This window comes from Nicotiana tabacum, chromosome 21 (genome assembly GCF_000715075.1).
Source record: "Nicotiana tabacum cultivar K326 chromosome 21, ASM71507v2, whole genome shotgun sequence".
NCBI lineage: Eukaryota > Viridiplantae > Streptophyta > Magnoliopsida > Solanales > Solanaceae > Nicotiana > Nicotiana tabacum.
Genome location: NC_134100.1, coordinates 1091312 through 1163400, shown reverse-complemented (window position 1 = coordinate 1163400; position 72089 = coordinate 1091312). Strand labels below are relative to the sequence as shown.

The window sequence follows — 72089 nt, the reverse complement described above, 5'->3', positions numbered from 1 at the left end:
ATTACTTGACGATCATGTGCACTTGCGTGAGTGTTTTTGGTCGCAACACAGACAAAAAAGTGTGTTGAGCTGTTTGCAGTAAGCACAACTATTTTGTGCATCATATCCATCGATGTCTCGTAGTCCCAATCTCTAGACAATAATAAAATGTATCGTTTTTATGTCGTACTATATTGTATTGGCACAAGTACTATGACTGAAAATGGCCTTCTAATGTCCAGGGCTCTTAAATTTTCCAAGTGAAATCAGGAAAAAACAAATTTAAAGAAAGCCAAAACCAATTCATTACTCCATCTATATTGATTCCCGAACTGTTAAATCATGGAGTCAACTAATATTGCTACACGTCGCAACAGATAATGTATCTGCTTGGACTGATCTATCATATTGGCCAGATATATACAACAACAACAACAATAACATATCAGTATATTTCCATAATTGGGGTCTGGTGATACTGTTTTTGAGCCGAGAATCTATCGGAAACAACCTCTCCAGCTTCATAAGGTGGAGGTAAGGTTTGCGCACAATACCCTACCCAGACCCCACTCGTGGGATTCCACTACGTTTGTTGTTGTTGTTGTTGTTGTTGTTGTTATTGTTGAAGTGGGCTTTGGGGAGGGTAGTGTGTACGCAGACCTTACCCCTACTTTGTGCAGGTAGAGACGTTGTTTGAAAGATCCTTGGATCAGGTGTTTTGAGAAAAAGGAAATTGATACTTACAACGATTAGTTTTCCAGCATTCTCTGGCCGCTTTGCAATTTTAATTGCAGCTGCTGCCGCAGCACCAGATGATATTCCTGCCTGCATTGCATAATTTCATGTTTAAATGATATTAGAAGCATCACAAAATTGAGTATAAGTATTATACGTTTAATATTTACCAGCAATCCTTCTTTCAATGCAAGAAGTTTTGCAGTTTCTATTGCTTCATCACTTGAAACCTGTTTTTTTTTTTTTTGTAGCTAGTGGGAATTGAACCCATGACCTTATGTAGATTTTGAACCCCCTTGACTACTAAACTACACTTTTGGATTGTGTTAAGGGTGTTCAAAACTTAATATATAGAGATAAAAAACAGATTTTGCCTTATATATACAGTGTAATTTTTCGGCGAAGGGTGTTCGCCCCTAAATTCGCCCCTGATTAGCATACAAAGTATTGATTCCTGATTATCTATAATTCAAATGGTTTGTGCAATTTAAAGAATAATTCACCTTTATGTTAGGATTTTGCTCTCTTAGATATTTTCCTGCACCTGTTATTGTTCCACCAGTTCCAATTCTAGAGACAAACGCATCAATCTTCCCGTTCTAGCCTTTCCATATCTCAGGACCAGTGGTTTCATAGTGTATCTAGCATTACAGTAACATTTCAGCTAACCATGACGTAGCCTAGCCAGGAATTTCACAAAGCACAAAGCACCCCTCATTTACGCAGGGTCCGAGAAGCAACAACAACTTACCTAGTATAATTTCACAAGTTGGGTCTAGGGAGGATAGTGTCTACGCAGTCTTACCCCTACCTTGTGGCAAAAAAAAAATCAAGTGTCCGTATGATTCTTGTGAAGTCAATGAACAAACTTTGTAAGAAATTAGACGTCAGGCTACAATCTAGTGGTAAGAGCGCAATGCATGATGCCTGGATCAGGCGCATGCCACGTGTTCGAACCATGCTGCATACGAAAACATAATATTTAAGTGGAGAAGGGTAAAAGGGTGGGACATTATCCACCGAGTTTCGAACTGTGTGTCCCTAACGCTCCGGATTTCTCAATTATTAAGAAAAAGAAAAAAATTCTAAGAAATTATCCAACACAAAACCAAAATGTATTACCTATCCTTGACACTGGAGCATGGTTCCATCATTTCCAGCTTAGCAGCAACACGCGCAACACAGCCCATCCACAATATTATTCAGGTAAACTAAAGGAGTTTTACCAATCAACTGTGCCAAAAATAGCCTCAAAATATTATCAACATTCTAAAACACAATGGTTTGTACAAGAAAATGATAAACTTACTTCTGTTACATCCTTAGCAATTCCAATCTTTTCCTCGGCCATAATTTTAGATTAATTCTGCAATTGAACTGTAGAAAAACTGAGTGAAAACAATGTTATGAATAATTATAGTTCGTTTTATTGAATTAATTAATCTGTAAACAATGATTCATTAGCGGACGGGGACCCTTGGCGTAACTGCTAAAGTTCTTTCCACGTGACTCCTAACCAGGAGGTCATAGGTTCGAGCCGTGAAGACAACCTCTTACAAGGCTGCATACAATAGACACTTGTGGTCCCGCTCTTCCTTGGACCTCGCGCATAACGGGAGTTGCTACAAGGGAGCAAAGAACTTGGAAATCAATTTCTTCCTTACATGGCTGGAAAGTCAAAACACACGGTATCCCCTCTTTTACAAAATTTTGTTTTACATGTTAAGCACTTTTTCCTCAACTTTAATCATGTATATCCATTCTTTAATCAGGATTTGGCATTAGAGGAATGACAGCTGAAGTAGCTATGGCCATTCGCATGTCTGCGAATGCTGCTCTGGATTTAGATAAGGCTCGAGCCTTGTTGCCTAAAAGAAAAGCTACAAAGGAAAGTTCTGAAGAAGAAGAGGAGGGTACCTCCCTAATTACCAGGTCAAGGGCCAGGAGACGAATAGTCATTGATGATGAAATTGAAAACACTCCTGCTCGTACCTCCGCCACCGAGCCTGTTTTGATTCAATCTGATGAGGATGCCGAACCAAGAGATAATAATGAATCAATTCAGCACCTTTTTGACAGTGGTTTCGAGAGTGGCGAGCTCGGACCTGTTTTTGACGAAGCTCCTCTTTCCTCACTTGTTCCTATTTCCTCCATTCCTCTGCCTACCGTAAGTGTTTCTTTACCAGTTTTAACACCTTCCATTTGTTTGCCAATTTCTACTGCTCCTATATCTGTTCCCTTGGCTACTTCAACCGCACCTGCTTCTGCTCCAGTGTTGGTTTCGACATCTTTTCCCTCCATTCCTTCTATTCCCTCCGCTGCTCCTCTTCCCTCTGTTCATCATACAGAGACAGGTTCTAGCAGCGGAAATATGTTAATGAGAAGTGTTACTTTGGAAGTTCCTGCCAATCATAGCCTCCTGAGGAAGACTGGCAGAGCCGATGTTTGGCTCGAACCTCTCATTGGAGATATCGAGAAGAAGAAGATGGAGAGCCATAGCTGCTTAACTTTGATGAACGACGTAGTTCATTCTACTTTGAAGGTATTTCTACCAACAAGTTTTTTTTTTTTTTAAATTATCTTCAATTTCTCATTTCCATGACTTACCTCTGTAGGCTAATCTTATTAGCACGGAACTAATGAGAAGAATTTCCTTACTGGAAAGAAAAGCTCGTGAGTCTGAAAAGTCTATCCCCGAGGCTGAGGAAATAGCTAGGGGAGCCCAACTTGAAGCAACCAACTGGAAGGAACAGTTCGAAAATGCTCAAGGAACTATAGAAGAGTTGCAAGAAGATAAAAACCTCCTAGAGCAGCAAAACCGTGGTTTAACTTCTGAGCTGGCAACAGTCAAAGCTTCTTCAAGCCAATTGAAAAGAGACAAAGAGCTTTTGGAATACTCTTTATCAGAACAATTATCCAGAGCTAGTGAAGAAGTTAGAGAGCTGAAGGCACTTTTGGCTAAAAAGGAAGAATATGCAGGAGAGTTAGTGCAAAGTTTGACTCAAGCTCAGGCTGACTTACAGACTTCTTCTGTCGAGATTCAAGCTTTGAAGAGTTCTCATGCTTCTCTTGAAGCTTCCCTTGATTCTCATTTAGCTGAAAATCAAATTTTAAAAAACGATCTTGCTATGTGGGAAAAGAAATATGGACTTTTAGAGGAAAACTTTAACATAGAAGTGAGTTGGGCTTTTCTGAAATCTCGTCGTGATGCTTTGACAGAAGCTGCTCAAGAGGGTTTTGACTTGCAGTCTGAACTGGCTAAAGTCATAGATACCATCGAGAAAAGCCAACAGTCTACTGATACTCCTTCTCCTACCCTTGAAGTTCTTGACAATGTTGCTATTCTAGCTTCAGAGGGTGAAACTTCTACAACCCAGTCTATGGAAGTTGAAGCTTCCGTGACAATCCCCTCAAGTTCAGCTGAAACCGTTCCTGTTGCTGCTTCTTCAGAAGTTGCCACCGTGCCTGTGGCTGAAAGTGAAATTAATATTGTAACTTCTGATGTACTAACCCCTTCAACTGGATGATGGTTTTATCCCTTAGTTTTTAAGGGATTTTTTGGTGAAAGTCCCCAGTTATCATAATGGGGCAATTGTATAAACTTTTATTGACTAAGTTTCTACTTAGTTTTTTTAATTAGATCAAGAAATTTGTTAATACTTCAATGTGTTCTACTCTTGCCTTTTCTTTACTTTTTTAGGACTTATAGAATAGTTTAGCATTTTTATCCTTTGAAAATGCTTTATGATTCTCCCATGACTTATTGACATGAGGCTTATAAAATAGGGCCCTTTTATTTTATCGACACTTAATGAAGAAGACGTCTCAACTTCATAATGGTGTTAAAATACGATGAAAGTAATAGGAAAACACACGTTTTGTATGAAACAACTTTTAACAAGTGTTTGACTGTTACATGTATTACAATACATCTACCACTTTTCTCGTAACTGTTTTTCTTGTAACAGATTTGTAAATAACATAAACTAAACAAGGTTTTTTTTTATAACATGTTTCAGTACATAGTCATGACCCTATCTTTACATGTTAAGAAGGGTTTGAGAGGTGACTTTGTTTATGAGTTTGAGAGATGACTCTGTTGTTCTCATGAATGCTGAAGACTTCGTAACTTCTTCTCAACACTTGCTTCAGTTTGGCCAACTTTTATTCGATACTCGTATCTGTTTCTTTGCACCTATCTGTGTATAATATGTAGTCCACCAAGTGTTTGAGCGGTGAAGTATGAAGCCTCGAACACTTGTTTATTTCTTTTTACTTTGGCCCTTTTCCTGAAACAGAAAGATATACGGGACTCGACTATGTGATTATAGATGAAGATTGCCTAACTCGTGTGTATTTCCATCAGATTAATTGTAACCCTGGGCTAGGAATTTATGCATACTCCATTTTGCCTTGCAGGTTGTGACTCATCATTTGGCACGAGTTAGGATATTTAGCCTAGCATCTAAAATCGTTAGTAAAATATTAAAAAATCAAGAGAAGAATTTTTACATGATGATACCTGACCGTAGGTACTTTCTTAAAAGTAATATCTTTTTAAGTGGACAGCATTCCAATGTGAGGGTAAAACTTTACCATCCATTGTTTCCAACTGGTATGCTCCTTTTCCCGCAATGCCACGAACTTTGTATGGTCCTTCCCATGTTGGACTTAGCTTTCCTGAGTTAGCAGCTTTTGTAGATTGGAAAACCTTTTTAAGCACGAAGTCCCCAATTTTGAAAAATCTGAGGCGTGCTTTCCTGTTGTAATATCGTTCTATTACTTGCTTTTGTGCTGCCATCCTTATCAAAGCAGCCTCTCTTCTTCCTTCAAGTAAATCTAGGCTAACCCGCATCTCCTCATTATTAGATTCCTCAGTTGCCTGATCGTACCGTGTGCTTGGCTTACCTATTTCAACTGGTATTAAGGCTTCCATACCATAAACCATCGAAAATGGTGTTTCTCCAGTGCCTGTTTTGGTCGTTGTACGATAAGCCCATAGTACTCCGGGTAACACCTCAGGCCAATTACCTTTTGAATCTTGTAACCTCTTTTTCAAGTTATTGATAATAACTTTGTTAGTTGATTCCGCTTGTCCATTCCCCACTGGATGGTATGGCGTAGATGTTATTCTTTTGATCTGCCAACTTTGAAAAAATTCTGTAACTTGTGCTCCAATGAATTGTGGTCCATTGTCACATACGATCTCCTTTGGTACTCCAAAGCGGCATATTATATTGCGCCATATGAAGTCTTTAACTTCTTTTTCTCGTACCTGTTTAAATGCCCCTGCTTCTACCCATTTAGTGAAATAATCTGTAAGTACGAGTAGAAATTTTACCTGACCTTTCGCTTGTGGAAGTGGACCTACGATATCCATTCCCCATTTCATAAAGGGCCAAGGGGTTAAAACAGTATGTAGTAACTCAGCTGGTCTGTGCATATTATTGTCGTACCTTTGACATTTATCACATTTGGACACGAAAATGGTTGCCTCTTCTTCCATCTTAGGCCAATAATATCCTGTGCGAATTAACGTTCTTACCAGTGACCGTCCTCATGCGTGATTCCCACAATGTCCTTCATGTACTTCTCTCATGACATATTCGGTTTGAGAAGGGCCGAGACACCTTGCTAGTGGTCCGCCGAACATCTTTCGATAAAGATTACCTTGATATAAACAATATCGTGCAGCTCTTTTGCGAAGCGCGAAAGCCTTTCCTTTGTCATTAGGCACGGTTCCGTGCTGTAAAAAGGCAACAATTTCATTTCTCCAATCCCATGTTAGATGATTAAAATTTACCTCGTTTTTGTCAGGTTCGAGAACAGAATGAAATAGATGTATGACTGAAGCATCTGTATTGTTTGCCACGTCTGCTGCGGAAGCAAGGTTTGCTAAAGCATCTGCCTCTGCATTCTCATCTCTTGGGACTTGCACTACTTTCCAAGTTTGTAATTGCTTTACTAAATCCCGTACCTTTGCGAGGTATTCTTGCATTCGTGACTCTCTGGCTGTGTAAGTCCCCAGCATCTGAATAACCACGAGTTGAGAATCACTCTTGATTATAATCTGTGTTATGCCGAGTTCTCGTGCCAATTCTAAACCTGCAATTACAGCTTCATATTCTGCTTCATTGTTAGTTATAGAATGACATTTTATAGTCTGTCTAATGGTCTCCCCCGCAGGTGGTACGAGGACTATTCCTAAGCCTGCCCCTTTTACATTAGATGAACCGTCAGTGTATAAAACCCAAGTCCCCGGGTTTGCACCATTAAAAACTAATAATTCTTTCTCTGCTTCTAAATGCATCCCCTGGCTAAAATCAGCCACGAAATCAGCTAGTACTTGAGACTTTATAGCGGTCCTGGGTTGATAAATAACTTCATATTCACTTAGTTCTATAGCCCATTTCGCTAATCTTCCTGAAAGCTCATGTTTATGCAAAATATTTCGAAGCGGAAAAGCAGTAACTACAACAATGGGATGACATTGAAAATAAGGTCTTAACTTTCTAGATGCCATGACCAAAGCTAATGCTAATTTTTCTAACTGTGGGTATCGTGTCTCAGCTTCCAATAAAGACTTACTTACGTAATAAATAGGAGATTGTTTACCTTGGTCCTCGCGGACTAAAACAGCACTTACCGCGACTTCAGATACGGCCAGATAAATGAGAAGTTTTTCCCCTACCTTCGGTTTTGCCAACAACGGTGGTTTTGACAAATAAGTTTTCAAATTTCTAAGGGCTTGCTGACAATCTTCATTCCATTCAAAATGATCTTGCTTTTTAAGTGCAGAGAAAAACTTAAAACACCTTTCTGAGGATTTGGAAATAAATCTCCCCAAAGCTGCAATTCTTCCCGTTAATCATTGTACTTATTTTTTATTAGTAAGGATATCCGGGATTTCTTCTATTGCTTTGATCTGAGAAGGATTCACCTCAATACCACGGTTAGAAACAAGAAAACCCAAAAACTTACCTGATGCAACTCCAAATGCACATTTTTCTGGGTTGAGTTTCATGTTAAATTTTCGCAAAATTTCAAAAGTAATAGATAGATGAGAAATATGATCATGAGATTGCTGGGTTTTGACGAGCATATCGTCTATATATACCTCCATTGTCTTCCCTAAATGTTCTTGGAACATTTTGGTGACCAACCTTTGATAGGTTGCCCCAGCATTTTTGAGACCAAAGGGCATTACTTTATAACAATAAGTCCCCCTATCTGTGATGAAAGAAGTTTTTTCTTCATCACCAGGATCCATTTTGATTTGATTATATCCTGAGTATGCATCTAAAAAACTTAAAAGTTCATGACCTGCGGTCGCATCAATTAGTTGATCTATATGTGGTAAGGGAAAGGAATCTTTTGGACATGCTTTATTTAAATCAGTATAATCTACACAAACACGCCACTTACCATTTTTCTTAGGTACAACCACCGTATTAGCTAACCAAGTTGGATATTTTACCTCACGGATTGATCCGATTTTTAATAATTTTTGGACTTCATCCTGAATCACCTGGTTCTTGAAAGCACCTTGTTTCCGTTTCTTTTGCTTTACTGGTGTGAAAGAAGGGTCCTCGTTGAGTTTGTGAGTCATCACATTTGGAGGTATCCCTGTCATATCAGCGTGGGACCAAGCAAAGCAATCTAAGTTAGCTTTTAAAAATTCGATTATCATACCTCGCATGTTCGTGTCTAAATTAGCTCCGATATAAACCTTCCGTTCAGGCTGTTGGTCAAATAACGTCACTGCATCAAGCTCTTCAATCGTTGTTTTGATGCTTTCGTTCTTTTCAGGTTCTTGAATTGTGTCAGGCCTTGAGTCCAAATCTGTTTTCTCTTGTTCAGTTGAAGTTTGATCTTTTTTACTTTCAATTGTTTCCTGTAATTGCTATTTTGCTTTATTTACGGCGCTCGTACTTGTTACAGCGTTGACATTTCTGGCCATCTGCTGATCCCCACGAATTTGACAAATTCCCCATGGTGATGGGAATTTGATAACTTGATGCAGGGTTGATGGGACAGCATCCATATCGTGTATCCATGGCCTTCCCATGATCATATTGTAGGCCATTTCCATATCAACTACCTGAAATTTAGTTTCCTTCACAACACCCATAGCAAAAGTTGTTAGTATTACCTCACCTTTTGTTACTACACTTGAGTTGTCGAAACCTGACAAGGTGTGCGCCTTGGGTAACATTTTGTCTTCAGCTTGCATTTCCCGCAGTACCCTTAGTAATATAATATTTACAGAACTTCCTGGATCAATCAAAACTCGCTTTACATTAGTATCATATACAAGTAAAGATATTACCAGGTGCATCATTATGTGGAGTTGTCACTCCTTCGTTATCTGCGTCATCGAACGAAATGCTTTCATTGTCAAGGACCTGCCTCACCCGTTTCCCGTGTGTAATCGTTACCTTAGAAACCTTGTTGGAAGCTGTGTAAGTTATGCCATGAATATCTTCTCCCTCGCTTATGACATTCACTGTCCTCTTGGGTGAAGGAGATTGTGGTGGTTCTTGTCTGTTTTTCATATAATCTTGTTTTCCTTTCTCACTAAATAATTCAGTGAGATATCCTTGCTTTAATAAATAATCTACTTCACTTTGCAGGAATCTGCATTCTGAAGTTTCGTGCCCGTGATCGTTGTGAAATTCGCACCAATGATCCGGATTGCGTCTACTTGGATTTGACCGCATTACTTTCGGCCACCGTACCTTATCTCCCATGCTTCTTAAAACAGCTACGAGCTCGGAGGTAGAGACGTTGAAATTATATCCACCGAATCGTGCCTTTAAACTCCTGTCATCATCACGTGATTCTTGTCTATTCCGATCATTCCTGAACTTTGAAGAAGAGCTAGAATCCCGGTTCCTTGACTTTTGATCGTATTGTTGGTTATCTTGCTTCGACCGTAGGTCCTTTCCTGGGGGTCCCATATATGGATCGTACCTGTTTTTACCTGATCTTTTTTCGGAATCTGACCTTCGGGTACCGCCCCTTTCTTCATGATGGAGCTTAGGTACGGTATCTTCTTCGATTCGCAGCTTCGTGCTATACCTATTGTAAACATCATTCCATGTGGTTGCAGGAAATTCTCGAAGACTTTCTTTGAGTCGTCTCGTGGCTTCAGAACTTTTGTCATTTAAATTACTTGCAAAAGCTATAGCAGCCCAATTGTCAGGCACACGAGGTAGAGTCATTCTTTCACGTTGGAACCTATCAACGAAGTTTCTAAGCAACTCTGAATCCCCTTGTTTGATTTTGAAGATATCTTCCATCCTTTTCTCAACTTTTTGTGCTCCCGAATGTGCTTTAATAAAAGAATCTGCAAGCTCAACAAAAGAATTAATAGAATTTTCAGATAAAAGAGAATACCAGGTTAATGCACCCTTGGTGAGTGTTTCTCCAAATTTCTTGACCAATACTGATTCAATTTCTTGTTTGGTCAAGTCGTTGCCTTACACACCGGTTGTAAATGCAGTCACGTGGGTCTGTAGTACCATCATATTTCGGGATGTCAGGCATTTTGAATTTTTTCGGAATTGGAAGGGGAGCAGCACTAGGCTTCCATGGTTGTTGTGAGTATTTGTCCATGCCTACTCCTTTTATTACAGGTGGAACTCCAGGGATTTGCTCTATTCGCTCATTTTGTTCCTTCAGCTGTTTCTGCAAGGTTAGTACTAAATTTTGCAAATATGAATTATTTAAATTACCTGGTCCCCCTTCTTGTGGTTCACTGGGGGTTGCTCCGTTTCCAGAATTATCAAGACCAGAATGGGGGTTCTCCAATGTATTATTATTAGGAGTCGGCGTAGGTGGCGCAGCAGGCAAACGACTAACAAGTGCCTGAAGAGCTTTGCCGACTTGTGCATCGATTAGCTTTTGCAAAGCTTCAGTTGTAACTCCTTCAAAATGTTCAGATTGCTCTTGTTAATCAGCACGGGATTCAGTAACAGGAGTGCCTTCACGAGATTGACGTGGTGAATTTAAAGGAGAGGGAACCACGGTATCTTGATTTTGATATATTTGATTTTCATGGCTTCCCAATGTGTTGTTACTGTTGTTGTCGGCGTTATTGTTTGACATGGTGACGATAATAGATAAGATATAGTTTAAAAGGAAAGATTATCAGATTCCCGGTAACGGAACCAATTTGTTTAACCAAAAGTATGAGTCCTTGGTCAAAGCTAAAAGAGAAATTCGGGTTACTGATAATCAGGAGACAAAAATAAAATACTTTTGAGAACAATGGCAGGAGGTAAATAGATAAGTATTTCAATGAATTCTCAATAGTATTTCGTGTCCTTACAAATGATGATCCTTCTTCCTTTTATAGATCACTCTAGGTAAAGGAATAAAGCCTCAGCTTTAATGATATAATCATGAGCAATAAATGACATTAAATAGGCCGTTACACAATCATTCCTATTAAATACCAACTTTATAACGTATCAGACAATTTAATAATGAATTTGGGCTCCTTTCTGTCATCTGATCCTTGCTTTCAATGCCTTCTAATCTGTTGGCTGCAAATAATTTAAATTGGTACGAGACTCGTATCTATACGTCGTCTCGTGCTTATTTAAATTCTTCTTCCCGTGACTGTTTTCACCGTGTCTCTTAGTCAATTGCTGTTCTTTGACCATTCAACTAATCCACGTGTCATGCCACATCATTTTTAATATAAATTCAGTTTTTTCCCAATACACCATATATGCTAAATATTATTTTTCTCTCTCCCTTTTTGTATTTTCTCTCACATAATTATCACGTATCTGCAAACCCCAATACAACCTCTCTCTGTTTGCATACAACCAGACTCTCTTCTCCCACAAACCCTAGTTTCTTAACTCTTCGCCCACTCAAATTCTCAATTTTCTGCTCCGTGTCACCAACGTTATCATCAGAAAACCTTAAATAAGTCATAACAAGGCTGAGGAATGAAAGTGGAGAAGAAAAAAAAGAAGGATTTTTAAGAAGTTTGTTTGTAAATCTACGACTTACTGTAGACGTCATAGTTGCAGAAGCAGAAAGGGAAAAGAGGATAGGCCACAGTCCGACGAGTTCCATTTTGAGAAAGCCTTCCAATGCTTTATGCATCCCTTGAAAACCTAAACCCAACAAAGGGTTTTTGTAGATGTGTTACGGGGCTGAACAGCCGGAATTAATGGCTGGCCGCCGGCCGGCGAAGCCATAGACCTGTTTCTCTCTCTAGATCGCCCAAATCGCCTATTTGTATTCAGTTGTATTCGAATGTATTCTTCAGCTGTATTCACTTGTATTCAGGTTTAATCAGTTGTATTTAACTATTTTATTCAACAGTAGTTAGTTGTATTCAAATGTTTTATACAACTATATTCAGTTGTAGTTAATTATATTCAACTATTTTATTCAGCAGAAGTTAGTTGTATTTTGTTGCATTCAAGAGTTTATTCAGTTGTATTCAGTTGTATTTTTGTTGTATTCAAGTGTTTTATTCAGATGAATTAATGTGTATTTTGTTGTATTCAACTGTATTATTCATATGCATTTCTCTTTATTCAGCTATAATCTTTATTATGCATCTTTCAAATACAGATTAATGAGGGATCGTTTTAGTTCGTTGAGTTAAATTAGGAGAATATCATGTGATTTTATTTCCTTCCGTTTTTAGCGCAGATACGTTACTGTATTTAATGTTAATGTCGCTTGAATACAGCTAAATACAAGTCAAACTTAGCTAGAATTCCAGATTTTACGCCTATATTTTTGGTTGTATTAATGAATACAACAACTTAAATACATGAAATACATTGTATAAAAATATAAAAGGTATCTATAACACGTAATATAGCAAATGGTATCTATAAATGGCTAATTAAACTAAAAAGATGGTGCTTTATGAAAAATTCCCTTAATATATCAATCAAATGCTGCATTAGTTTTACATATATTATTTTTTCTTATGAGGCCAATATTTTGTTACTTATGAGAAATCCTTATAGAGAAAACTACATAGTATAACTGCTTCCCAAAATAATAGCCGACAAAATATACTGTATGCTTTGTATATAATGGGTAATATACATGTAATACACATATTTTTGACATATTTGACTAGCGGATATAATTATTTTTGACCAACTGGTCAAATGTGTAATTTGTCCAGTCTTATATAATAGGATTATCTTTGTTTGTACAGAGTTTTATGTTGGGAATCTACTACTGCTAACAACCATTTTGGTTACCTTTACGAAAATGGACCATAGTGTGAAAACAAACTGTAGTCCAAATTGTAAAAATAATATGGGCTAGCCAGTTTTTGAACTGGTCATTAAAAAATAGTCATCGTTTGCAAAGTCATTGAAAAATAGACATTATTTTGCTGCAACACGGAAAGTTCCAGCATAATATACTAGAGATCGGTGCACATGTGTATGAACTTTCAGTATATTATGCTGGAACTCCAACACGCGGAAAATTCCAATATATTATGTTAGACCGGTATATTATACTAGAACTCCAGTATATTATACTGGAGTATTTTTCCGGATTTTGAACAGTGTTTTCGTTCAGATTTATCTTTACATGAAAAATGGCTAAATTTCGATTACCTTTGAAACTATGGTTATTTTTGAATGACCACTTGTATATCTGGGTATTTTTTAATTTCTCCCGTCTAAATTGAGGGGAAGTGCACGGTTAGCCACTAATAACACATGTATTTACTTTTAAGCCATTATTTAAAATGTCTTTAGTCTTTAGCCACTGTTTTAATAAACTTTACTTGCCCGGACTAAAACACTCTTCTACTCATAAAGTTCAGGACAAAGTGTCCTTAACTTTTGAACTTGCAACTCTAAATCCAGGACTTCAAACTTACATGTCCTTAACTTTTAAACTTGCAACTCTAAGTTGAGGACTTCCGGACTACATGTCCTTAACTTTTGAACTTGAAACTCGAAGTTCAGGACCACTTGTCCTTAATTTTTATGCTTGTAACTCTAAGTCAAGGACTACTTGTCCTTAACTTTTGAACTTATAAGTTTAAGTTCAGGACCTATTGTCCTTAATTTTTGAGCTTGTTAGTCTAAGTTCAGGACCAAGTGTCCTTAACTTTTGAACTTGTAACTGTAAGTTCAGGACCAAATGTCCTTAACTTTTGAGCTTGTTAGTCTAAATTCAGGACCTATTGTCCTTAACTTTTGAGCTTTAGTCTAAGCTCAGGACCTATTGTCCTTAACTTTTGGGCTTCTTACCTTAAGTTCAGGACTTATTGTGCTTAACTTTTGAGCTTGTTAGTCTAAGTTCAGGACTTCAAGACCTATTGTCCTCTAACTTTTGAACTTGTAACTGTAAGTTGAGGACCTATTATCCTTAACTTTTGAGCTTGTTAGTCTAAGTTCAGGACTTCAAGACTTATTGTCCTCGACTTTTGAACTTGTAACTGTAAGTCGAGGACTTATTGTCCTTAACTTTTGAGGTTGTTAGTCTAAGTTCAGGACTTCAAGACCTATTGTCCTCGACTTTTGAACTTGTAACTGTAAGTCGAGACTTATTGTCCTTAACTTTTGAGCTTGTTAGTCTAAGTTCAGGACTTCAAGACCTATTGTCCTCGACTTTTTAACTTGTAACTGTAAGTCGAGGACCTATTGTCCTTAACTTTTGACACTTAATTTATGTGCTTGTTCTTTCTCAAATCTCCAAAAACTACCGCTAGAGGCAATCAAACTTGACTTAAGATTTCCCATTGATGAGTTAGTTGAATATCGCCGGCAGCAGAGGAAAACGTCCCTTAATCAGCATGATTGCATAATTTTTATTAAGTTCCAAAGTAGAATTGCACAAATTAAAGAATGCTTCCCCTGAAATAATTTCCTTCTAAGAAAGAAGCAGAGAATCCTGTCAGTAACTGAAATACATGATTACTTTCAACAAGACCAAATTAGTTCCAGTATTTGTAGAAGACTGGATAGAGACTTTTATGTCAAACCCGGACTTGATAGAGGGTTTGGGAAGCAAAAGAGATAGAAGAAAGGGTAACATAGTCTTTTTATATTAATTTTAATAGATTAGTAGTTACTATTGTTAAGTATTAAAAATGCTGGATAAAAAGTAAATACAACTTTAAAAATTGGCTACCCCACACAACTTTTACCCAAATTGGTGGAAGAGATTTTTACATTACTATGCCACGTAGGAAACCTTATTACCCTCAATGTTTAAGGTTTGACTTAATTACACTTAGTATACCAAATTACCAATTCTATACCATAATTAATTAAGGGTATAATTAATTGTACATTTTTTACTCCTTAATTAAAGAAATTTGCACGTTTCTCCCTCCTAACCCCTCAGTCGCACCCACATTTTACCCATACTGACGTTCTTTTTACCATTTTCCATCTTTTGAAACCAAATTCTCCCTCTAAATTCATAGAAAATTGAAGAAACCCTTCAACAAAGTTGGTTTTAAAGTTTATCAATGAAGAACAATAAAGTTAATCAAAATTGAAGTCAACTCTTCAAAGTTCATACACACATTTACCTTCAGTTTCAAATTTTCTCAATGAAGAAGAACAAACCTTCAAAGAGACAAGAGAGTAGCAATTCCACCATTGACAGCCATTAAAAAGCTTTGAAGCTTTGAATTCAAATTTGAGTTTTCAAAAATCATTATTTGTTTTGATTGGGTGTTGTTGAAAATAATTGGGAATATGTTTTGGAGTTTATATCTCAATTTTGAGGGGTTTTCGTGAAGATTAGACTTGATTTTGACTGAAATTCAGATTGAGACATATTACAAAAATTATAGATAAAATGTAGATTGTTTTTTGCAGAAGATTTTGTAGAAGTTTTAGTCGTTTTGGATTTGTGAAAACAGAAAACAATGCATCTACAATCAGAATACAAATAATCTACAATTTATCTACAAAATATATACAAACTAGATACATTGAATTTTAATATCCCAATTCCCATCCAATTGTAGCATAATTGTGATTTTTGACATAATTACGTTTTTCAGAAGATTTGTAGAAGTTTTAGCCATTTTTTATTTGTGAAAACAGAAAATAAAGCATCTACAATCAGAATACAAATAATCTACAATTTCTGCAATATGTCTTCTTCTTCGAGTTTCAATCTGAATTTCAGTCAAAACCAAGTCTAATCTTCACCAAAACCCTTCAAAATTGAGATATAAACTCCAAACCATATCCCCGATTAATTTCAACAACACACAATCCAAACAAATAATGATTTTTGAAAACCCAAATTTGAATTCAAAGCTTTCAAGCTTTTTAATGGCTATCAATGATGAAAAATATCTGAAAGAATATTTACTTCTATAATTGTAGCGCGCCTAAATAGGAATATCTGGAAGATATGATTTGATCTGATTTACGCCAAATCTTTTTAGAATATTCTGTTCCTCAATTTTAGCTCAACAAATTAGGAAGATTCAGCTACTATTAATTAGTATTTAATGATTGGTATAATACCAGTAGAAAAAATATGGACAGGGCGGGTAAATTAGAAATTATGCACATTTTTTGTAATAAGGTTTCATATGTATAGGAAAGAAAAAATTTGCAGGCAAAGTGCAGCCCAAATTTCCATTTTAGCCAGCAATAATACAGTTACACGAGTAGCCCATTCCCAGACTGCAAACCAAAATCCACCAATTAACTTCCAATAGAACCTTATCTTCTCATCAAAGACATTTTATCCACACCCACAAAACCTTCCCTTCTCATTTCCCTCATTAACATGGCGACACTTCATTTTACAACCTCTCCATCTTTCACCCTCATCTCACCAAGAAACCAAGCCAATGTTGCTACTGCTATTCATCTAAACAGTCCCTGGAAAACCAAAAATCGTCGAATATCAACCGTTATCCGGGCTTATAAAGTATTAGTAGAACATGAAGGTAAAACCACAGAGTTGGAAGTTGAACCTGATGAGACAATCTTGTCTAAGGCCCTCGACGTCGGCATGTCTGTACCATATGATTGCAAACTAGGAGTTTGCATGACTTGTCCAGCTAAGTTACTCAGTGGGAAAGTGGATCAAAGTGAAGGTATGCTTAGTGATGATGTTGTGGAGAGAGGTTATGCATTACTATGTGCAGCTTATCCAAGATCAGATTGTCATATTAGAGTTATACCTGAGGAAGAACTTTTGTCTCTGCAACTAGCAACTGCTGATGACTGAACCTGAAGATGACTCCTGTTTTTGTTATTCCATTTTTGACTGATGTAGAAACTGATATAAGATGTTGTACTTCTTGAGGAATTCAATGCAAAAGTATGTGCTGTTTTTTGCTATAAATTGTTTACTGAGAATATGTCTTTCGTCTCTACGTAAGGCATTCGAACATATAAATGAACCAAAAATTGCTCTTGATCCCATACAGAATTATTTTACAAGCGCTCAACCATGTAGTTAAAGGTGTTTTCAGACTATCTTTTTGGAAATCAAAGGTTGTGGTGGGGTGGTAAGTACCCCTCCGTCCTTAACCAGAGGTCTCGGGTTCGAGCCCTAGGAAGAAGGGTTCGAGCCGTAGGAAGAAGTCACCTCTGGTAGTGAGCACTTTACTCCCAAAGTGGGACTTCCGGAATCCGGATGTCGGGCCCAAAAGAGGGTACCAGACACCAAGTGTGAAACCTTCAACCATGTAGTTACAGGTGTGCTATCAAAGGTTGTGGTGGGGTGGTAAGTACCCTTTTATCCTTAACCAGCGTCCAAAGGTCTCGGGTTCGAGCCCTTGGATTTGGTAGTGAGCACTTCACCGCCCAAAGTGGGACTTCCCGAATCTGGATGTCGGGTCCCAGAGAGGGTACTGGACCAGGTGCTAAACCAAAAGAAAGTCTCAATTTTTTGTTCTTTCTATCATATAATTACAAAGAATGCTAACATGTAAAGCAGATTTCTCCATTAACAGCAATGTATTCTCATAAAGAGAATACAAATTGCAGGAAATAAAAGATTTATTCCCAAGTTTGTAACTACTATTGAAACCGATTTAAAGACTGAATTTAGGGAAATGTTCTGCAACCTCGCAAAAGAGGTAGTAATACATCTCTGACCTTGTTCTACTTACTACATTGCGCTGTTTCGAGCTTATAAGACGTTGATAAAACTTCCTTGTCACTTTTAATTTCATCCTACGTAATGTAGGATGACCACCTAAGCTGTCGGGCGGTGGAAGCCAGGTTTCTTGGTTTTCCTCTGCTTAATCTTCACCTTCACATTGATGCCATTGTTAATAATGGACTGAAGTACAATCTCAAGTTTCCCTTCCAATTTCTCCCCTTTCCTTGGCGTATAAACTACGTTATGAATATCATCAGCCAGTGCTCTTTGAGCCAGAACTTCCCCAATAGCAGCACAAGTAGCTCTATTCTTAGTTGATCCCAAGTCAAATTTCATGTCCTTTGAAATAGAGTGCGCCACAACAACAACCTTGCTAGTAGCTCTGTGGATAATGCTAGCACTTACTGAACCTTTCGACACATAAATATCCAAACAAAACGGCTCATGATAAGGGGCAGTAAGCTGATTAAAAGTTGGAACCCTTAACCTCTTTATTGGAGATGCTCCGAAATCATTTAGCTGAAAATTCTGAAACGGAGAGGCAGAGTTATAGCTCAGTTTCTCTTTCTTGTTTTGCTGCTTCTCATCTATACCCTTTAGACCTTTCTCGACCCTAGAAGCTGAAACGTTATTCGATTTTTCCTTCTCTTTTGGACCGTCATTTCCATTATTCTTGTTCGTATTCCTTCTATGGAATTCAAACTTATATTCTTCGTATTCCTTGGAATCTTTATCAAGCTTGTAAAACAAGTTCCCGCGTATCCTCATATCCTCAATCTCATCAAAGTCATGACCGTCCTCGTTCAAAGACGCATAACTAGTCGCCTCATCATCAATTTCAGTTTCAATGGAAAATGACTTTTTCTTGGATGCAACATTTGTGTTGTCTCGCCATGCCTCAGCTAAACCAGAGGACACCCTCCAAGTCTCATTATCCACTAATTCAATCTTGCAATCTTTTAAAGAATCCTTATTAATATCCCTATACAATGGTGAAAGGTGAAAAACCCTGTTATCAACATTTGCAGCAGCTGAATGGGTTTTACTATCATCGACGAAATTAAGTTCATTTGCTTGACAAGCTCTTGTTGGTCTTGAGGAATATGAACATACTCTTAGAAGAAATTGGGAATTGAGTATACAAGACAAGTTGATGAGTTGTCTTCTGAATAACATGATTGACATGGAAAAAATCAATCAGCTACAGCTCCAAATTAGCATAAAAAGTGCTGAAAAGTCAATATCTTTGCTTCAACTTCTTTGAGACAATGTATCGAACAGTTGGTGGGGAATCACTACTGTGGTCTAGTCTTATAAGCTCAGCGAACGGTCAGTAGCACAGATCACTGCCGATAGATTTCTCGCGGACTAAACATAAATTCGCGGATCAAATATTAAATCATTTTGGCCTAAACTCTAACTTGTTTGGGATTGAAGAATTGTTGTTGTTGTTTTAAAATGTTGGGTTGATTCTCTCCTAAATCATAACTAAGAGGAAAAGGAAACATTCATAAAGTGAGGATTTTCGATTCTTACTCTCATATTTGAGCATTCTTTATAAGAAATTATTGTGTCACATTTTATGTGACTTTGTATGAATAAATATAGAGTTTTAAGGGGGAAATTTTTGAAACTTGTGATTTAAAATATATTATAAATATTTTTATAAGTTTTTAAGCTATTCTTTTTTAAAATTAAAAACTATGTTATTCTTTTTTAAATAAACTAAAGAGAAAAAGATGTCACATAAAACTTGGCAGAAGTACTTTCTTTTAGTTTTGTAATCCCTGCAACAATAACAACAACAACAATACAGAATAATCTCACTTAGTGGGGTCTGGGGAGGATAATGTGTACGCAGACCTTACTTCTAGGTAGAGAGGCTGTTTCCAAATAGACCATCGGCATCCTTCCCTCCAAGAACTTCCCACATTGCTCTTGGGGAGACTCGAACTCACAACTTCTTAGTTTTGTACTCCCTACGTCTCATACTTACAGTTGTGGTTACTAAAAATAGTTGTCTCAAATTATCTGTCATTTTAGAAGTTCAAGACAAAATTGAATGTTTTTTTTCCTTTTTTACCCTTAGTAGTAATTGTTCTTGAAGATGGAGATAACACATAAATAGAATAAATATTCAATAAAGAGAGATTATATCTTAAGACATAAATAAGAGTAGAATAGTCCAATCTCTTTCTTAATTAATTCTCCCTCCGGTTCAAATAAGTGACCAATTTGCCTTGGGCACACCCATTAAGAAAATACTAAATTCTAGACAAAAATAGTTTGTGTGACTAAACTATCCTTAATTAAATGTTACAGCTAGGGGTGTACATAGATCGGGTTGGTTCAGATTTTACAATTACCAAACCAAACCAATTGTGTCGGTTTATTAAATCTAAAGACCAAACCAAACCAATAAAACTCGAGTTTTTCACTCTCGGTTTTTCTCGGGTTTTCCGGTTATTCGGGTTTTTTCGGATTTTTTTCGGTAAAATCTTCGTTGAACAAAACATATAAATTGTGCTCAAAATATTTCTTTAGTCCTAGTACAACTATATAAAGTATTTTCTAAGAAAATAATACAAAATATGAGATATGTCATGGCATTATCCTAAAATATTCAATAATAAAGACAATAAACTTATGTAATATAAATATCGCTAATTAACAAGCCATGATAAAAATAAACATAATCTAAAAGTACAAGTCATACTAAAATAAGTACACTAATAAGGGAATATTAATTACATGACTAAAAGCTAAAGAAAAAATAAAATATGTTATGCATTTTTATCTAAATTATTGCAAAACAAAAAATAGATATTCAATACATTCTCGTTCGTAGTATTGAGTTGAATGTCTTTTGTTAGCATTAGTATTGATTTGATTTTGGTTTGGGCTTTTGTTAGCACTAACTAATTTACTAATGTTAATGGCTATAAAACTTATTGTAACATTCAAAAGTTCTAAGTCCAACCTTGAAATAATACCTCAAAAGATAAAATTATGAAATCTTTTAAGAAATATTTATAAATTACATCACAATAAGTATATTTATATATTAAATATCTAAAAATTCTATATATGTAATGTCGGGTTAGTTTAGTTTCGGTTTGACTTTCTTTCGTTAAAACCAAACCAAACCAATTATGGTCGGATTTTTTAAAATCAAACCAAACCATAGTCGAATTTTTTTCTCAATTTGACTCGGATTATCAGGTTAGTGCGGTTTGTCGATTTCCTTTGTACACCCCTAGTTGCAACATAGTTAATGTAAGGAGTAAAAGACTTTTTAGGGATACGTACATAAGGGTAATTTTGGAAAAATAAATTGAACTTTTTCTTGATTATATAAATGGACACTTATTTTGGACCAAAATAAAAAAGTAAATTGATCACTTATTATGGACCGGAGAGAGTATTTCTTAAGAGGCGTGTAAAAGAAAAACACGACAGATAACGCGAGACAGAGGGAGTAACTTTATTCTTGGAGGACGTTGGTAGAGTTAATGATTGATTGAGAGTGCTACTCTTCCTCGTACTACCAAAAAATAGTACCATCCAAAACACAAGGTTCAAAACTATAATCATGTGTATATTGAGTTAAAATAATACGGTCTAGCCAGTTTTCGGACTAGTTATTCAAAAATAGCCACCGTTTACGAAGGCAATGAAAAATAGCTATTATTTTGCTGCAACAGAGACTAGTCCCGCATAATATACGGGAGTTCGGTGCATCTGTGTATAAACTCCAACATATTATGCTGGACCGGTTTATACTTTGTTGACTCCTGTATAATATACTGGACATTTATACTTGCTGGAACTCCAGTATATTATGCTGGAGTTCTAGTGTACTTATGCTGGAACTCCAACATATTATGCTGGAGTTCCAGCATAAGTATGTTTGAACTCAAGTATAATATACGGGCGTATTTTCGGGTTTTGAACAGTGTTTTCGCTCAGATTTATCTTTACATGAACAGTAACTAAATTTCGATTACTTTTGAAACTGGGCTATTTTTGAATGACCAGTTATAAATCTGGCTATTTTTAAATTTCTCCCGTATATCGACAATCTCAAATTGAAAGCTCAACATCCATTTGTATAGAAGTCTATACATCTCGGAGTTTGACGTAACCGTAGCTTGAGCATGATAAGAGCCTTCGGTTGGTTAGTGGAAAAAAACGGAGAAATTCAAAAATAGCCAGATTTACAAGTGGTCGTTCAAAAATATCCCAATTTCAAAAGTAATCGAAATTTAGCCCATTTTTCATGTAAAGATAAATCTGAGCTAAAACACTATTCTAAACCAGGAAAATACGTCAGTATATTATGTTGGAGTTCCAGCATAAGTATACTTGAACTCCAGCATATTATACTAAAGTTCCATGATAAGTATGCTGGAACTCCAGCATAATATGATGGAGTTCTAACATAAGTACACTAGAACTCCAGTATATTATAATATACTGGAGTTCCAGCAAAGTATACCGATCCAGTAAAATATGTTGGAAGTTCATACACAAGTGCTCGAATCTCCAGTATATTATGCTGGTACTTTCCGTGTGTTGGAGTTCCAGCATAATATGTTGAAAGTTCATACACAGGTGCACCGAACTCCAGTATATACTTCCAGTATATTATGCTGGACTGGTCTCTGTTGCAGCAAAATAGTGGCTATTTTTTATTGACTTGGTAAACGTTACTATTTTTGAATGACCAGTCCGAAAACTGGCTAGACTGTACTATTTTTACAGAAAAAACGCTTGTTAATTGTGGCAGGGCAGATGCGGAGGCTTGATTACACCATGTGAACCCAATAAATTTTGCGTGCCCTGTATATATATAAAGAAACCGATTAAATATTTATAAATATAGTCGGCAAGAACTTATAAGCTTCAAATCCGCCTCCGGGGTGCTAAAAATCCACCAATTACGGGAAAGGAGCACTAACAATGTCAAGAAAAATGCAAAGTCAAATGAAGGTGGCAGAAACGGATCCGACTGGCAAAGCCACGGTTTACAAATGTATTTGAGAAAAACTACACATCGACTTAGGTCACATGGAAACTGCAGAGATTTTTTTACTGAAGAGAATAGTATGAATGAGAATCATTTTGCAATGAAAAGAATGTCATGTACTAATAGGCTCAAGAGAGTAATCTTTAAATGAAAGATTGAGTTTTCAATATTCACACCCTTGAGCTAGTTACAGCAGTTTGGGTAATGAATACTTGACACTACTTTTTCCTTTTTCACTTGGTAGATGGGTGCTTAATGTCACCAGAAAAAAGCTTCCAAGAGAATTGAACCAGATGTCGCGAAATTATCCGTTCAAATGATGGATTTCAAAGATCTCAATGACCATCGAAAACTTGAATATTAGATATACATATATCTACATATGTTCATTTAGAAAATGCAAGAATACTATTTACCAATGAAGTCAGCAGAATTCTCAAAATGCGCCAAAGCCATCAAGTATAATGCACATCTTCCTGAATGTGTATTCTGTAAGGAATCATCTGTTTAGACGGCAAGGCAAGAAACATTGGCATTGCTAAATGCCTTCCAACAAAACAAGTGCATTCATTTCCCATCAAACCATAGCATACACTGCTGTGTAGATAGATTTGTAGCATCCATGTACTTTCCCCAGCTCCTATAAAGGCATTTAGCGACCACATTCTTAAAATGGTAGAGGGATCTTGTTCAGTGCACCTAATCAGAAACTACCATAGCCTTCCAACTTCATTTCAACTTCCACCTAGATCCCATGGAAACGGCATGATTTAGACCACTTTGTCCAATAGCCTTGCTGAGCAATTCTTTTCTCGTCCTCCTCCAAACTGCCTTTTGCACAATTGAGCCAAAGCTCGGAAGGAAACATCAAGAATCAGTTCAACAGAAAACCAACCCAAATAGCTCCAAACATCAACGATGCCTGAGTAGTTGACTGTAGATTCAGCTGGGGAAACAATGTCCTATTTCAAGTTGGCTGCTGATCGAGGTAATATCATGGCCAGTATGAGAAGAACACTAACAGGATCATAGTTCTCAAACTTTTCTTCAGCACCACGTTGTGCGGAAACATCAGCAGGACAAGGAACAGTGTAGCATCTATCACATTCACTCAAATGATTTTCGACCAAGATCAGAAGACTGAACAATCCTCTCGACAAGAGAAACTTTACTTCTTAACCGTTATCAAGGGTTAAAGTCAGAGTCACACACTCGAGATCCAGAAGAGCCAAGTTGATCATTTGCATTATTCTATAAAACAGTATTTTGTAAAGGAGTTTCATTTGATGAATCAATTCCAGCTTTATAAAAAGAAACTTCAGCACTAATTCTATCACCACCTCCATCATAAACTGCAGAGGTATCCGAATTGCCCTCATTCATGGAAAATTTGCATCACTGATGCATTTAGAATCAGAAGCTTGTTTTGGAGCCACATGCAGCTCATTTACCACATCAGATCTGCTTGGTTGATTCAACGTAAATCCTTGCAAATTGCATAGGGAGTCGAGGTAGATGCTAAACCATGTCTATTGCTGCTGACTTCTTCTCTAGCACTTTGGACAGCAGGGTCTAGAAAACAGCCATCTACGCAAACCACACAAATATCTTTCTGATCGTTATTAGTGGCAGAACTATCAGAAGCTTCTTCAATCTGTTTTCTACCGATGTGCTCCTGGAAGAAACTTCAGCTAATGAAACAAGACCAGATTGTTACCAAGGTAGTTAGGCATTTTCTTTCTAAACTTTTTGATTGATAGGCTCTATACCAGAGTTGACAGCAATATTTGCAGGACCTAGTGCAGCATCTTCAGTATCAGGGCTGCCGTTACTTGCGCCAGATGGAGAAGAGAGCATTAAATTTGTGGCTGATTCAGTAAAATTCTTCTCTGCCTCCGTACTGGAGATTTGGATATCAGACTCGCAACAATCACCTTGTGCTCTAACCACAGTGCTAGCACTTAAATGAACAGCAGAAGCTGGAGAGCCAGAATCCATGGGACCAAACCCATCATCAGTTTTTTCCACTATGCTCACACATACGCCATCATGCAGATGTCGATCATGCCTGATAGATGATTCCTGATCAGCTTTTTCAACCAAAGCAGGTGGCGGAGGATGACTATGTTGTAAATCACAAGCTGCAGAAAACGCCGTACAAGTCAAAGTTACAAATATTGATAGAAAAGATAAAATTCTTTAATGAAGAAGCGAAATGTTAAAGAAAAACAAAGACGAAGCAGGGACATATAATTATCCTATTACCCTCTTGCATGTCTTCCATCAACATCTTCTTTTGTAACATGTCTGTCCCGGGAAATACCAACATATTGATGGATTTCATTTCTTGCTTGTTTGATTCCTCAAGTTCCTCAAATCCAAAAACCTTGGTCCAGTTATGCGGATGCTCAGATATCGCAGGAATGATTAACTTCTCAACTTTTAAAGTGGAGAGAACCTGGATAAAGGATGTAAAAACTATTGGTCTAATAATAAACGACATATAAAAGACATAGATGATAAAGATGATGAACATGCTGTTGGAATATTCTAAATGACTTCTGCACAGATGCACAGGACAATTAGAACAGGCATGGCATTCACATAAGCTTCGCAGCATTCGTAAAAATTTAAGCCTTAAGAGGTCGGACAATAATAAATCTCATAGTGGTAAATGAAAACACGATGACAATGACCAAAGCTATATCATGTTTCTTGTGTCACAACAATATTACTGTTACTCAAATTAACAACACAACTGTTTCAGTAAACTAAACGATGTGCTTTGGATAAATACTTAAATGATTGTCTCATACATTTCAAATATTAAAAAGATAATACAAGTGAGACAGCTTTCTTCCTACAGCATTTTACTCCTCTAATTTCACATTCCTGGACATATTTCTTGCATGCACAATGTCCCGCAATAAACACAGGCTTTAATATATTTTGTGCCAATTTAGTAAAGACACATCAATCGTCATTTGCAATTTCTGAAGAGTGAAACCCTCAGCCCTAAAAAGTAATTTGGACACTTCACCCTCCTATAAGTTCTTTTGTATGAACAACCAAAAAAGCTACAATAGCAGCTGCATGCATATAAAGGAACATGGGATACTTCGGCAGTGGGTCTGATAATATGCATCAACTTAGAAGAAAAAATTAGAAGCACAAAGAAAGTATAATTCTCATACTGTCTCAATAGCTGACAACAGTCGACGGCACATCCCTTGCCGCCTATATATATTCCGGGTCCCAATGAAAGGCATTTCCGCAAGTTGAGTTCCACGGATCCTAACAGACAACCATTGAAAACAGTATTTACTGATTGGTAAGGCATGAATAACCACAGCACAAGCACATATGACGCATAAGGAAAAGGAAAATTAAGAAATGTTTTTATGGCTTAGTAAATTCCTCTACATTTCTACATGAAATGCTAAGTCGAGAATAAAAAGTTAATAACCGATATAAATTCTTTAAATTGTGCCCCTTAGATGGCTAGGAGTTTTACTTGTAAGAAAACATACAATCATCTTCTAGATAAAATGGGCAGCCCAGTACACTAAGCTCCCACTATGAGCGGGTCCGGGGAAGGGCTGGACCACAAGGATCTATTGTACGCAGTCTTACCCTGCATTTCTGCAAGAGGCTGTTTCCACTAGCAGAAATATATAACAGCAAAAAGGAATAACAAAATTGAAAAACCCTACAGCCAGTAAATTTGGAGAACTGGATACGCCTAAATAAGTTGATATAGATTCAGTCCAACTCTGGAACAGGATGTTCTGCCGAATATAAGTTCACAGTTTATTAAGTGCACATACTCAAAAGAACAATGTTTTGTTAGAGATCATAAATCCTTTATGCAAGGCACACCATTGCATTTTCAAGAAACCTAAGATGATTCAGTTACAAAACAACACACAATAATGTCTAGTGCTCGACTTCTTCATAATTGAAAAACAAACTTGCACTGTAACATATGAACAAATTTGAGTAATCCAGCCTACCTTATAGATGCAACCGATATTATCTCGTCACCCCTTTCCAGAAGAGCAGTGTAGAAGCCACGGAAATTCAGCCGACTTAAATTTGAGCTTCAGAGGAAAGAGAAAATTTTCAAATAACTACTCAGTAATGAAAACCAAATGCAAAACGAAGGAAAGAAGAAATGGATAGTAGGAGGGAAAAGATAGATGATTTATTGTAAAGACAGATTATTAGAGGAGGATTAATGTGTTTCGAGGGTGTATACAGGGGCAAGATGACATATGGATAGAATGCATTGTGTTGTCCATGAAGTTGAGGAGAAATAAAAGGAACAAGGAAAAAAGAAATAAAAGAATAGAAAAAATAATTCTAAAATGACATAACTCTCTTATTTATTCCTCTGAGCATCAACCTAGATGAAAAGATGATAAATTATTAAAAGTGCACTGCCTCCCTTCACAATCAAAATGCTCTGTACAGCTTCATCCTAACAGTCAGCCAGACAAACTTAGGAGCGCAATCAAAAAAAGGAGTAATCTGTCTCGTAAAGATGAAACTCATTATCTGGAGACATCGACGTAAAACTACAAAAGCTGATTTATATAACAAAAAGTTATGCTTTAACTTTTGAAAGACATACACAATGAATATACAGAGTTACATGTGTTGCTTTCATGGACCCAATGGAGAAACTGCAAGAATAACTGAAAATAAAACGTGAAGATCATATGCCCAAACCAAATTGGCCAAATCAAATCAGCAGCCAGCTCTTCCCAGGTGAAACAAATAATGAGTACCCATAGATTTTAGATCAGCCAAATTCAAAACCCTTGAAAATTCTAAAAGCTGCATACCCAGTGTTGTAGAGTACGTTATGAATAATATTTATCCCACTTCTCCTGTCAACAAAGGGCAAGAAACATTCATCAATAACAGCCACCGCAACAGCTAGCTTAGAATTGCACTCCACCCGTTGAGGAAAGGGGCAACGAGAAATATCTGAGTCCAAATCTGTTCGTTGAATCAGGGACCATGAGAATCCTGCTTCAAGTTCATGTTTGACACCAAGAATATTCTGTAAATGGTCATACAGCTGCATAATCAGAGAAGACAAATAAATCAAGTCATAAACACAAATCCCATGGGAGGCAGACAAAAAAACATATATATGGAATACAGTCTTTCACCATAACTAAAGAAAATGTCTCTCAGATCCAGTGAAAAACTTTAATTTAACTTAAGCTGTAAATCCCTCTATCAAAATTTGATTATACTACTTCGATTCAACAGCCAATTGACGCATTTTTGGAAAAAAATCAAAGAGATATATTTGTTTTTCTGAGAATAAATTCAGATGTTCAGAAATTACATGAAAAAACTCTTGTTGAAACTTTTAGATTGATGAATATACTTATAACCATAAGAATTGATGAATATACTTATAACCATAAGACAGACATCATTTTCTTTCTCGAGTTACGAAATAAGACAACCATTTTAAGACAGGGGGAGTATCAGATGTTAGATAGCATTAGAAATCTGCGGAACACAAAACAGTCAACGAATATCATACTTCTCAGATCACTATGAGAAAATGATATTACATTGTCCACCAAATCGAAAGGTTCAAAGATCAAGCACTTGCAGGATGTCTTAGAAACCAGCAAGAAATCAAAATACAAGATGTCAGGAGGGTGGAGATAGTGGGCGTTTGGACATAAGAATTGTAAAATCTCGGAAAAAAGTGGGAAAAAAATTCGAGTGAAAATAGTATTTGAAAATTAGAGTTGTGTTTGGACATGAATATAATTTTGGTTGTTTTTGAATTTTTGTGAGTGATCTGAAGTGAGAATTTAAAAAAAAAATAGATTTTTGGAGTTTTTCAAATTTCGAAAAATTATGAAATTCATCTTCAAGTGAAAATCGAAATTCATGGCCAAACACTTAACTTCGAAAAAAAAAATGAAACCTTTTTCGGAAAAAAGGAATCTTTTTTTATGGCCAAACGAGCCCTTAAACTCCTACTGCTTATATTCAATTGATAATTGCAAAGAGCTCCATTTTAAACATTTTTAATCTTGCAGCAACAAGTCAAATTATGTCAATCACCTAAAACTCTATAGACTCCACAAGAAAGAATCTTCTAACATTTTACGACCTTCACTTCCTTCTTTTTCTCTTGAATTTCTTCCTAAGCTCTCAATTTCTAGAATTCATTAACGTGCACTAATCATTGGCGAACTGAAAGATGCCAAAGATCATCACGCTACACACTCCAGCAGGCATTCAAGGAGGAGCAGAGAAGATTTGGCCTTTCAAAGCAAATCCTCTAACAAGTACAAGAAAATATCTTTCTACCATCTCCATTCAACGGTTTTGGACCTATGAATGATCATGAAACAGTGCGTAGGAGCTTATGCCGAGTCCTCCTTGGAATAAAAAGTAGAACATAATTTAAAACTGGAGTTACTAATTGTGATTCTGAAATAGTTTCCACTATTTGATACCTATACTTCATGATATAATATGTTATACACCACACAAGGAAAAGAATTCACAACCAGGATAAGAGAAATACCTCCCGGCATTTCTGCCCACAAAATGATGCAGATTGATCATTGGATATAGCAGATAAAGCATCCGTCTCCAAACTGCATGATTTGTGATCTGCAAAGGGAAATCTAAGAATCCAGCTCCAATGTAGAAGAGTTAATGTGACAAAAACTTCCAGAAAAGTACACTTTACATTTTTTCTCACAGAGGCTGCAAGAAAGAATTTCATTGACAGTTCTCTCACTAGCCTCCTCAGGAAATTCACAAGCAGCCCCACAAAATTTGCAAGTGCAATTTGGACAATGCCAATGTCCTGGAGGAAGCATCTGCACCAAGAGGAAGCATGTAAATGCCCAGCTGCTTAAAAATCAGAAACTTCCTTTATAGGATCAATTTGGCAAGCATGATAATAAAGATTTAGCAAAAATAGCTCATCCATCATCAGATTCACGTACATGATATAAGTAAATTACCAAAAGCATGTATGTTCAAATAAAAAACTCCACGTTTTGGGTTCGTCAATAAGTCTGGATGGAGATGGAACTTCCCTAAGAAACTAACATCCTAATAATTTCTTTCACAAGTAATTAACATCCTAAAAGTACTGTTCATTCTCATGGTAATTGCAATGCATTTTTGTCTTTCCATACTGTGGTTGACACAAATGAATAATTTTAAACAGTTTTTTAGATGGAGGGAATGGGATAGGATTAATCTGTGAAACAGTTCATTGATCAGTTTAACTGAAAAGCTTTGGTCAGAGGATGATCAGCTGACAGAGCTTACACTGAAGATCATGATTCATTGGTCAGAAGAATTGCCTAGAGTTAGTTTTATCCTTGATTGCCCTTTGTATCTTGGCTCCTTTCTTTTACTTTTTTTTTTTTTGGATAAGGTAAAGATAACCTGGCTCATTTCCAGTTTCTATTGCGTTCCTTAAGGAGTCCATGCGGGGTGGAAGAGGCAGGATCAAATTTAATGGTTAACTATACATGGACAATGAAGACAATACATTGCTAAGATGGATAGTGCAACCAGAAAAGTGCAAATCTGCTCCAAAGAAATATAGAAGGGCATGATGCAAGGCTTCAATAAATCCGTTATTTGCTTCTCTACATTTCTTTGGAGCAGATTGGCACTTTTAAGGTTGCACTATCCATCATGCAACAAAGGAAAACTATGACAGTATGGAGTAACAGTGATAGATATAAAATAGCAGTAAGATAAAGAGAGAATATTCTGATTGATACATACTTTTATGCCCAGACAGTTCTGATGGAAAGTTGATGGACAACCATCACAACAGATAAGGTCCCCACCATCACCACAGATACCACAAGCATCATCTTCGGGATCATCACCATCAATGCCTATACTGTAGAAATCCCGGTGATCAGATTCTTTTTGCCGATTCCACGTGTCAATTAAGCACTCTAGTAAGGTACCTCCGAACTCTAGAACTATGTTTTGAAATGGTTGATGCCGTTTACTTCCAGCATGGAGCTCAAATTTTGAAACTGGAAGGATTTTACTACAGCAACCACAGTGGACACCATCTTGTGTGACCCAACCTTCTAGTTTTACTCTAGTCCTTCTACGGTTCACATATTGAACCTTCTGTCCCAACTTCAATGTCCCGGAGTCAATCAACCAGGACAATAAGGTTCTTTTTCCAGTACATGGAACATAGCCATCACTATCTGAACTTCCCCTCTTGTCAGAATGACGGACCAGCAATGTACATCGCCCAATTAATTTACTTTTTCTTCCATGTATTGAATTAGAAGCAACTCCACCAGATGATTTTGCAACTGTATCCTGTTTAAGTCTCCTTACATTCAAATTGTCACTTGAATTATCCCCATTCTCCCGGTCTATTGCATGTAATTTGCCTTGCAGCAACTTATCTTTCTTCTTTATATAGCTACCGAGCCTCTCCTCATGCTGAAGAGTGTCTGTGCCCAACGAAGACTCCCTCACAGAAGTCTTTTTACGATCTTCTCTCTTGCCATCATCTTTTCTCTTCTTTTTCATTTCTTTCTCAATCTTTTTCCGTGTTTGCCTGGTAAGTTTATTAATTAAATCATCTGATATTGGAGCATATGAACAAGAGCTGCCATCAGGTTTACTTTTACCTGAATCTACCTCAGATCGTTTTTGAAATGCCTCATAGGCCTTAATTATTGACCAATAGGATGTTCCACTAGGATTAGTGTACACTGCATCCAGATAGTCTCTATTCTTTCTTGGTCTATAATCAATGGTCCATCCAGCTTCAAGGAGCATTCCCCTTATTCGCTCTCGCAACTGCTGCTTCTCAGTGCTCCCACCTCGTTTCACTTTTCCGTCTTTGCTTTTAGCAGGAATAACATCTTCAGATGCTAAGGACCTGCTTTCTTCCTTTAGCACCCCCATTGCTGAGCTAGCAGGCACTGAACTAGGCGGTGCCAACTTAAGTGACGTATCAGTCTCATCTTTTTCAGAGGCTACTGAACGGATGATTTTACCCAACAAAGGTTTTTCCAGTTTCAGCTCATTTTTCTCTGTTTTAACAGACAAAGGTTGCTTTTCCGGGTGTTTAGAACCTGAGTAAAAGGACGGATGGACTAGTAAATTCCTCTTGACAACATCTGCCGACTGAGAACCTTTTCTATTTTCTATTTCCGCAGGATCAAAATCCTTGTGCATTAAGTCAATCTTCTTCTTCTTATTCAACATAACCTTTAATACCCCATTTTTCCCTTGCAATCTGATTGCTTCATGAGTGGCTTCTCTGGTCAATGAAATGGGCATACGCACTTCACCCTCTAACAAATCATACCTTCTCGTAAAGCCATTGTCATCGCCCTTCATCCTACTACCTGAAAAACTACTTGAACTATCCATACATGAAAGCTTCCTCTTCTCAGCCATCACACTCCCAGACCCACTCCCGAACTCTCTACAACTCCCTCTTCTTTCAATCATGTTCGATCTGACATCACTGTACCCATTCAATTGCCTTTTCACATCACATTCTTCGTACTCATTTAAATCAAGCAAATCCGCATTCCTAACAAATTCTCCATCTCTAACACAACTTTTTCCATAAACAACAGAACCATTACGGAATTTTTGACCATTTTTTCTCCGAATTGACTCTGATATCTCATCACCACACCCATCCAATTGCCTTTTCACATCACGTTCTTCGTACTCGTTTAAATCTATCAAAGCCGCATTCCTACCAAATTCTCCATCTCTAACACAACTTTTTCCATAAACAACAGAACCATTACGAAAATTTTGACCAGTTTTTCTCCGAATTGACTCTGATATCTCATAACTATACCCATTCAATTGCCTTTTCACATCACATTCTTCGTACTCATTAAGATCAAGCAAATTCACATTCCTACCAAATTCTCCTTCTCTAACACCACTTTTTCCATAACCATTACTAAAAAATTGACCATTTTTCCTCCGAATTGACTCCGATAACTCATCATTCGACACGTGATCATTCATAACAAACCTTGGCCTCTTCTTCACCATTTTGTCATCTTTCTTTTTAATAATTAAACAACCAGAAGAGCTTTTTTTCTTCAATACACCCCCTCCTGATCTCACACTATCCTCCATGTTAAACTAAATCTCACAATTACAACACAAAGTCACATTTAAATATCACCAAAATTCTTCATAACTCCAAATTATACCTTCAGTTATTCAACATTAGTAGATCTGAAGCATAACAAAAAAAATCCCAACCTTAGATACAAAGCAGCAGAAAATTTTCAATTTGGCGATTAATATATTCAGAATTGAGTGAATTGAACGAGATAAAACAAAAATCAGCGATCATTACCTGGACGGAAAGTTTCGGCGATCTGTCAATTTCACCGGAAAAGTGATGAAATTGATCGTTAAAGTTTTTTTTCCGGCGAAAAAATCGAACCAGCAAATAGAAAAAGAGAAAGAAAAAAAAATTGGTTTGGTTTTCACTTTCTGGGTTTGGTTGTATATATGAACAAAATACTTTTTTTTAAAGTGTATGATAGTAAAGAACAAAAAAGGGAAACTATAGAAAAGGAAAAAAAGATGATTTATAGTTGTTGTAATTACGTCAATAGAATGGTTGTTAGGACTATTTTATTTTAATTTAATTTTTCTTTTGATGGGAAGACCTTTAATATATATTTGACAAGAGGGGTTCCTGTGATGCTAAGCACCACACTTCCAACCGTGAGGTTGTGAGTTCGAGTCTCCCCAAAGAGCAAGGTGAGAATTTCTTGGAGGCAAAGATGTCGGGGTCTATTTATAAATAGTCTCTCTACCCTAGGGTAGGGGTAAAGTCTGCGTACACACTACCATCCTCAGACCCCACTAAGTGGGATTATATTGGGTTGTTGTTGTTGTTGTTGTAGCTTTAATATATATTTATCCAGATAATGAAAACATAATGAGTATTAGCTAGAGTACTTAATCTGCGTTTTATTACTCCTCTGTTTCAATTTACATGAGTTAATTTGATTCGGAATAGAAGTTGAAGAGCTATAGGTGTAAAAATTATGTGGGGACATAATATTTGTATTGTTATAAAAGCTTATCATTAACAGTAAAATGAAGAGTTTGAAGTTAAATTATTTTCAAATTTAAAAATTTATTATTTATTTTTGAAATAGACTAAAAAGGAAAATACTACATCTAATTTAAAATAGAGTAACTATTGTTTTTCTTTTATAAAGTTAAAATTTAAAAGGATGAACCCATCTGAGCCGGGTGGAGCTAGGTGGGGTTCAGCCGACCCTCTTTTGCTTTAAAATTATATTATATATATATAAGATGTTATGAAATAAAGACTATAAAGTAAAGACAAGTATAGAGAGAAACTGATATATTATTCGAATTCAAACTGTTGTACATAATGAACTGAAATCTCTTTTATTTATAGAAGAAAGGAAGCTGCTCTGTAAGCTGCTACTATAAGCTGCAGTGTAAGCTGCTACTACAAGTTGCAGTGTAAGCTACTATAAGCTGTTGTGTAAGCTGCTACTACAAGCTGTTGTGTAAGCTGCTACAAGCTGCTGTGTAAGCTGCTGTTGTACCAGATATGGATAATCTTCTACTGAGAGCAATATTTATCCATAACGGAGTACTGAATGGATTAGCTTATTATATCCGGTATGGATAATCTTCTACCGGGGGTAATGTTTATCCATAACCGGGTACTGAAAAGATAAGCTCATTATACCCGGTATGGATAATCTTCTACCCGGGGTAATGTTTATCCATAACTGGGTACCGAAGTGATAAGCTTCTTCAGGAAGCTTATTTCCAATATATTACTAAATAGATAAACATATTTACGGTGGAGTCCCATATGGATAAGTTTCTTCAGGAAGCTTATTTACAACGGAGTACTAAATGAACATCCATAATATAATATATTTATAACACTCCCCCTTGGATGTTTATTAAAAAGATAATGTGCCTCATTAAAACCTTACTGGGAAAAACCACGTGGGAAAAAAATCTCAGTGAAGGAAAAAGAGTACACATATTTAGTAAGACGCATTGTTAGGTGCCTCATCAAAAACCTAAGGAAAACCCCATGGGAAAAAACCTTAGTAAGGGAAAAAGAGTGCATCGCATATTTTACTCCCCCTGATGAAAACGTTGTTTCAAATATTTGAGTCTCCGCATTCCAATCTTGTATACAATCTTCTCAAAAGTTGAAGTTGGCAAAGATTTAGTGAATAAATCTGCTGGATTATTACTTGAACGGATTTGTTGCACATCAATGTCACCACTTTTCTGAAGATCGTGTGTGTAGAATAATTTTGGTGAAATGTGCTTCATTCTATCTCCTTTTATCAATCTTCCCTTCAATTGGGCTATGCATGCAGCATTGTCTTCGTATAAAATTGTGGGTCTTTTCTCACATTCCAACCCACATATTTCTCGAATGAATCACTGATCTCAATCATATTCACTCCCTGCTTGCCGGTTTGAGATCGAGCTTTATGGGTATCGGATAAATAACCTGCATCTGCATTATCAATACGATCTGCACCACTTTTGTTAGCATTAGCAAGATAAATAAGTGCAACATCTACACCGAGATAGAGTATTTCAGGACCAAGGAGCTCCTCATCCTCTTCTAGAGGTTGGAACAGATCCTTATTCACTTCAAGTGATTGAATATCCAATGGTGTACTTAATGGGTACACTTTGTCCATGTAAAAGCATTTTTAAGACCCTCTTGGAGCTCTTCTGGAGTTCCAATTTATGTCACCAACATAAACAGCAAGTGTAACAAAGTCTGATGACATTTTCTTTATAAAAATACATGGACAAATAACATAATTTATGTAACCTTCTTTCAGCAAATATTCACTAAGGCGATTATACCACATGCGCCCAGATTGCTTTAAACCTTACAAAGATCTTTATAATTTGATCGAGTACATTTCTCAAGACTTTGAATTATATGCTTCAGGCATTTTCAATCCTTCAAGGATCTTCATATAGATTTAGCCAAATAAGTCATATAGGTTAAGACTTGTATCTAAATGGTACGACATCTTCAAGTGTCTGGACTGCTAGTCCGATCCTCACAATCGTTTACAATATTGTGCACTATATTGTATTAAATGTATCGTCGACGATCATTTTGTGTCAGTTCCGAAGCGACATAACTTGTGGAGATCTCATCACTTTCTTTATTTTCAGGTACCTGAACTTTTCCGGGAGTTTCATGAAATGTTATGTCGTGGGCTCTTCTGGAGCATATTTCCTCCTCATTATGATCATTTTGATCATTAGCTCCTACTATTTTTCAAGGATTGTTACCTTTGGAACTGATTGGTCTACCACGCTTCATGCGTACAGTAAACTCTATCCTTCAGGGACTTTAATTTTAATAGGAGCATTTGCTGCTGAAATATGATATTTAATTTTAGATCAGCAAATGCTTCTGACATTCGACTTAAATTATCTTCTAAGTGAGGATCATGATAATTCGATTCATATAGCATATTTTTCAACTGCTTATTCCATCCCCCAAATGTTAGAAAAACTAACATATATCCCCAATCATCTTTGGGAAACATATCTTTGTGTATTATGGTAGAGAAATTAATCATATACCACGCAACAAAAGATAGTAAAAATATTTGGTTTCTGATCCTAAACCAATTGTGAATGGAGGACTTACCATATATTGTTGATCTGATGCATACAAGTGCTGCTATATGCAATTTAGAAAAACTTAGACCAACACATGAAGCTTTGTTCTCATAAGCAATGGTTTAGACATTAATAGGAGGTATTCAATGCTAAACCAGCTTGGATATAAACCAGCATTATCAAGATGAACTGTCTTGATTTCATAATCTGAAAATTATGCTCTTAATCGAGAAAAACAATTCCAAATGCCAAACTGCAGGTTGACAATAATTACACATGTAACCATCTCATATATGCACCTATAAGTGGTTCACATGATAGGTGAACGGGCTCATATTCACCTTTTATATATTTCAGAATTAGGGGTTCTAGGCCCAACTTTAGCTGGTATAATCAATTCATTATGAGAACAAGCAACACATGAGAATTCCTGAAGAATCTTCTAGTTCTTTAGTATATGCTTATCTGAATTCTCAAATAGCTCATTTAAAAATGGCAAATGAAATTTCAAGTTTATCATGTCATGTGCTATCTCTTAGTAAACTTCTGGTTTACTATGGCATAAACTTTTGCTTTAGTAAACTTCTGGTTTACTATGGCATAAATTTTTGCTTTAGTAAACTTCTGGTTTACTGTGATACATGATATAGTACAAATTAAAGAATAAGGCAGGTAACTTCTCACATACATATTATTTTACCCCTATGATTGTGGAAACATGAAGATTATCAATCTTCCAATCATTTGTAGTCTCAATATGATAGCCATTTGTATTAGTAAACTTCAGGTTTACTACAACATATGTTTTGACCATAATTATATAATATGAATGACATATTTGTATATAAGCTCTTCGAGAGCCTTAATTTATTATCCATAATCTAATATTTATCTGGCACTACTGGTGTCATGTATTCTTTAGGCAAACATTTAGCTCTTCAGGAGTTATTGATACATTTTGTACTACCAAATATTGCTCAGACACTGCTGGTGTCATGAGAGAAAATCACAATCAAATAAACAATGTAAAACAATTGTTTAAGCACACGAAAACTCTTCTTCATAATATTTTTCCACTTCAGGAGGCAATTTCAACTATGTTACTTCTTTAGGAGCAAATTTAAAATACGAAATATTGAGTATATATTCTCTCGATTATATTAACTCTTCTGGAGGTGAATTGTAATGTATTCACATCAAGAGCGCATTCATATTTACCCGACTTATTAGTATTGTCACATTCACTTCAGGGAATGGATAAATGTTATCAAAAGTTCTCATCCTTCAGGAAATCGAACATAATTATCTGAATGCGCATTAATCACATCAAATTGTGATGCCTCAACCTCTTTTAAAATATTTACTACTTCAGGAGCAAATCGAGGCGTGCATTTAATATAGAGAATATTTATGTAGCTTATCTTCAATTGTAACTATAGAAAACCTAAATTATCACTTCTGGTGAACATAGACATATACCACTTCTGGTGGTTAACAAAATATAATTACAATGAGATATATGAAATATAACTACTTCTGGTGGTTGTATATTTCTTGCAAACTCTGCTAGAGTTTAAGTTGATCTAATAATATTATCCATATTCTTTAAAATGACATAAATAAGATATATTATAGTAAACATCAAATCATAATTTTTCTTTATGTACAACAATTACATAACCATACTATCTATTACAAATAACAAAAATTAAAATATTTACATTTCTATAGATTCATCACCGATTACATGACTTGTTTCTCCTTCTGGGAGTGCAAAGTAATCAGCTACATCCAAATGCATGAAGTCTAAATTATCTTCAGAAATAAAATTTGCTTCAGCATTTTTCTCTGTCTTCTTCAGGGAGGCTTGATAAAGCTCAACCAGGTGCTTTGGCGTACGATAAGTACGTGACCAGTGCCCTTTTCCTCCACATCTATAGCATGCATTTTCTGTATTTGGCGCTTGCACCGCTTCATGCTTTTGTTCTTTCCTTTTCCACTGCTGGTGGTGAGGAGGCTTCTTTGGTGCATTATTATTACCATGATTGGGGTTTCTTCCCCGACCACGGCCATGACCACGACTGGGGCCACGATCTCTTCCACGTTTAGCTTGGTGGAAGTTCGTCTCATTCACTTCAGGGAATGGACAAGAACCAATAGGTCGGCTTTCATGATTTTTCATTAATAGCCCATTATATTGCTCTGTTATAAGAAGATGTGAGATAAGTTCAGAATACTTTTTAAATCCCATCTCTCGATATTGCTGCTGCAGAAGCATATTCGAGGCATGAAAAGTGGTGAAAGTTTTCTCCAACATATCATGATCAGTAATATTATCACCACATAATTTTAATTGGGAAATAATTCTGAACATAGCAGAATTATACTCATTGATAGATTTAAAATCTTGTAGCCTTAGATGAGTCCAATCATAACGTGCCTGTGGAAGAACGACCATCTTCAGGTGGTCATATCTATCTTTCAAATTATTCCACAGTATGACTGGATCTTTAATAGTGAGATATTCCATTTTTAGGCCCTCATCAAGGTGATGGCGTAGGAATATCATTGCTTTGGCACGGTCTTTGGTTTGATGCCTGATTTTTATCCTTGATGGTGTCTGCCAGACCCATCGCATCAAGATGAATTTCAGCATCAAGCACCCAAGATATGTAGCTTTTGCCCGATATATCCAGGGCTACAAATTCAAGTTTAGAAAGATTTGACATTATTTAGGAAAAGAAAGTTCTTACCTCAGATACTTTCAAAATATTTGCTCGAGATGGTAGAGCTTCGTGCTGATAACGTGTTATGAAATAAAGACTATAAAGTAAAGACAAGTATAGAGAGAAACTGATATATTATTCGAATTCAAACTGATGTACATAATGAACTGAAATCTCTTCTATTTATAGAAGAAAGGAAGCTGCTCTGTAAGCTGCTACTATAAGCTGCAGTGTAAGCTGCTACTACAAGCTGCAGTGTAAGCTACTATAAGCTGTTGTGTAAGCTGCTACTACAAGCTGCTGTGTAAGCTGCTGCTGTACCAGATATGGATAATCTTCTACTGAGAGCAATATTTATCCATAACGGAGTACTGAATGGATAAACTTATTATATCCGGTATGGATAATCTTCTACCGGGGGTAATGTTTATCCATAACCGGGTACTGAAAAGATAAGCTCATTATACCCGGTATGGATAATCTTCTACCGGGGGTAATGTTTATCCATAACTGGGTACCGAAGTAATAAGCTTCTTCAGGAAGCTTATTTCCAATATAGTACTAAATAGATAAACATATTTACGGTGGAGTCCCATATGGATAAGTTTCTTCAGGAAGCTTATTTACAACGGAGTACTAAATGAACATCCATAATATAATATATTTATAACATAAGAGTCTTTTTTTAGGTACACATATTACATGTTAAATCTCTTTTAAAAAAAATTTGTGTATGTTTACTTTTTTTATTTATTTAATTTTCTAAGTGAAAATTCTGCTTCAACCGCTTCGCATCTGAGTTTGGAATTTTTCAAAATGCAATTCAAATAGTGAATAGGCATTTGTAGACCTTTATCAAATTAAAAGTGTATTAGATAGACAATGAGAGAGAGAATAGTTGTATATTGAGTAGTACAATTAGCTATAAGTATTTGTAATAACCATACGACGGAACGAATGTGATCCTTTGGTGAAACGGAAACACCCTTAAATGAGCGTTGCGTAAATCAAAATTAGTCTGATTAAAGATAATAGATCGTTGAACAGAAAAATTATAGCTATTTGGGCATTATGTTAGATTGTTAGCGCGAATTGAATCACCAATAGTATAATTTGACTTAATTTTGAGAAAATTTGTGATCAATTTTATTTCGTTAATGGATTTAATAATCATTTTTGGTATATTTACAAACACAATTTTGATCAGTATTTGTTATTTTTAGATGTGAAAAATACTAGAGAAAGTTAGATTTTGGATTGTTTAATTCTACAAAGGGCACTTCAGGTAAAAAGTCAAAGCAGATCGCGTATACGAGAAGCGTCCTACTAGTTAAAAATTATATTAAAAAAAATATTTGTAAATAGTTTGCAAACTATAGTTAAGTGGACGTTTGAACATAAGAATTGTAAAATTAAAAAAAATGAATTTTTTTGAAGTAAAAATGATATTTGAAAATTAGAGTTGTGTTTAGACATGAATATAATTTTGGGTTATTTTTTAAATTTTGCGAGTGATCTGAGTGAAAATATTGAAAAACAGCTTTTTAGAGTTTTTAAAATTTTTGAAAAATTCTAAAATTCATCTTTAAATAAAAATTAAAAATTTTATGACGAAACACTGATTTCGAAAAAAAAAAAAAAATTGACCATTTTGCCCTTTAAACTCAAACTAATTCCTACAAGAGTTCATATACAAGTAAATAATTTCAATTAAAACATAATACAAAATAGTACATTACCCCTATGAAAACAAATAAAGTAGATAAATCGTATTTGGATCAACTCAAATTTGGTGATACATAAAGTCCATTAAAACTTTAATATACATTTGCGGGGATCGAAACATTTCACCAACTTCAAGATTTGTATTAACCATTTTGACATGTCTCTTCTCACATGTATGTCTAAAATAGCTAAATAGAACGTCAGCACAATAATCTAAGCACTTTTGTGAAGCAAGGTTTCTTTCTTTAAAATTTTTAAAGTTTTATTTTATAACTCAAATATTTATTTTTATATTAATATTCGTGTGATATTTTAAATTATTTACTAATCGATATAGGATATACGCGCAATGCGCGTGTCTAGATACTAGTATGTCAACACATAAGTGTAGGGCTGTGCAATTGGATCGGATATCCAAAAATCCAAACCGATCCACTCTATTAGGATTTTCGAATATTCTGATCGAATATGGATTGGGCATTTCAAATTCGGATATTCAGATCGGATTCGAATTGGTATATTTTAATCCATTCCGACCCTCAATCCGAATTATATGGATATGTATAAATATTGGACTTACATTTTATGTTTAAGTCTTCTCATTTCATCCAACTTTCTTTAGACTATTCTTTTCTTAGTTTATATCAAAATCTCTCTCTGACCTCTCTTCAGATTGCTCTATCAACGTCTTTTAAGTTTTATTGTTTACCCTAAGTAAACTCATACCAATACGGGCCGAGATTCACACCGTGATATCCGGTTAAGCACGGACATCACGGCCCTTTGTTAGTCGTGTGCGGTTGTTTGGTAATGCTCTCCGAAGGCTTAAGGCTCAAACCAGACCCGGAGGACGTGGTCCTAATGACCCCGAGGGCAGGTGTTTTGCTCGAGCCCCGATATGAGGGGCTCCTTGCTCTGACTCCGATTCCTTACGATCGCGTCACGTTCCTGCTCCGTTTGACTCATCGGGAAACCAGGGTGCTCAGTGAGTACGGTTTTACCCGTATACACTTACCTTTGTGTCTCTCATTCTCAATCTCTCCATCCTATGGATAATGATGCCTCTCCCTTATTAGACATTTGTTTGGAATTTCAGTTTACCTCCGATCCAACCGACGCACAACCTTACTAAATGAGTAGAAATTATGTTATTATTGCTGTTTTATGAGGGGATTAGAGAGTAGGGAACAAATGCAATTTGCCTTATGGTATATATTGGGTATTCATCATGTGCCAAAGTGGAAGGGTTTTCTTTACGCCAACATTAAGGCTGGCTCTAAGCTTTGGCCAGCAATTATCTTTAAGCATAATATATATCATTTAATAAGTTCCGATATCTTTTTTTTTTAATGTTTGTATCAATCAAACATGTTCACATAAATGAAATGGGGTATTTGTTTAAACTTGAAAAGTTAAATTCAAAGTATTTATTCTAATGAGTCCATTTTCAAAAAAATTAGACATTCCTCTACTGGTAACAAAAAAGTAAATTAAATCTTCTTCTATAACATTTGCTTGTTTTAGGATGGTCAATGATGATATTAATAAGCTTGATTTAGAAGGGTACTGTACATCAATTAAAAAGTTGTTTTCACAAGGCAAGTGGCTCTTAATTTATCAATTTTTTGGTCTTTTAGAAAAATTAAAATGGAGCCTTGTAGCAACAACAAAGTTATCTCTGTGTGACATATAGATCACGAGTTCGAGCCGAGCGGTGCGGCTCTTACCCGGACCCTGCTTGCGCTCTTCCTCGGATTCTGCGTGAATGCGGAATGCTTGTGCACCGAGCTGCCATTTTGGTCTTTCAGAAAAGTAAAAAGCATGTTCTCTTGATTTGAGCTAACAAAAGAAAACTACGAAGTTACTAAAGGGCAAACCAAAGCAATCTTAGCTTTCAATGTAAGAAACAGCAAGAAGCATTGCTCCACTACTTGTATTAAATGTGATAGGGTATTTATTGTCTTTTTTATAAGATTTTTTGAACTGGTTACAGCAAGTATATGCTACATGAAGCTACCATGATTATACAATATTTTATAGCCATTAAAACATTGAAATAAAAGAAAAGGGATTGTTATACAAATAGCCGGTCAGATTCACTGTTTATTTTTCTCGCCGGTATACATAGATCATATATTAATTGTACATAATTATACATATATTATACGTGAATTATACATATATTATACATCCATCGGCTATTTTTAGTTTAAAAGATTATACGGACGACTGTTTAGGTTAATTCTTCAAAAGGAAACAAGAGGGGAAGAAGGAGAAAAATTCTGCCAACAATAAATATGCAAACAGTATTTGAATGTCAAAGAACCATATCTCAATCAAGTTCTCTATGGAGTTCATAAAAGTAGTGTCCACATCCTTTACTCTTCCAATTCTTGTTATTGTCTTTTTGTTCTTTTCCACTAGAAGCCAATGCCATCCTTTAGACCCTCTAAATCCTACTGAGATCAACAAGATTAGAGTCATTATTCAAAAATCTCATCTTAGTTCCCTCTCCAATTTAACATTTCACTTTGTTGATCTTGAAGAGCCTGAAAAACAGGATGTCCTTCATTGGCTGTCCTTAAATAAGCGCGAAAGTGTTCCTTTTCCTTATCGTCGAGCCAAGGTAGTGGTTCGTGCAAATGGTGAGACGTTTGAAGTCGTTGTAGACTTGGCTACGCGATCTATCATATCAGAAAATGTATATACTGGTCATGGTTTCCCTCCACTTACTCTCGACGAAATTGTACAATGCAGCAGGCTGACATTGAGGAATCCTAAATTTCAAGATTCAATATTGAAAAGGGGTTTGAATATATCAGAAGTTAGTTGCATACCACAGCCAGTAGGATGGTTCGGGCAGCCAAGGACACGAAGAGTACTTAACGTTCCATGTTTTTATCGCAATGGGACTACTAATTTTTGGGGAAGGCCAATTGAAGGGATCACTACAATAGTAGATGTTGAATCCATAAAGATAATCAAATATATGGACAGATTCAGAGTCCCTTTGCCTGAAGCCGAGAGTGCTGATTTTCAATCATCGAGCCAGAGATCAGTCGCTTGCAATGACACTGGTACAAGCCGGATTATCATCAAAGGCAATGAAGTTAAATGGGATAATTGGATTTTTCATGTTGGATTGAACACGAGGGCGGGGACTATCGTGTCTACAGCTTCTATATTCGATCATACAAGAAATGAATATCGACATGTGCTCTATAGAGGTCATGTATCTGAGACATTTGTGCCTTATATGGATCCTACATTTGAATGGTACTATAGGACTTTTATGGATATTGGTGAATTTGGCTTTGGAAGGTCTGCTAGTAGTCTTGTCCCGTTGCTAGATTGTCCGAACAATGCAGTGTATATGGACGGATATATGGCTGATTCAGAAGGACATGTAGTTCAAGTTCCCAACGCGATTTGCATATTTGAAAGATATGTTGGCGATGCTGCTTGGAGGCATACAGAAAATGGAGTACCTGGAAATATAGTAAGCGTCTAAATATAAACATTTGCATACTTACTACTATAGTTATCTAGTGACATAATCAACATTCAATAATTTGTTTTTGCAGAACACTAAGGGACAGCAAGAAGTTAATTTGGTTGTTAGAATGGTTGCAACAGTGGGAAATTATGATTATACACTTGATTGGGAGTTCAAACAAAGTGGAACTCTCAGAGTTGGAGTAAGAAAATTAAGATGTTATGCTTGTTAATATCCTTCTGATTTGCAATCTTTATTCTTTAGACTTCTGTAAGGGAAACTTTAGCGTAACTGGTAAAGTTGCTGTCATGTGTCCAAGAGGTCACGGGTTCAAGCCGTGGAAACAACCTCTTGCAGAAACGCAGGATAAGGCTGCTTACAATAGACCTTTGTGGTCCGGCCCTTCTCCAAACCCTGCACATAGTAGAAGCTTAGTGCACCAGACTGTCCTTTTTTCTTTAGACTTCTGATTTGTCCGTGCAGGTAAGCTTGAGCGGAGTTATGGAGACGAAGGCTGTGAAATATACGAACGATAATCAAATAACAGAGGATGTTTACGGGACCCTTGTGGCGAAAAACACTATTGCAGTTAACCATGATCACTTCCTTATTTACTATCTTGATCTTGATATTGATGGTACTGATAATTTATTCCTAAAAGCCAAACTGAAAACTAGAAGAGTGAAGGACTCAAAAATTTCACCTAGGAAAAGTTATTGGAAAGTTGTTAAAGAAACTATGAAAACAGAAAATGAGGCTAAGATACACCTAGGACTAGAACCAGCTGAATTGTTGATTGTAAATCCAAATAAGAAAACAAAGATTGGAAATGATGTATCTTATCGACTAATACCTAGTCGACCAGCTATGTCGTTGCTATCATATGATGATTATCCTCAACTTCGAGCAGCCTATACAAAGTATCAATTGTGGGTGACGCCATACAACAAATCAGAAAGATGGGCTGGAGGATTCTACGCTGATAGGAGTCGAGGAGATGATGGCCTTGCAATCTGGAGTCGCAGGTAACTATAGTATGTAACAGTCTATCCCACTAGTGATATTGTCTGCATTAAACCTAAGTCTACACAACTTTAAAACGCATCACTAAGGTCTAAGACTTCTTTATATAAGCTGATTTTCTGTTATATATATGCAGGAATAGGCCTATTGAAAACAAGGATATTGTGCTTTGGTACACTGTTGGACTCCATCATGTACCATGCCAAGAAGATTTTCCTGTAATGCCTTCATTTTATGATGGATTCGAGCTCCGGCCAACAAATTTCTTTGAAAGAAATCCATTGCTGAAACAATGATGTACCTTGATAAATTGATATATAATTTGAACAACTGCAAATTTCAAGTTCTTCTATTAAACAGTTACCTTTTAACTCTACTACATAAAGAGTACTAGTAAATTTGTTGTAATTTATATGGAGAACAAAAGATGATCTTCTTTAGCCTGTTTATTTTCCTCTCTCATTTCGATATTTGGTTGACATGTTCTGATCGATATGCACAAGTACGTAGGTGACAACTCGCCTGAAAGACGACCTACCCCTTACATTTTCGATGTGGAACAACATGTACCTCACACGCAGTGGCGTAGCCACATGGTCACAAGAGTGATCCTAGGACCGTCACTGCAGTGGCGAAACCACATGGTCACAAGGCGTCGAAAACCCTTAGTCGAAAAATTACACTATATATATAGGTAAAATATTACGTTTTAGAAGTATATAACACATATTGAACACCCTTTGTCGGGAATTTTTTTTTACTTCTTTCAAATTTGAATACCCTTGAAGAAATTCCTAGCTTCGCCACTGCTCACACGACTAATACTGAGATGACTGATACAAGTTGTGTGAGTGTTGCCTATGTTTTGACAAGTTGAATTTGTGGGACCCAAAAACTTCTATAACATAAGATTTGGGTCCACAAATTTCACTCGTCAAACATAGACAATCCCCTCACATAATATGTCAGTTGCGTAAGGTGCAAAGTAAAGTTTCTCTCAAAATATGTGTGTGCGTGTTGGGTAATAAAACAATCAATTTGCACAAAGTATAAAGCAAAAGACAACTTTTATAGATTAAATTCTTCTTTTGCAAACAAAACTGGAGACAAAATCTGATATAAGGATAGACAGATAGGAAGAAAGAAAAAAACAACAAACTAACAATCTTTTGATAACAAAATAGCCAATCTAGAATAGTTTCTTCCAAACAGGATGCTTCATCCAAACACTTTCCACCATAGAATCAATTGGAATTCCCTTTGTTTCAGGCAAAAGGAAGATAACAAACAATCCCATAACGACGATCCATCCGGAGAAGAAGAAGAAAATATAGGCTTGCATTGTGCACAGCATTGTCAAGAATGCCTGTGCAATGAGGGAAGTGAAGAGCATGTTAGTACTGACCGCGAATGCAAAACCAGCCGTTCTTGTTTCCAATGGGAATGTCTCACTTGGAATTAGCCACCCGAGCGGTCCCCATGACCACGCGAACGACATTACATACGTGCACACCAGAAACACTACTACTGCTGCTAGTTTCTTGTCCAATGTTCCTGTCTCCCTCAAATTTGTTGCTAAAATAGCTCCAATTGCAACCTGAAACATTAAAACCAAACTGCTATCAGAAAAACAGACAAAGGCTTCTCAATTTAATATTACAGTCTATGGTAGAATCGTTACAACCTCTCTATCCGCACAAGGTAGCGGTAAACTCTGTGTATACATTACTTTTCGCGGACCACACGGTGTGGGATAATACTGGGTATGTTGTTATTGTTGTTGTTGGTAGAATTGTTCTCACTCTGTCCCAAATTATGTGACGGTGTTCGTATTTTGAGAGTCAAACTTCTTAATTTGATAAATGATATAGAATCTTTACAACAACAACCCAGTATAATCACACTAATGGGGTCTAGGGAGGGTAGTGTGTGTGCAGACCTTACCCCGACCCTAGGGTAGAGAGGCTGTTTCCGATAGACCTTCGGCATCCTTCCCTCCAAGAACTCCCCACCTTGCTCTTGGGTTGACTCGAACTCACAACCTCTTGGTCAGTGGCGGACCCAGGATTTTGGACAAGCGGGTTCAATCTTAGAAGTATATAACTTTAGTCGTAAAATAACAGTTGTCAAGTGGGTTCAAATAAATATTTATACAAAATTTACACAGCTTTAATCCTAATTTATACATATACACAACATTATTTTTTTGTGAAGTGGGTCCAGTTGAACCCGCTAGCCACCACTTGGGTCCGCTACTGCTCTTGGTTGGAAGTGGACATAGAATCTTTAAATTTTTTTAAATATTTGAAAAGTACATAAAAAATATTATAACTCACAATAATTAATAATTTAAAATATTTATATGGCATATAAAGTTGCTGCCATATGACTATTTAGTCACGGGTTCAAGCCGTGGAGAAAACCTATTGCAGAAATGTAGGGTAAGACTACGTACAATAGACCCATGTGGTCAGCCCTTTCCCGGACCCCTTAATGTACCAGACTACCCTTTCTTTATATGGCATATAAAAAATCGTGCTAAAAGAAAGTCCTTTGACTCTCGAAATCCGAACAATACCACATAAATTGGGATGCAGGGAGTATTAGCCCAAGAGTTCGTCAATTGAATTCTTGAAAACTTGAAATTTTAGTGTAGTGGCAAAGGGATTCAAAAAAAAAGTTTTCGAATTCTGCCTCCGCCTCTAATAACAATTTAATCAAAAATGCAAGTAGTATTTTTGATGAATAGTGTACCTGAGAAATTAACATTTGACAACAAGCCTGGAGGAGCAATTTTCTTCTTCCAACCTTATCAACAAGATAGATGGAAACAAATGTACTTCCAACATTAACAAGTCCAGTAATAACAGAGGATAGAAGCGAACCATCGGTCTTAAAACCCATAGTTTGGAAAAGAACAGGCGCGTAAAACATAATGGCATTGATTCCAGTAAATTGTTGGAAGATTTGCAACAAAATCGCGATCAAAAGTGGTGGAATACTAGCAGCCTTAGCTAAGTTTCTGAATGGATGTTTCACTTGCTTAGCTTGTTCACAGGCCGCGACAATTTCTTGGTATTCAGATTCCACGTCACTGACACCCCTAATCTTTTTGAGCGCGGCCTTGCCCTGTACCTCTTTGCCGCGCTCAATTAGACTCGTGGGGGTGTCAGTGATGACAAAGGAACCAATAAGTAGAACCATAGCTGGAACAGCTGCAAATCCAAGTGACATTCTCCAACCATTTGGATGAATCATTGAAGTTCCATAGTTACAAGATTTGCTATGAATATTCCTATTGTTACAAATAGTTGGAAAAGAATATTCACTGCTCCTCTGTGTTGGATTGGTGCTACTTCAGTCAGAAATAGTGGAACTGTCTGAAAATATTCCAAAAAAAAAACAAAAAAAAAAAACATTTAGACCTTAGAATAATTCACGTGTGTCAAGTAGGCATTTTAAATTGTATTCCAGGATTTGGTTATGATATAAATAACATTTGGAAAAAAGACTAATTTTGTTTGAAAATATTTTTAACTGTTTTTTGTTAGATTGTAAAAAATATATTCCAAAAAAATTATTTTTCTAAAAAATCAATGATAATATTAGTAAATCAGATACTCCCTCCGGTCCACAATAAATGATTTTTGGCCTTTTTTTATGGTCCAAAATAAATTATTTTCTCAGATTTCAAGAATGAATTAATTATTTTTTCCTACATTGCCCTTGGAGTAAATAGTGTTGGAATATGTGTTAGGAGTGTTGCCCTTGGAGTAAATAGTGTTGGAGTATGTGTTAGGAGTGTTTATGTGAAGAGATAGTAAAGGTTAATATGGTCAAATTCATTGTTGATTTATATTAAAATGTAAATTTCTTAATCTGTGTGAAAACAGCCAAAAAATCTAGATCAGAGTAATATTTTGATGAAATATTTGAATAATATTAAAGGTTAGTATTTAAATGTTGGTTAAAAAGTGCTATGAAATTACGAGATGAGATAATTATGAAGGAAATTGACTTCCGTCAAAAAAATATTTTCTGACAACCAAACACTAAAAGAAATCTTATTTTCTGGAAAAAAAAAATTACCCTCCCAAATTGTTTGAAATTTGGAATTGAATGAAAGATATTATAAAGTTGCAACCATTTCAAAATATTATAGGGATCTTGAGTTTTAAATTAAAAAAGATTTATACCATAATGTCACGTAAACGCAACTGAAGATAATTTTTTTATATAAACAATAATTGATAACCTTATAAAAATTGGAAGCAATCTTCTATTAAAAGATCAATATGTACTAATATCGTAACAAAATCTTTACGCCATCAGTGTATATAACGGTAAATATAATCATTTTGATTATACGTACCTCATTTCCAAAGCCAACACCAATACCAAATAAAATTCTACCAAAAATGAGCATCCATCTGTTATCAGCGGCGGCGCTCAGGGCGGCTCCGCCGATGAAAAACATAGCAGCCATGAAAATGGTTGGTCTTCTTCCTAATTTAGTGGCGGCTTTCGACGCGAAAAAACTCGCGACGAGAGCCGATAAATATAAGGATGAAGTGAAGAGTTGGAGAAGTTGATCATCATATTTACAGTAGTTGTTCTCTTTTGCATGTAACTTTCTTTCATAAACATGTGGGAAAAATTTTAGCAAGAAATCATCCATGCCTGAAACTCCTCCTGATTTAATAAAAAAATCCAAAAATAATAAAATAAATTAATTTGTATACATCCTAATCCAATATTTTCTATGCGAAACATAAATTTATACGTGAAAATCTACTAAAAATTCAAAGAAATATTAGATATATATGAATAATGTTAAAATAAAAACGAGTCCAGTGCTAAGAACCAGCGGTAGTGGCTTAACCACATGCAGTGAAGGATGATCAATTCAACATCCTTCATCAGAAATTTATACTAATACTAAACACGGCCAAAAAATTTTAAAAGAAAGAAAAGAGCTTCGCTCGGTTGGCCTTCCTACGCTGAAGGATGCCTCTTCTCTCTTCTCTAAAGTCAACAACAAACAAGTGAGAGAGGCAAGATTTGAACCTAAGTAAAAAAAACTTCAACAGATTTACGGTTTGCCGCTTTTGACCACTCGGCCACTCTCCCCTTCCCGGGCCGAGGCCCCCATTAATGAATTCTAATTCTAAGAAGGGTGGGGGCGTGGCATATAGAGGCCAAGAATTACCTTTTTTATACGTTAAAATTTTGAACATTCTTAACGAAATTTTTTTATAAGTTTGAACATTTCAAGTTAAATCATGAATTCGCCTATGAACAAGAAAAACATACCTGAAATACCAATATCATAACCAAACATGAGACCACCAAAGGCAGCAAAAATCCAACAAGAGAGCACATAAATTGTTATTTTAGAATTATTTGTTTGAGCATTCGCCATTTTTGCTCTCTTTTTTTTTTAAATATCAAAAGATTGTTCTGTTTTTTTCTGTTTCTGCTCTTTCCTATATATAAAATTTAATAAACCAGCCAAAGAATATTACATGAGAAAGAGACAAAGAAATCTAGAGTAGATTAATACTCTAATATTCTTTGTCTCTTTACTCTCCAGTTTTTTGCCGGAATTTACTTAATCTTATTAAGTCAATGCCTTTTATATATAGTTTGAGATTACAGTTAATTCTCTTGCTTACCTTTCGGATAAATTTGTGACTATATTTTAATTAATAGGTTTCTAATGTTTGGTCTCCCAAATATTTTGGATATCCATCCACCATTAATATTTTCTTAATTTGTTCTCGCTCGGTATTCGGTAACGGTACTTGTATTTGTGCATACAGTAGACTTAAAAAAATCGGATAAAATACAAAAATGGTTGGTCGGTTAATTAAACTAATTATATTTCTAGTTGAATATTGTATAAAATAAGTATTTTTTTGTATATAATATATAACAAAATTATACATTTTGTTCGGCATCATTTTTTGGAGTGGCTAAAAATATAAAATTTTCAAAAAAAATCTTTGGTCCTTGACGATTGAAGTTTATTCGAGGAATAGAAAAAAAAAAATGAAATTACATGACATTAAGTGATATGTATTTTTACTTAAATTTTTAACTGCTAAGATTAAAATACTTGATTTCGTGTAAACATTGAGTGCGAGTAAATCTTTTACAAGCCGAAATGGTCGTAGTATTTGTCTTGATTCATGCGGTCAAGGAAGTTGAAGGGCCATGCATTAATTAGTTCACAAAATTCATGCATTTACAATTTTAAAGAGTGACAAATTTTAAAACAAATTAACTAAGGATGATTTTTGAAAAAAAAAAAAGAAAAAGAAAAAAGAGGACAGTTAACGATATTGTTAATTTTGTTTTAAAAAAAAAAAACAAGAAATAAAAAGGAACATGGAAGAGAAGTTTAATTAGTTAAGAAAATGCTTCAATTTTGTATTTTTGATGTTTATTAAATAATGTTTAATGTAGTTAAAACATTGAAATCCAAATTCTCCATTTTTATTTATTTATGTTGTTCTTTTCTTTGAAATAGTTTCTGCGTATTTACAAAGTTAACATTCTAAGAATTCTATCCATTCAAGATTTAATTTTTTCAATTATTCCATCATTTTTCTTTTATGTTTTTAAAAATTTAAATGATCCCCTATTTCCTTCTTCTACTTTTGAGTCAAATTTGGGAAAAGAGCATAGAATAAGGCATATAATCTGCTTGTGCTTTAAATAAATGTTGACCATCAGTCAACCATTTGAAAAAGGATTATTTTGGAAAATAATTAATAAGCAGACGGTAAATCAGACTACTAACCAAATACTACAGTTTCAATTTGACTAATTGATAAGAAACTTTAAATTATTACCATAAAACTATATTATTAGCATAAATGAAAGATTTCTTGATTTCACTTGTTGACCGAATATAAGCAAAATTAAAATTTCATTAGATTTGTTTAATTATGATGCATTCTTATTCGTTTTAAAACAAGTTATATTTTTAGATTATATGTAGCACAACTTATATAATTATGGTATTTGACTATCATCCAAAAGCTATTCGATGACTATAAAAATAGTTTAATTTAGTTACATAAAAAATTTATTATTGGGTAGATAAGAGGACAAAATAATGTTATTAACCGTATTATCTAACATGCTCAAATAAATCAGATTATATTTTGATATGATTAATAATTTTTAATAATATTCGCGCTTTGCGCAAGTACTATATGATGATACTAAATTCAGTAAAAGCATAATTCAACCGAAAATCAACGTATAAAACATTAAATAGAACGCAGCCTGAGTTTGGAATCTAAAAATGAAAAGTTGATTGTATAAACTAGATTAATCATGAATATTTTGCTTGCATTATGACTATATAATAAAAGAATACCATAATTCCATTATACCACGTGATGGTCATGTATATTTTTTACTCTTAAGTACTAAATCAGATTTTAGATATATTTTTTTCTATTTTTAGAGGGGAAAGCGGCAAGGGAAGGGAATAATACATAGTGAGATTCGATCTCTCGACAACTTTTTCTGAATTTATTTTGCTTGCATTATGTCATAATTTACTATTGAATTGTTCGTATTGTGACAATATCATTTTGTTGATACTTGGTATGATACAAGATATCGTCCAATTATGAAAATTACATAACTGTTATAAATATATATTATATTATGGATGTTCATTTAGTATTTCGTTGTTAGTTTATCCATATGGGACTCCGCCGTAAATATGGTTATCTATTTAGTACTGTCACACCCCTTTTCTACCCCTCAAAATAATAATAATATGTGTATGGGCCAAAGAGTTTTTCCAATTAAAGTGACAAAATTTGAATAGGGATTATTTTATTGTTCAGAGTCGCCACTTAGAATTGATTTTTTCGGTGTTCCAAGTCACCATTTATTTGGATCCCTAGTCAAAGGAAGGTTTGACTATATTTTAATCGGTCCGCGAAAATAAAGTTCGGGTAAGGAATTCTGTTGACCGGGGAGAAACTATAAGGCATTCCCCGAGTCCCGTGGTTCTAGCACGGTCGCTTTATTGACTTAAACTTGGCTTGAATTAATTTTGGACAAATTGTGATTTATATTATTTTCATGTTTTACCTATCATCTTTTATCTCTTGATTATTAGAAAAAATTAAAGAATATTTTTGAATAATAAGATGTCATAACCACACTACGCAAGCGAATGCGTGACGAAATTTATTATTTAGTCATAACGGCACTACGCAAGCGAATCCGCAGTCATGACAGACGATTGTTAGCACGTTATTTACTTTTGAAAAATTGCTGCAATTGTGTTGGAGGAAACATTAACCCTCTTTTTTCAGAAAATTTATTAAATGTCACTACCACGCTACGCAAGCGAATCCGTGATTATGACAAAAGATATAAATTAATTAAAACTATTGAAGATGACATGAAATTGATGAATTAACTTATTAAAAGTTAAGTGTCACGCTACACAAGTGAGTCCGTGAAGTTAAAGTGCACCTACTATTTGCCTAACGTTTAAATTAATTAAAGGGAAACTAGTTAATTAAAATAGTAGAAAAATCTGATATTATTATTATTTTTTCGAGTTTTATAGTTGGGAAAAATTCTGCAAATAAATGTTGGACCAACTTTATCTATTTTAAAAGAAATGAGTCAACTTCTTGTTTAAAAAAAAATGAGCCAGCTTGTATGGAGCTTTTGGGCTGCTGGAATTTATTATTAAAATGGGCCAAGAAATGAATTTCAATTGGCCCAATGCTATATAGAAGAAAAGGGGTAATTTTGTTGTTTAAAGGTAAATGTGCCAACTTTTATCTTTGATTCAATAAGGCCCAAAGTTGATACAATCTTAGCTCTTTACTTAGTTTGAGTTCATGACCATTAACTACATAGTCACAATTGTATAAACGCCCACTTTACAAAAATAGTCATTTTTGTAAATCCGGCAAAATGGCCAGATTAACAAAGATATTATCACAGCATTCCTAGAAGCATATGTTGACAGTGAAATTTCAGCAACTAAAACGAACTCATGTTATGTGTTATACACCTAAAGTCATTCATGACATACTTAGCATTGTTACTCGGATATAATAGCTTGAAAACATGCTTAAAAATCTATAAACGACTTACATATCACATTCAAAAACTTACAACTCAATATTCAAGTATTATGAAGGACTATATTCACATTATCACATGCTTGATACATAACAATAACATACAAGCTCTTTTGTTGTCAAACTATTCATCATATCAAACACATTTAAATGGTGCAGCATGTTCAAGTTGTTCCCATTGCTGAAAATACGTACATTACGAGTCTTAAAGGATTACCTAGTAGCAAAAAAATAAACAGTAGTTCAGCAACTAAAGCAGCAGCTAAACAGCAGCAAAACAGCAGCAAATCCGTGTTAAAACAACCCGAAAACTTAGAGAGGGAACCCAGAAACGAACTCTAAAGAGGACTTATACTTTTTTAAAAGTTTGCACTCTAAGATTCACTCCCAAAGCTCACCATTTCAGCTTACTTTTCATGTGTTCAACTATTGATTTTTTTTTTGTGACAAAGCAATTATAAAAAATGCCCCCTAAAGTGTGATGGAGTCCCCCCAAAGTGAGGAAAAGGCAGCCCTTAAATAGGCAAATTTGGACAGATTTTGATTCACCAAATGTCTGTCCGACAAAAACTGACATTGTGTGCTAAACACTGTTCAAAATCTATCCAAAGGTCAAAGGAAATCTACTACGTCAGAAACAAAAAGAGAAAAAAAATATCATTTCAGCCACCCTAACTAGTAAAAGTAGGCTACTATCACCCTATTTTATGATAAAATAATATAAACTTCAGATTTTAACAACATCAATATCACCATGTTGATCAAACTAAACCAAGTATTAAAACATGTAATTAAACTTCACACAGTGTTATGAACCAATCGTAAGCAAACAAAAATTAACTATTAAAGCCAAACGAAACGCACGCTATCGCTGGAGCGATTTAATAAAACCAACTAGACAAACATAATCAAAAATGGGTTAAATGAAGAAACAAGATAGAAACTAACTTTAACTAAAAAAAATCAAAAAATTAATAACGAGGCAGGATTACGATTTTACCATATACTCTCAAGCATTTCCTCACTACCTCACTTTAATCAACACAAAGCTATTTTACTACTTCAACAAGTGCAAAAACAGAAAATTTAACATTCCAAAACTTCAAAAACTAATGCTAAAATAATTAATAATAAAAAATAAAATCTAAAAAATAAAAATAAAAACAAAAAATCAGCCATGAAAAAGAATAGAATTTTACCATTTTACAATTCAAGTGGCCGAAAAAATGGTGGTATGCCAAAAGAGGGTGTTCGGGGAGGTCGCCGGAATTTGGCCGGATTTTCAGGGTGAAATTGGCATCAATAGCTAGTTCTTGAGGAGCTCTATCCATTGATGTAGGTATTGTGGGGTGGTAGTGGTTGGAGCTTCAATAATTTGGGCAAAAAGTGATGGGAAAGTTTCCTAGATCTAAGATTCAAGGAGTTTGAAGGATTTTTGAAGGATTTGGTTTGGAGATATGGAAAGAGGAAGTTGTGGAGATTGCATGGTGTGAATTTGGAGGTGTTTGGAGGTGGTCCGGCGGCGGCGGCGGCTATTTTCGTCCGGTGGCGGTGGGGCGCGGCAGCGGCTTGGGGGGAGAGAGAAGAGAGAGTGATGAGAGGAAAGAAGAGAGAGGAAATAATAGGGAAATGGGGCAAATTTTTGGGGATTTTAGGCTTTAAATACCTAGGATGAAGATCAAACTAGGACCATTGGATTAAATCAAGATGGGTGGATGAGATTGAATCTTGTCACTTAACCAAAACAACGTAGTTTCAAGACAAAACTACGTCGTTTTAAGCTCTTCTTGGCAGGGCTCTTTGGGCTCAAATTTTGGGCCAATTTTGGCACAATTTTAATTAAATTACACTAGCCCAAACCCTACCCCATTTATCAAACCATTACTCAACTCTTAAAACCTATACATACACAAATAAGAACAAACACACACACACACACACATACATATTATATATATATAAGGCAAAAATTAGGCATTTACAAGCCTTTTTAAAGATTTTCTTTACTTTGAGAACATGAAGAGTTTTCGTGCAAAGACAAATAAATGTCATGGATAATTTTTTGCTCACATTCACTCTAGTGGAAGCATTTTGAAAAAGGTGGTGACCGAACCTTGCTTCTGAGGTTGCCTATATATCCTTGGTTATAAAGGAATCAGGTCAGTGTAGTTCTGGGAAAATTTGGTAGGTGGGACTACCAGACACTGGAGCTAAGACTACTGTTGCTGCTGTTGTTGTTGTTACTCTTACCGTTACTGCTTCTTACATCAAAAGAAAAAGAGAAGAGCACTACATTTGTCTGCAAACTAAGAGTACAAACATTCCTATCCACGTGTCTTCTAGAGTCAAATCTTGATTCTTGACCTGCTCGCTTGTGTTGACCTTAGATTAGATCTTAATTCTTTTGAAGAAAAGATTATGACTCAATCTCGATGGCTTGCTTTCTGGATCAGAATTTGAGAAGATGAATCTTGAGAAGTTGGGCTGCTGACACATTATCAAAGCTAAACTCCGACTATCTTGTGATCAAAGGATTTCTTTCTTCTAATGAGAAACTGAAACTACAAGCTTTAGTCGTTACTTGTGCTATACAGCAGAGCCTGCAAAGCCATCAAAGACAAACAAAAACGAACAAAATCTTTCTGCCCCAGTCTGGTACTAGGAAAATTCTGTGAGTTATTAGAGAAATCTGTAAATTATCTAATTTATTGAAAAAGCAGATAGAAATAGTAGTATAAACTAGCTGAAAGAGATAAAATTTGGTAACGAAGGATAGTTTAACCAGGGATCGGTACCTTGTGCAACTGAAAGGAAATGTAATCATAGGCCGGTACCCTCTCTTACTAGAATGAAATAGAATCGGGTGTTAGCACCATGTATTATCGATAAAGTGTTGAATCCCTCTAGGCGAAATGGTTCGATCTAAGTTAAACTATATTTAAACAACCTGAGCGAAGATTACTTCTACCCGAAACTACGAAATAGATCCCCCTAGGCGAAACGGTTCTACCTGGGTTAAGCTACGTAAAACACCCTGAGCGAAGAGTACTTCTACCCGGAAACTATGAGCTAGATCCCCCTAGGCGAAACGATTCTACCTGGGTTAAGCTACGTAAAACACCCTGAACGAAGAGCACTTCTACCCGAAACTATGAGCTAGATCCCCCTAGGCGAAACGGTTCTACCTGGGTTAAGCTACGTAAAACACCCTGAGCGAAGAGTACTTCTACCCGGAAACTATGAGCTGAATCCCCCTAGGCGAAACGGTTCTACCTGGGTTAAGCTACGTAAAACACCCTGAGCGAAGAGTACTTCTACCCGGAAACTATGAGCTAGATCCCCCTAGCCGAAACGGTTCTACCTGGGTTAAGCTACGTAAAACACCCTGAGCGAAGAGTACTTCTACCCAGAAACTATGAGTTGGATCCCCCTAGGCGAAATGGTTTTACCTGGGTTAAGCTACGTAAAATACCCTGAGCGAAGAGTACTTCTACCGGAAACTATGAGCTGAATCCCCATAGGAGAAATGGTTCTACCTGGGTTAAGCTACGTAAAACACCCTGAGTGAAGAGTACTTCTACCCGGAAACTATGAGCTGGATCCCTCTAGGCGAAACGGTTCTACCTGAGTTAAGCTTCAGAAAACACCCTAAGTGAAGAGTACTCCTACCCGGAAACTATGAGCTGAATCCCCCTAGGCGAAACGGTTCTACCTGGGTTAAGCTACGTAAAACACCCTAAGCGAAAAGTACTTCTACCCGGAAACTATGAGCTGAATCCTCCTAGGCGAAACGGTTCTACATGAGTTAAGCTTCAGAAATAGGAGGTGTGAAAAATAGTGATGCATGCTGAAAATAAAAGAAAAATGGAGATTTTAAGGATCTTACGTTTGGTGAAATTCGTTCACTTAGGACCGACATTCTGCACTACTTTGTTCCTGCTTTAAACAAAGAAAAACTTGTGAGTTTTTAAAGTGGTGGTTGGTTTGTGGCCTTGATGCCCTGAGTAGCTTGATTCACGACCACTACTGTCGAAGAACCGATTCTGTCAGCGTGGTACCGAGATGTTATGCCGCTCTGTATCATTTTCTAGAGACCTTGGCTTCACAATATTTCCCTCAATTGTTTCATACCCAGATGTCCATGGTACAACTACCCTTGTCTCTAAGGCAATGCATTTTTCTCTAAAATCAAACTTAGTTGTCTTACCCCAGTATCAGTTTGTGTCCGTAGTGCTCATCAACTTTTCTCATAAAGCAGGTCTTGCTTAGGCAACCTTTTCAGCTCTTTTTTTTAGACACTTTGTTTTTCTTATCGGATGAGATCAGAGATGGATTCGTGCCTTCGTCAATGCCATATATGGCCCAAATTGTGCTCGACATTACGGGGAAGCTGTAGCCAGTTTTGCAGCCCTTTCTTTGCTTCGATTTTGATGCAGGATTAGACCGAAGGGGACTCAAAGAAAAATTATGGGTAAAACAGAATAATAATTGGAAGCGAAAAAGAACTGTGCTTAGACAAAAGGTGTCCCTTTCGGGAAAAGGAATAGGGAGACTTATCTGGAGGTATATGCCGACTTTAATGAATCATGACATGCATTTTGGACTGGATGCCTGATCTGTCTGAGCTGTCTAATTCTCAAAATCCACCGCAAATGTTCATCTTGAATTTGTCTTGGTTGTGCTCATGCCGGAGAATCAAAAACCCTTATTCGGCTAGTAGCGCCCATTGCAAGTTTTCGCTAACTAACCTCTCTCATTTCTCTACTAACTGTCACCTTATGTTGCCCATCTGGGTTTTCACCAATAAGACTCTCTCATTTCTCTGCTCACTATCGCCTTATAGTGCCCGTACAGGTTTTCACTGATAAGACTCTCTCATTTTTTTTTGACTAAGATACTGTATGAGGGAGGTTATCCAATGCCTTTGGCATGGGGACTTCAATCATTCTTAAAAAACATCGATCAGAAGTTCTTGAAAGATAAAAAGGCGAAATGAACCTTGAACTGAATTACAACTTTTGGAATCATTTTTACAGAAAAAACTGTGAAATAAAACAAACTTCTGCCCCAGTTTTGGAGTATTGGGAATATGGTTTTTTTGTTCTGATGGGACCAAACCCAGGGTAAGGCTGCCTACGCATCCTTTCGGAATCAGGTCGGACGTAGTTTAATGACTCAGAGATTTGTTGTTGTTTTTTTTACAAGTACACAAGTTCCAAGAAGTGAGAAAAAGGAAGACAAATACGTCTCAAAAGGATTAACAAAAAGGGTGACACCTATTTGGAATAGCGAGCAAATGATAGCTTTCGCCACTTCAATTTGAGAAAATCAATGTGTGAAAATTCTACAATGGGTATATATCAGACATAATATCTTTTGACTGCATCTGCGTTAATAGTCATGTCTGGTACCCGTCCTTATTCATCTACCAAGTGCAAGGCCCCTTTTGGTAACACTTTCTTGATGATGTAGGGTCCTTGCCAGTTCGGGGCGAACTTTCCTTTAGCTTCTACCTGGTGCGGAAGGATGCATTTCAAAATCAGCTGGCCTACCTCAAACTGCCTTAGGCGCACTTTTTTATTGTAAGTGCATGCCATTCTTTGTTGGTATAACTGGCCAAAACACACTGCTGCTAGCCGTTTTTCATCGATCAACATCAGTTGTTCTAATCGGGTCTTGACCCACTCAGTGTCTTCAATCTCTGATTCCACAATAATTCAGAGAGAGGGAATTTCAATTTCAGCAGGTATTACAGCTTCAGTTCCGTATACAAGCAGATACGGAGTTGCGCCAACAGATGTGCGAACAGTCGTACGGTATCCCAAAAGAGCAAAAGGCAACTTTTCATGCCATTGCCTAGAACCTTGGATCATCTTCCTAAGAATTTTCTTGATGTTCTTGTTTGCCGCTTCAACTGCTCCATTGGCTTTTGGCCGGTAAGGGGTAGAATGGCGATGCATGATTTTAAATTGTTAGCATACCTCCTTCATCAAATGACTATTTAGATTGGCTGCGTTGTCAGTGATAATGGTCTTTGGGATACCAAAGCGACAAATGATGTTGGAGTGAACAAAGTCTACCACTGCTTTCTTGGTGACTGCTTTGAAAGTGACGGCTTCCACCCACTTGGTGAAGTAATAAATTGCAACCAAAATGAATCTATGCCTATTTGAAGCCTTTGGCTCGATCGGCCCAATAACATCCATTCCCCAAGCAACGAAAGGCCAAGGAGAGGTTATGGGATGTAACTCCGAAGGAGGCAAGTGAATCAGGTCACCGTGAATCTGGCACTGGTGACATTTGCGAACAAATCTAAAGCAATCTCGCTCCATGGTAAGCCAGTAATACCCTGCCCGTAGAATCTTCTTCGCCAAAACATATCCATTCATGTGTGGTCCGCATACCCCTGAATGCACTTCACTCATGATCCGCTCTACTTCTGTAGCATCTATGCATCTCAACAAGTTTAAATCTGGGGTCCTCTTGTACAGAATTTCCCCATTCAGGAAGAAACCACTGGCGAGTCGCCTTATAGTTCTTTTTTGATCTCCTTTGGCATGCTCTAGATATTCTCTTGTTTTCAGGAATCGTTTTATGTCATGATACCATGGTTCACCATCTGGTTCTGTCTCGATTGTATTACAGTAACCGTGTTGATTCCGAACTTGGATTTCTAGTGGATCAATATGAGTATTGCATGGATAAGGGAGCATCGAGGCTAGAGTAGCCAATGCATCGGCTAGCTCGTTGTGAAACCGAGGAATGTACCTGAACTCGATAGATTTGAATCTTTTGCTCAAGTCTCGCACACATTGTCTGAATGGAATAAGTTTGATGTCTCGAGTCTCCCATTCACCTTGGTCTTGACTGATAAGCAAGTCAGAATCTCCCATAACTAATAGTTCACGCACATCCAGATCGATGGCCATTTTCAAACCCATGATACAAGCTTCATATTCTGCCGTATTATTAGTACAAAAGAACCGAAGTCGGGCCGTCGCAGGGTAATGGTGTCCAATAGGTGAGATGAGGATTGCCCTGATCCCAACTCCTTTGATATTGACAGCCCCATCAAAATACATTTTCCATACATGGTGATCGTCTGGAACCACTTCCTCTATCGAGTTGACCTCTTCGTCCGGGAAGTATGTGCTAAGTGGCATGTACTTATTATCAACTGGATTCTCTGCCAAATGATCTGCCAAAGCCTGTGCTTTCATCACGGTGCGAGTGACATAGACGATGTCAAACTCTGTGAGCAGGATTTGCCATTTTGCGAGCCTGCCAGTGGGCATTGGCTTTTGGAAGATGTACTTCAAGGGATCCATTCTGGATATGAGGTAAGTAGTGTAGGCCAAAAGATAATGTCTCAACTTTTGAGCGACCCAAGTCAAGGCACAACATGTCCTTTCTAAAAGGGTGTATTTAACCTCATAATCGGTGAACTGCTTGCTCAAATAATATATTGCATGTTCCTTTCTGCCTATTGCATCATGTTACCCTAGAATGCATCCAAAGGAATTATCCATCACTGATAGATATAAAAACAAAGGCCTACTAGGTTCAGGTGGGACCGGTACAGGGGGTTTTGACAGATAATCTTTGATCCTGTCAAAAGCCTTTTGGCAATCGTCTGTCCATCTGATAGCGGCATCCTTTTTCAGCAACTTAAAGATGGGCTCGCACGTGGTTGTGAGATGAGAAATGAACCTACTGATGTAGTTCAACCTTCGAGCAAACTCATGACCTCTTTTTTGTTCTTCGGGAGTGGCAGATCTCGAATGGACTTTATCTTAGATGGATCCAATTCGATGCCTCTCCGGATGACTATAAAACCGAGGAGTTTCCCAGATGGGACCCCAAATGCACACTTGGCTGGATTAAGCTTAAGGTCATACCTACGAAGCCGTTTGAAGAACTTTTTCAAATTACACACGTGATCGGCTTATGTCTTTGATTTTATGATGACATCGTCGACATATACTTCAATCTCTTTGTGCATCATATCGTGAAAAATAGTGGTCATGGCCCTCATGTAAGTTGCCCCTGCATTCTTTAAACCGAATGGTATGACCCTGTAACAATAAGTACCCCGTGGCGTGGTGCAAACGGTCTTTTCTGCATCATCCTCATCCATTATAATTTGGTGGTATCCAGCATAGCAATCCACAAATGATTGGATCTCATGCTTTGCACAATTATCTACAAGAATGTAGATGTTTGGCAAAGGAAAATTATCCTTTGGACTTGCTTTGTTCAGGTCCCTATAGTCGATACAAACTTTGGTTTTTCCATCCTTCTTTAGCACGGGCACACCATTTGCCACCCAGGTGGTGTATCGGACAGCTCTGACTACATTGGCGCTTAGTTGCTTCATTATTTCTTCTTTGATTTTGTCGCTCATGTCTGTTTTAAATTTTCATTTCTTTTGTTGGACTGGTAGAAAACTAGGGTATGTAGGAAGCTTATGAACCACCAGATCAGCACTTAAACCTAGCATATCATCGTAAGACCAAGCAAACACATCTCTGTATTCAAATAAAAGTTGAATCAAGATATCTTTAGTTTTTTGTTCAGTGTGAATGCTTATCTTCGTTTCTCTAACTTTTTCAGGACTTTCGATATTAATCGTCTCAGTTTCATTGAGGTTTGGCTTAGGCTTATTTTCAAATTATTCCAACTCTCTTTTTATTTCCTCAAAAATCTCATCTTCCTCATATTCACCCTCTTGATGCGTTATTTCGATATTAGACAGCTTTTCAAGATCTGGGCATGAATTTCGCATGCATGTCATGTTATTAAAGCCGACATTAACAAAACTGAAATGAAAATAAAATGACAGGAATTAGGAAAAGGAAAAGATAGGAAACTTAATAGGAAACTGAACTGCATTTTATTGAATTCGAAAGGATAGAAGGGTTAACATCAAAACAAAACAATCATCCTGAGATATTTGGATTACAACCCTGAAAGTAACCCAAAATACAAAAAAAATGCAAAAGCAGACTACCAAGACTCCATCCTTGTGGGGAGAGGAGTTGTTTCCTAGTTGGTGAGCATGGTGTCTGGGTCAATTAGTTGCACATCGGCACGACTAGTGCCTTCACCAGCCTGGATCATATTCACTTCAGAAAACATCTCGCTGAGGCCATGGCAAATTTCATCAATGTTTGCATGCGCCGAGGAATTTTGACCCTCTCGGAGTCGTGGCTTGACAAAAGTGTAGAAAATATGAGGGATAGGCTGTTGCAAGACCCATCCACTCTTTTTGCGGTGTTTGGATTTGTTTTTGTCTGCTTGTGTTGGCCTGAAGCCTAAGCCAAAAGTACTCCAGTTGCCTAACGGAGAAATAGGCTCTGAAATTCCTTGCAATGATGCCCCCAAACCTTTTCCTGGCTCATAACCTTGTCTCATCATAACCGTAGCCACCATTACAGATGTGGCGGAAAGACGAGGATGCAGAATGGGCTTTCCTTCCTCGACATAGTCCACAGCAACCACTTCAAAAGCCTGATAGACAATGGACTCAGACCCTTCTTTGGCCTCAATACATGGGACTAATGGGTTTTTATAAACGGAAGACTCGTCTTCTCCGTGAACAATAATTTCTTGCCCGTCATGTTCGATTTGAGCATTTGGTGCAAGGTGGATGGCACAGCTTGGGATGTATGGATCCATAGCCTTCCAAGAAGAAAGTTATAAGAAGTGACCATGTCCACTACTTGGAAAACAATCTCAAAGTCCACCGGCCCAATCGTCATGGTGAGGTTGATTTCCCCCATGGTATCTCTTGCTGAGCCATCGAAAGCCCGGATACGAACATTGCTGGGTCGGATTCTGTTCGTATTGATATTCATGCTTTGCAAAGTAGAGAGAGGGCATACCTCTACACTTGAGCCTCCATCAACCATGACTCTCTTTACATAATGCCCTTCACATTTGACCATCAAGTTCAAAGCCCTATTATGCCCGGCTCCTTCCTCGGGAAGTTCATCATCGGTAAGTGAGCTTCTGTTTACCTCAAAAAATCTATTGGCCATCTTCTCTAACTGATTCACTGTGGTTTCCTCTAAGATATGTGCCTCGTTCATGACCTTGATTAGTACACGGCCATGCTCTTTGGAATATATGAGTAGAGATAGTAGAGAGATTTGGGCAGGAGTCTTTCTTAGTTGGTCAATGATTGAATAATCCTGAGCTTTCATTTTCTTTAAACACTCTTCTGCCTCTGCTTCAGTGACTGGCTTCTTTATTGGCAATTGGCCTCCTCTGATTTTCTTAGCCTTCATCAACTCTTCTGGAGAATAACACCTCCCCGATCGAGTCAAACCTCCAGTTTCCCCCACTTCCTCTATGATTTCCTTGCCTTTGTAGGTCATCACAGTTTTGTTGTAGTTCTAAGAAACAGTTTTTGTGTTTGTCACATGGGGTTGCACGACAGGTTTGATTATGATCGGCTCTGTTATGCCATTCGTACCACCCCGATTCTACCTTGTGATGGGGTGGCCTCCAAGGACATACAACCTTGGGCTTGGAACATTGGAGCGAACCTCTAACCTCGAGACCTTGGGCACAAATAAAGTTACTTTTTCTGAGTTCGGGGCGCCTTTCACAATCAACGACACATCTCGGCTTGGTCTTATTTCTAGACTTATTCCTTCTTGAATTGCTCCCACTGTCATTTCTGTTTGGTCGACCGGCTTGTATTCCTGATCTCGGCCAATCATTCCTACGAAATGAACATCGTTGTGTTCCGGCAACGGGTTGTTTGTCACATTAGGAGGGTCCTCGCCATTTGTTACTACAATTAATTTTTTAGAAGTGAGTCTTTATATGGCTCCTTTTAGAGTCCAACAGTCATCGGTGCTATGCCCCGGGCACCTGAATGATATTCACATCTAGCATTTGCTTGAAATCCATGTGAATTCGGATGCATGTGGTGGGGATGGGTCCAATCACGCCCATTTGCTTCAGCTTCTGGAATAGACTAGAGTATGATTCAGCCAATGGAGTGAATTTTTCTGTCGGCCTCTGCTCTCGACCATAATCCTGCCTGGGACGAGAATTGTAGGGTGCCCGAAAATTTTGTTGCTAAGGTCGGGGGCCCCTTGGAGCTGGTGCCTGTACCTGCTGATTGGGAGGCTGAGCATATGATTGATCATTGAACACTGTATATTGTTGTGGGCCCACAGAGTATTGAGGAATTAGCGGGGGATAGTAATGTTGAGGGTAGCTGGATCTCCCTGCTGAACTTGCATATAAGGGTGCGATGCCCCTCTTTGAACTTCCCTAGATCCCGAGGTCATCATAGAACCTTCATCTCTCTTTTTCCTATTTGCAAAACTTCCCGACCCATTTTGGATCGCTTGGGTGGTGGCTTTGATAGCAGACTGACTTACAATTCTGCCAGTCTTTAGGCCATTTTCGACCATTTCCCCTATCTTGATTGCTTCAACAAAAGGCCTACCCATTGCAGACATCATGTTTTGGAAATAATCAGGCTCTTGAGCCTCCAAAAAGACAGTGATCAACTCATGATTATCCATGGGCGGCTTAAATCTGGCCGCTTGCTCCCTCCACTTGATGGTATACTCCCTAAAGCTTTCCGTCGGCTTTTTCTTCATATTGGATAGGGAATTGCGGTCTGGTGCAATATCAATGTTGTATTGGAATTGCTTGACGAAGGCCTGGGCCATGTAATCCCAAACATGTCAATGAGAGATGTCTTGGTCAATGAACCATTCGGAAGCTACCCCCACAAGGCTTTCCCAGTAAGCCATCAGCAGCTCTTCCTTTCCTCCTGCACCCCTCAGCTGGTTGCAGTACCTTTTCAAGTGGGCGATAGGGTCACCGTGTCCATCATATTTCTCAAATTTTGAGGTTTTGAACCCTCGTGGCAAATGGATATGAGGGAACATGCATAGATCACCGAATGAAACACTTTTGTGACCACCTAGTCCCTGTATGTTCTTTATATTCTATTCAAGACTTTTCATTTTCTTGGACATCTCATCTGGCTGAATCGTCGTGGCAAGCATTTCATTTTCCATTGGTGATTCGTATCGAGGAGTCTGATTGTATGGAACCGAGACCCCAAAAGCCATATTCGGAGAATAGTATTGTCTATCATATGCATGAGATGGTGGCTCATTATTTGGCCTCGTCACAGGAGGTGGTGGCGGGATTGTATATACCGGTGCGCCAGACACGACGAGAGGGGTGTTCCTGACCAGTGCGACTGGAGGTCGCATATTAGAGGTACTGGGGGCAGCCAGGAGGCTGTAGTTCGGCACATACCCTGGTGGTAGAATGGGGTCGCTCGTTGCATGGAGCGGTGGTTGAGTAGCCTAGGGTATGGTGTAAGTTCCCTCCGAGGGACCCTGGGGTGGAGGTCGACCGGAAACCCAAGCTTGATATACATCTGACAATTGTTGTCTCAATTTTCTTATCTCTGTTAACACCTAATTTTTGACCATGTTTGAATTCTTTTCTCACTTTTCCCACTTACTTCCCATTTTCTTACATTTTCCACTCACAAAATTATTTCCTACCCCACTCTTCTTTATTCCCACACTCCTTGTCCCCCACGCTGGTCCCCCCCACTCTCCTTTATTCCTCATTCCACTCTCCCTTGTCCCCCATGCTTGTCCCCCTCATACGTTCCCCACTCTCTTTTCCCTCATGCTCTACTACAAACAGACACACACACGGTCATCTAGGAGACTCCCCCCTCCCCAACACTCTCCTCTACCCATTTTCTCTCCAAAGACTCACCCTCCCAAAAACGTGGACAGAATATACCTTCGATATACACTCGATATACCGTGGATATACACGGGCAGAACACCCCTCCCTAAGGTCTCTCCTTCTTTCTCCTCACGACCAGCTGAAAACGACCCCCCTGAACGACGTTGCCCAAACGACCTCCATAGCCTGAACCTTCCAACTCCAACCACTGCCCGTCCTCAACGACTCTACCAGCACCCCCCTACGCCTGAGCTCCACCAGTCCCTCACCACTCCTTCGAGACGCTGTTGTTGCTCGACAGTGAAAAAAAAATACAGCAGAAATGGTGAAAGGGACGTGAGAGGTTTTCAGTTCAATTCCGTTCGAGGTTCCGTCATGGTCGTGTCGTTCGTGTTCTAATTCGTGACTGTTGATTCATTTTGTTGTCGAGGTATGTTTGCGGTTCCTTTCATTTCTTAAATAAAAAGGACTGTTGTTGGATGTTCAAAGTACTACAATATCTTTGTTATTCTGTCCTACATTTAAGTTCTAATGCAGTGTATTTTAATCTCGTTTTGAAAAAGATCCAAAGCCCCGTTGTTCGAGCTTTCGTATGTTTGTTTCAATTATGGCTTCTGCGTTTTGTTATGCTTATGCTTCAAGATAATGACAGTGATGAATATTAAATCATATGTTATGTTATACTGTTATAGGGCTTCACCTGTGGGTTGATAATTTTTAATGTTTGTTTGTTCATTTGGTTTTATTATAATTACTCTAGGAAATAATTTAATATGCTATTTTTGTTTTGTACTTTGAGTGGCTTGAAATTCGGATTGATATTTTCTTGTATCGTCTGGTTACTGTAGTAGTAACATAAGAATGAATTTTATATTAAAATTATTACATTAGTTGAATTTTCCATGGCTCTCGCAAAGTAGAAAACTGCAGTTGTCTTAGGTTTACCTTTTAAATAATAAAATGAGACGAGCCTCGCCAAATAAAATGCACAAACTGCGGGGCCCTCATAAATGTATATATTAAAAATACTTAGAATTTGTGATGGGCCGTTTAAGCGAATTTCACGGCCTTCATCAAAGATAATAACGTGTTAGTCTCTTTAGGCACGTTTTTAATAATATTACTTTCCTAAATTAGGGTGCGCATTTATGTGACCCAAATCCAAATATCAACGAAGTCGGAATGTATTAACAACCACGGGTGCATTGATTGCGACGTGGTTTGAGATGCATTTTCACGACGTTGCAATTCTATTAAAAATAATAATAATAATAAAAGCGGTTTAAAGTTGATAAAAGCACATAAATTATAATATGTATTAAAATCAGATATTTAGCCATTATAACAATTTAAGCGACCGTGCTAGAACCACGGGATTCGGGGGTGCCTAACACCTTCCCTCGGGTCAACAGAATTCCTTACTTAGAATTTCTGGTTCGCATACTTCATTTGGAAAGTCGAATATTTTCCTCGAATTGGGATTCAAGATAAACCGGTGACTTGGGACACCAAAAGTCAAACCTTTCCCAAGTGGCGACTCTGAATTAAATAAATAATCCCATTTCGAATATTGTCACTTAAATTAGAAAAACTCTCTCGCGCATTCACCCTTCGGGGCGGGCGCGCAAAAAGGAGGTGTGACAGCTCTGGCGACTCTGCTGGGGACTAGTAACCCAGAACCACTGGTTTAGGGTTAGAAATTCGAGCTTAGATAAATTGTTATATTTGGCTTTATCTGATTTTTACATGTTTGAGCCTAATGTGCTAAATGCTGCTTTTACCGCTTTGATATTATTTGACTGTATATAAACTGCGCCGAAACCCTTCTCTCTCCACCTCCGGGGATGTGCTTACTGGTTGAGACTCCCTATTCTGTTAGTGTCATGCCCTGAAATAAAAAAGAGGCTCGGACAAGTTACGAAGCCGGATGACCTTTTGGTTCCCGGTAAGTTGCCCCCTCCTCGACTTGAGTTGTCCGCTCAGGTACACAGTCTAGAACATATACCCAGGTTATAAACCTAGTATAACAAAACCTCATGCCGGATCCCTAGTAGGAACGCTTATTTGCATCATGTTGCATTTGACATAGGGGACTCAATACAGGGGTTGGGTCCGTCTAGGACAGGTAACCTGAAATGAAAAGACCATCCTGCTGCATCCCGTTTGTTTGGCGCATTTATTTGCTTCAAATCTGAATGCTGACCGATTTCTAAAAAAAAAAATCAAAAAAAAGGAAAGAAAAATAGCAGCGTAGGGAGATAATTACTTATTTTTGAAAAAAATAAAACCAATATCCAAGTAGTGTCAAAACCTCACCGGAATTTTCTAAAAAAAAAGAGAAAAAAGAAAATAAAAACAAAATTTGTCTTTTAGTTTGATTTATATATAAAAAAAAATCCCATAATTACTTTCAAAATCCGAAAACGGGTATTTATTTAAAAGTAAAAAAGGGGGAAAATTCAAAATTCAAAAAAAATATATTGTTTCATTTGTAGTATCTTTTTAAAAAGATTTTCGAAATTTCAAAAAAAAAAAGTGAAAAGAAGTTTAAAATTCAAAATATTTCCTTAGTCTTCGTCTCTTTTAAAAAAAATATATATAAATATATATATATATATATATATATATATATATATATATATATATATATATATATATATATATATATATATATATATAATCCAGAAAATAGTTTTCCTCCTTTTCTTTAAAAGATTTTATTCAAAAAAAAAGATTTAGTTTGTTTCCCCTATTTCTGATCAGACCGAACTACGCGGGTCTGATTCTCACCGGATGTGAGATATGTAGGCAAACCTCATCGGTTCCGACCCCAATTTTCAAAAAAATCCAAAAAAAATATTTTTCATTAGTTCCTTCTTTAGAAATCCTTCCTCAGAAAATTCAAAAAAAGAAGAAGTTTTTAAAACTCAAAAAAGGATAGTTTCCTTCTTTCTAAAGTATTTCATACGGAAAAAGAAATAAAAGAAAAAAATAATAATAAAATCTAAAAAAAAAATCAAAATCCAAAATACGGGTTTCCTTTATTTTGAAGTATTTTCCCCAAAAAATCAGAAAAAAATCAGAAGAAAAAGAGAATCAATATATATATATTCGTTCTGTTAAAGACTTTCCTTCTTTAAAAGTCTTTCTTTCGTAAATGTCATAGAATTAAAAAATTTAAAGTCCAAAAATATTTTCATTTTTCTTTAAAAGTACTTTTGTAAATTTGAAAAAAAAAAAACTCGAAAATCCAAAGAAAATATTTTCTTTCTTATTTAGAAAAAGAGAGAACAAATGAAAATTCAAACGAAAATATTTTCTTTTTTTTTCCAATCAAAAGAAAAGGAATTTTTAGAAGTCTTTCTTTCAAAAAATAAAAATAGAGTCAAATTCAAAAATCCAAAAAAAAACTTTTATTCTTTTAAAGCATTTAAAAAAAAAAATTATTCCAAAAAAAAAAGAGTTAGTTTATTTACTCTATTCACGATCGACCGAACTACGCCGGTTTGATTCTCACAGGGTGTAAGATACGTAGGCAACCCTCATCGGGTCCAACCTCCCCTTTTTCAGAAATAGCCAAAATGTCAAAATTTTAACTTCATCATAAATGAGTCGGGTGATGCCGTTTTGTCAAGAATAGCCAAATGTTCCCGAAAGGGACGCCGGAAGGCTGACTTTGCACAAACATCCATTTTTGGTCATTTTGAACTTTGACCAATTTGCCCGACAGCTTTGGAATCCTCGTCCCCGAGGCTCTGTGAGGCCATGTTCCCAATGTCGGGTCACCATTCTAAAAAAAAAATAAAAAAAATAAATCAAGTAATGCTTTTGTTGTCAAAAACAGCCGAATGTTCCCGAAAGGGACGGCGGAAGGCTGACATTGCATAAACGTTGATCTTTGGTCATCGTTTTTTATTTTGACCGGTTAATCCTTGCAGCCTTAAAATCTTCGTTCCCGAAGTGCTAAAAGGCCACATTTGAAAACCGAGTCCATCATTTTGAAAACAAAATCTTTTAAAAAAAAACATAGATAGTTTTATTTTTTGAGTCTAATAAAAGTTTTTCATTGGCATAATCACCTTAATAAATGTGCAGGATGAACACAATTCAAAATGAACACTTGTTTCTTTATTTTTGCGCTTGTTTGTCCCGAACTACGCAAGATCTGATTAATGCGGGGTCATGATACGTAGGCAATCTCCATCGGATTCGATCATAGCTATAAAATAAATTGAGTGAAAAAAATAAACTGAAAGAAAAGGAGAAAGAAAATTGAGTGAAAAAGAGAAAAGAAAAAATAGTGAAAAAAAGAGAGAGGGAAATAGTGACAAAAAAAAAAGGAAAAAAAAGAGGGTGCAAAAAATAAAAGAGCGGCAAAAACAAGATCAAGAGTGGTTAAAGAGAGGCATGAATAAAAGAAAAGAGGTACATAGTGAAGAGGACTAGTTTAAGGTCGGGATGAAACATGCAACCCGTTCAAATACATGGTAAAAACGTTTAACTGTGTAGGTGCATTGCATCCCAACGTGCGATTTCCTATATGTTAAATGCCTCCAAACTAACAAAGTTGTGTGTGTGAGTAAACCAGCCAGGTTCTGTTCAGGTGATTGGTTTTGTTGGTATGTGGTGATGAACATGCAGCCTTGCACGCGGCCACAACATTATACACAAAACTG

General features: G+C 36.7%; 5 protein-coding genes and 1 pseudogene across 5 annotated transcripts; 2 read left to right on the top strand and 4 right to left on the bottom strand.

Moving 5' to 3' along the window:
- Window positions 1-210: 210 nt before the first annotated feature.
- Window positions 211-2065, bottom strand: LOC107804646 (cysteine synthase-like; annotated as a pseudogene).
- Window positions 2066-16382: 14317 nt separating this feature from the next.
- On the top strand, window positions 16383-17052 carry LOC107813963 (ferredoxin C 1, chloroplastic-like). Its single transcript, XM_016639284.2, has one exon. The coding sequence runs from the start codon at window positions 16489-16491 to the stop codon at window positions 16933-16935; it is 447 nt and encodes a 148-aa protein (XP_016494770.1). The 5' UTR covers window positions 16383-16488; the 3' UTR covers window positions 16936-17052.
- Window positions 17053-17910: 858 nt separating this feature from the next.
- LOC107813962 (uncharacterized) lies at window positions 17911-18993 on the bottom strand. Its single transcript, XM_016639283.2, has one exon. It carries the CDS (start codon window positions 18991-18993, stop codon window positions 17911-17913), a length of 1083 nt encoding a protein of 360 aa, XP_016494769.2.
- A 3933-nt stretch (window positions 18994-22926) lies between these two features.
- Window positions 22927-33451, bottom strand: LOC107813961 (uncharacterized). Its single transcript, XM_016639281.2, has 9 exons — window positions 33240-33451; window positions 30647-33115; window positions 29586-29718; window positions 29418-29506; window positions 27694-27932; window positions 26860-26946; window positions 26041-26140; window positions 25112-25304; window positions 22927-24987 (listed from the first exon to the last, which is right to left on the bottom strand). Exons 2-9 carry the CDS (start codon window positions 33011-33013, stop codon window positions 24587-24589), a joined length of 3609 nt encoding a protein of 1202 aa, XP_016494767.2. The 5' UTR covers window positions 33014-33115; window positions 33240-33451; the 3' UTR covers window positions 22927-24586.
- Window positions 33452-43327: 9876 nt separating this feature from the next.
- On the top strand, window positions 43328-45898 carry LOC107813960 (primary amine oxidase 1-like). The gene is made up of 4 exons (XM_016639280.2): window positions 43328-44512; window positions 44598-44711; window positions 44993-45534; window positions 45669-45898. Exons 1-4 carry the CDS (start codon window positions 43328-43330, stop codon window positions 45826-45828), a joined length of 2001 nt encoding a protein of 666 aa, XP_016494766.2. The 3' UTR covers window positions 45829-45898.
- A 684-nt stretch (window positions 45899-46582) lies between these two features.
- Window positions 46583-51140, bottom strand: LOC107813959 (sugar transport protein 8-like). The gene is given in 5 exon segments (XM_016639279.2): window positions 46583-47129; window positions 48287-48807; window positions 48810-48912; window positions 49905-50224; window positions 50846-51140. Coding segments are annotated over 5 exon segments (1461 nt in total). The 5' UTR covers window positions 50955-51140; the 3' UTR covers window positions 46583-46721.
- Window positions 51141-72089: the final 20949 nt, after the last annotated feature.

Bases quoted from the DNA above. Each gene is read 5' to 3' on its own strand.
- LOC107813963 (XM_016639284.2), top strand. From the start codon at position 16,489: ATGGCGACACTTCATTTTACAACCTCTCCATCTTTCACCCTCATCTCA.
- LOC107813962 (XM_016639283.2), bottom strand. From the start codon at position 18,993: ATGTTATTCAGAAGACAACTCATCAACTTGTCTTGTATACTCAATTCC.
- LOC107813961 (XM_016639281.2), bottom strand. From the start codon at position 33,013: ATGGAGGATAGTGTGAGATCAGGAGGGGGTGTATTGAAGAAAAAAAGC. The intron at 26,947-27,693 runs GTATGCAGCTTT...TTTCCTCTGAAG, and splicing joins AACGTACTCTACAACACTGG to CTCAAATTTAAGTCGGCTGA. The intron at 25,305-26,040 runs GTATGAGAATTA...TCCTTTATCCAG, and splicing joins TGTTGTCAGCTATTGAGACA to GTTCTCTCCACTTTAAAAGT.
- LOC107813960 (XM_016639280.2), top strand. From the start codon at position 43,328: ATGTCAAAGAACCATATCTCAATCAAGTTCTCTATGGAGTTCATAAAA. The intron at 44,712-44,992 runs GTAAGAAAATTA...TTGTCCGTGCAG, and splicing joins GTGGAACTCTCAGAGTTGGA to GTAAGCTTGAGCGGAGTTAT. The intron at 45,535-45,668 runs GTAACTATAGTA...ATATATATGCAG, and splicing joins CTTGCAATCTGGAGTCGCAG to GAATAGGCCTATTGAAAACA.